Source organism: Citrus sinensis, chromosome 5 (genome assembly GCF_022201045.2).
Source record: "Citrus sinensis cultivar Valencia sweet orange chromosome 5, DVS_A1.0, whole genome shotgun sequence".
Lineage (NCBI taxonomy): Eukaryota > Viridiplantae > Streptophyta > Magnoliopsida > Sapindales > Rutaceae > Citrus > Citrus sinensis.
Window position 1 is genome coordinate 25,312,887 of NC_068560.1, and position 72,089 is coordinate 25,384,975.

General features: G+C 34.3%; 3 protein-coding genes and 1 long non-coding RNA gene across 6 annotated transcripts; 3 read left to right on the forward strand and 1 right to left on the reverse strand.

Annotated features, from left to right (window-relative positions):
• The first annotated feature begins 9,110 nt into the window (after window positions 1-9,110).
• LOC127902528 (superoxide dismutase [Cu-Zn] 1-like) lies at window positions 9,111-16,336 on the forward strand. Its single transcript, XM_052441816.1, has 8 exons — window positions 9,111-9,130; window positions 9,563-9,651; window positions 15,174-15,275; window positions 15,410-15,472; window positions 15,580-15,608; window positions 15,717-15,777; window positions 16,030-16,059; window positions 16,223-16,336. Exons 1-8 carry the CDS (start codon window positions 9,126-9,128, stop codon window positions 16,243-16,245), a joined length of 402 nt encoding a protein of 133 aa, XP_052297776.1. The 5' UTR covers window positions 9,111-9,125; the 3' UTR covers window positions 16,246-16,336.
• Window positions 16,337-46,491: 30,155 nt separating this feature from the next.
• Window positions 46,492-47,823, forward strand: LOC112497652 (superoxide dismutase [Cu-Zn]-like). The gene is made up of 7 exons (XM_052441277.1): window positions 46,492-46,624; window positions 46,728-46,854; window positions 46,963-47,024; window positions 47,130-47,158; window positions 47,266-47,320; window positions 47,567-47,700; window positions 47,785-47,823. The coding sequence occupies exons 1-7, from the start codon at window positions 46,492-46,494 to the stop codon at window positions 47,821-47,823; spliced, it is 579 nt and encodes a 192-aa protein (XP_052297237.1).
• Window positions 47,824-48,513: 690 nt separating this feature from the next.
• LOC127902533 (uncharacterized) lies at window positions 48,514-58,221 on the reverse strand. The gene is made up of 2 exons (XR_008054893.1): window positions 58,077-58,221; window positions 48,514-48,929 (listed from the first exon to the last, which is right to left on the reverse strand). It is a non-coding gene; the product is annotated as an uncharacterized LOC127902533 (long non-coding RNA).
• A 7,560-nt stretch (window positions 58,222-65,781) lies between these two features.
• On the forward strand, window positions 65,782-67,112 carry LOC112497523 (superoxide dismutase [Cu-Zn] 2-like). Of its 3 annotated transcripts, XR_003064313.2 has the most exons (7): window positions 65,782-65,900; window positions 65,989-66,016; window positions 66,152-66,228; window positions 66,327-66,424; window positions 66,686-66,817; window positions 66,901-66,932; window positions 67,022-67,112. XR_003064313.2 is itself a non-coding variant. In XM_025095910.2 (5 exons), exons 1-5 carry the CDS (start codon window positions 65,849-65,851, stop codon window positions 66,761-66,763), a joined length of 333 nt encoding a protein of 110 aa, XP_024951678.2. In that variant the 5' UTR covers window positions 65,782-65,848; the 3' UTR covers window positions 66,764-66,871. The 3 variants fall into 3 exon arrangements, 1 of the variants encoding a protein (XP_024951678.2); XR_008054892.1 differs by lacking the exon at window positions 67,022-67,112 and having other exon boundaries at window positions 66,901-67,007; XM_025095910.2 differs by lacking the exons at window positions 66,901-66,932; window positions 67,022-67,112 and having other exon boundaries at window positions 66,686-66,871.
• Window positions 67,113-72,089: the final 4,977 nt, after the last annotated feature.

Here is a 72,089-nt window from a genome sequence, read left to right on the forward strand (position 1 = left end):
ATTTGTCTTCAAATTTGCCTCTCCAAAGTTGAATGCATGCATGTGTATGCAAGTTGGTCAAATGATGTATTAGCCAAATTTGAATGCATGTATTTGAGTTCCAAATTTGAATTTTTCAACAATTCTCCACCTTGACAAAGATTTTATCCAAATCTGAGTCGACTATCAACAACCCATCCTCCAGTCTCTACCTTCTCTGATTGGTTTCAAACTTGTGAGCTATTGATCAAGTTTAGACAATGCTCAAGCTTGATCGTCGTCACCACCTTAGTCAACATATTTGCAGGATTCTCTGTAGTCTTGATTTTCTGAAGAAGAATCGTCCCCTCATCAATAATTTCCCTCACAAAGTGAAATCGTACATCGATGTGCTTCGTACGCACATGATAAACTTGGTTCTTCGTTAAGTGAATAGCACTCTAACTATCGCAATACACGTTAATGTGCTCCTGTGCCAATCCCAAGTTTTCAAGCAAACCTTGTAACCAACTAGCCTATTTAATAGCCTCTGTAATTGCCATGTACTCGGCCTGTGTGGTCGACAGTGCAACTGTAGACTGTAGTGTAGACTTCCAACTAAATGGCCCTCCAGCAAAAGTAAATACATATCCGGTGGTTGACCGTCGTTTGTCAAAATCACCAGCATAATCAGAATCAACATACCTGATCACACTTTGACCAAGTGTATCGTCTCTTTCAAATAGTAAACCAACATCCATGGTCTTCTGAATGTACCGTAGAATCCATTTCATAGCTTGCCAATGTCCTTTACCAGGATTATGCATATATCTGCTCACTATACTAACTGCATGTGAAATGTCAGGACTTGTACACACCATTGCATACATCAAGCTACCCACTGCATTTGAATACAGAACTTGTAACATGTATTCTCGTTCCGCATCTATTGAAGGAGATAATTGTGCAGAAAGCTTGAAATGAGAAGCCAACGGGATACTTACAGGTTTTGTCTACTCAGTCATACTAAACTGCTGTAGTACCTTCTTCAAATATTGCTTCTGAGACAAGCTTACTTTACCACGAGCTCTATCTCTACATATCTCCATGCCAAGAATCTTCTTAGCTTCATCCAGATCTTTCATCTCAAACTCTTGATTGAGTTGAGTCTTCAACTTCTCTATCTCATCTTTGCTCTTCGATGCTATTATGCTATTAGCATATCATCGACATACAATAGCAAATAAATGAAAGATCTTTCTTGTAGCTTGCCTTTTGCCCTTTCAAATTTGTTTCTTATGTACCTTTGCCCTTTCATAAATCGATCAAATCACTTGTACCACTGCCTCGGAGATTGTTTCAACCCATAAAGCGACTTTGTCAATTTGGAAACCCAATTTTCTTTTCCAGCAACCTTAAATCCATTTGGCAGAGTCATGTAGATTTCCTCTTCCAAATCACCATGTAAAAATGCAGTTTTTACATCAAGTTGAACTAGTTCAAGATCAAATTGCGCAACAATGGCGAGCAAAATTCGAATAGACCAGTGTTTCACAACTGGAGAAAATACCTCATTGTAGTCTATTCCTTCCTTCTGAGCGTAACCATTCGCTACCAATCTAGCCTTGTATCGAATTTCATTTTTGCGAGATTCCGAAGCGGCCCTGTTTTTGAACTTGTGAGTCGATCCATCTTGAAGTTGGAGGGGCTTGTTTGCTTTGAACGAAAATTTGCGAGTGCGGGTTCAGTAATCGCTAAAATGCACAAGATGGCCAGCCGCTTGAAGATTGTCCATACTAGGCAAATCAAGTTGTTGTCTGCTGTTGGTAGCTCCCTCAACTACAACATAAGCGACTAACTTATCAAATGATGTCGCCGGGGAAGGAAAAACACACGAGCTAATTGACAATTGCACATATAAAATGGACTCAATTTTTTCATGTGACCAACCCAACAAAAAATCACTTCTTAGTCCCGTAATGAGATTCAAACTCAAGACCTTTAATCTAAAAAGGTAATTTTCTTAGCATTTGAATCAAGCTTTGATCGAAGTAATATAAAATTATAAACATATGCCAGTGAGTCTCAAAGTTGTTTTCCCCCTAAGCTTTTGGCTTGTGAATTCAATTTGGCCTTTTACATATAAAAATCATATTTCCATTCTGCCATTTGCACTTTCTTTTACAACGTGGTTGCCATTACTTATTTATTTACTTGTAATTAGCGAATTGTTTTGTTTTCCTACATATTATTCCTATTATATAGTTGAAAGGGTGCAAATGATATTTCTCGCATTGGAGAAGTATGCAATTTATTCCATAAAGAAAAACTAGAAATCAAGGGAGAAAGCAAAATAATAATAATAATAATAATAATGAAAGTCGGATATGGGTCTCCTAGTAAACGATAAAAATAAACCAAGTTTCCTAATGCTTCCTGAAAATAACTTCTAAATGAGACTGTTTTGGTCCCAGAACAAGAGAATTGGGTGAAAATAAGAGAATTTTGTCCTCACATTTATTCTCCATCCAGGGGCGAAGCAAAGAACTTTTTGTAGACTTGGCTAAACTGAATTTTTTTTTTCAACTATGAAACTTATCCCGAACACAAACAAATCCTAATAGAAGTTTAGCCAGTAGATAAGAAAATACATAAGTCAAAAAATAATTCCAGTGCAATGAGATATTATTAAAGTTGTACGTTAAGATGCTTCACAGTAATTTCAGTTGCAACTTTACGAATTTACCCTCATATACTGGCGATATAATCATATGCGAAACTGAGTACAAGCAGCCGCGGAGATCCCTAATAAAACGGGCAATCTCGCCGTCTAATTGTAGATATCTCAAAACTCAGGGTAGGTATCCAACATTTATCCATATTAACGTGTAATATCTGTGTTAAGGAAAAAAATCTTGATCACCAACCCTGGTTTTGTTTGTTTGCTATTAATTGATGACCCAACGTCGTCATCAATATGGATTTCCGATGATGTATTTATTTGTGTTGACTTTATGTTGATCACTTATTTTATTTTTATGTTTTTTGCTTAAAGATCTGGACTTGACTGCTAGATTTGATTGTCTCACGCTTCAATGTTTGCCTCTTTGTTCACAAATCTCATCGGTTTTAGCTCAAGACGAGGAGTTAATTACTAATGATGACTATAATTTTTGTTTTCTTTCTACTTTAAAAATAATCTCGGCATCACCTCTGTTGTATTATACGTACATTTACTCACTAAAAATTTTTGACATCTTTTCTACACTGCCTATGTTTTCAAACTCGTATCAGTCAACAGCTTTATCATTAACCCCAACAGAATCTATAAGAAAATTTAAGCAAAAAGATTATTTTCATTTAATACAATTGACGGTAGAATATTTATTTTGTTTGGGCTATTTAATGTATTTAAATGGTACGTGTAAGTGGAAAATTAATTGACCGATACAAGTTTTGAAACATAATATAGGTAGCACAAAGATAATGTCGGAGATTTTTTTGTTTTCAGATGTACATATAACAAAATAATGGTGATACAGGGATATTTTTCTCAATGATGGATTCAATAAATAAATTCAAAAGGGAATTGATATAATTTGATAAAAGAATTTTGGACAAGATAATAAAAGTCAACAAAAAAAATAATAGCCAAAATATTTAACTTTACAGTTATAATTATTTACAACACTTCTTTGATTATCTTCAACGTGCTTTCATATTTTAAAAACGTTGAATAATGGCTTCATTGTCAATATACAAGTACATCTCTTTTTATATATACAATTAAATTATCGGGTAATTATTGAGGAAAAAAATCGTCATCACCTACCTTTGTTTTGTTTGTTTGTTATTAATTGATGTCCTAACGTCGTTATTGAAAGAACCAAAAAAAAAACAAGCTTCTCTACCTACACTTGTTTTGTTTGTTTGCTAAAAATTGAGGACCTAACCGTTTTTTTTTTGTTTTTTTGAACCCAAAAGCCTAGAACACTACAGCAATGCTCGTAATATTCTTCATTGAAAAATATTTGAGATGCTTGAATATGGTGAAAATTGTAATTGTTTTTGTTACTTTTACAATTCTTGAATTTTACAAATATATAAAGACATTCAAGATGTTGTACAAGAAAAGACAATATTAACAATAATTATAATAATCAACTAGCCGTTGTGATGAATCCACCATGACATGTGCTTCTATATTTTCCATCAATTATGGCTTAGACGAGATGTTGGAAATCCTCTTGCCATGGCGGTACAAGCTACCATATTTGTTGCTTGTGACTTGTCCTTATCAGCCCCCCTCAAGCTAGGCAGTGACATGCGATGAACGCCTAGCTTGGTTCGTAGCGTGAGAAATTGATGCTTCCCCAAAGGTTTTGTAAGAGTGTCTGCAATATGAAGATGAGAAGGCACATATCGTGTAAATAATGACCCTTTAGCAACCTTCTCACGAACAAAATGCTCGTCAAGCTCAATGTGTTTCATTCTAGCATGAAACACTGGGTTCTTAGTCATATGAATTGCACTCAAATTGTCACAGAAAAGTGTGGGTGCTTTCGGAATACAGAACCCGATGTCATTAAGGAGATATGTGAGCCATGTTAACTCGGCAGCGGCAGAGGCCATGGACCTATATTCGGCTTCGGCACTTGAGCGAGAGACTGTGTGTTGTTTCTTGGAGCTCCAAGAGATACAGTTGCTTCCAAGATAAATGCAAAATCCTGTTGTACTTCGTCTTGTTATTGGACATCCAGCCCAATCGGAATCGGAAAAGGCATAGAGCTTGAGAGAGCTTTGAGACAAAAATCTAAGGCCAAAGTCAAGGGTACCTTTAAGGTAACGAAGGATCCTTTTCACGTCCTTGAGGTTGGCTTTTGTTGGCGCTTGGAAGTATTGAGAGACTCGATTGACAGCAAATGTGATATCGGGCCTTGTGTAGGTGAGATATTGAAGGCTTCCAACAAGGCCTCTATATTTGGTCACATCCACAGGTTCATTATCATCTGAACACGGTATTGATCGTATAGCCATCGGCGTGTTGATAGGAGAACAATCCTGCATTCTTGCCTTGGAAAGAAGGTCTTTAGTGTACTTCGCTTGAGATAGAAAGATGCCATGCGTGAATTGTTGAACTTCAATGCCTAGGAAGTAATGTAGGTTGCCAAGATCTTTTAAAGCAAACTTTGAGCTCAGATTGTTGATGATTGATTGAATTTCCTTCTCATTATTTCCTGTAATGATCACATCATCAACATAAATTAATATAAGTATAAGAATGGATTTGTTATTAAATATAAATAAAGAGCTATCAGCTTTGCTACTAGAAAATCCAAGAGAAATTAAGGCTTGAGAAAGACACTCGAACCACGCTCTAGGTGCCTGTTTCAGGCCATAGAGTGCTTTTTTAAGCTTGCAAACATATGCTGGATGACGTGAATTGTGAAACCCGAGAGGCTGCTCCATGTGGACAGTCTCCTTTAATAGTCCATGAAGAAAAGCAGTGCGAACATCTAGCTACTTGATAAGCCATTTTGAGCTCACAGTAATTGCAAGGATAAGGCGAATAGTTGTGGCCTTTATAACGGGACTGAAGGTTTCATCGAAGTCGACTCCTGGAACCTGTGTGAACCCCTTGGCAACTAATCGAGCTTTATAGCGATCAATGGTTCCATCTTCTCTGTATTTGATACGATATACCCACTTCGAACCGATGACATTAACATTGTTAGGCCGCGGCACAAGGACCCATGTCTGATTTTGATGCAATGCTTGAAGCTCTTCTTTCATAGCTTGAGTCCAAAGTGGATTCTTTAAGGCAGTTTTGAGTGTTTTGGGTTCAATTTCTCTACTGTGGCTGGCTTGAAGGGCTAATTTAGGATTTTGTTTGAGTTTATTGCGTGTCATCATGGGATGAGTGTTTAGGCTTTGCGGTTCTGCAGCTGTGTTTGGTATCTTAAGTTCCACAAATAAGCGATTGGATATGTTAGGATAATCTGGTTGTGAATTTGTGGCAGGGCTGTTGTCCGTATTTCTGGACAAATTAGGTGGTTCAGTTGCATGTGAACTACTAGAATTTGAATCATTTGTAGTCAAAGGTTGCATTGCATGTGGAGACTCTAAAATATTTGGAATTGCTTTTGACTTGTCGTGTGGAGTTGCTGAATTCAAATTGTCCTCTAAATTCTCTTGTGGGAAATTTGAAATAATTGGAGAAGTAGCATTTGAATTATTGTCCAAGTTCACATCCTTGTGGGGCATGAATTGCACATGTGGTGTTGATATTGTAGCACCTTTACAATTGTTTACTTTGACAGCACGTGAATCATTAAGATTCTCACAATTGGGAGAATTCTTTGGGAGCCACTCATCTTGTTGAGGGAAGGTGGTCAATGTACTATGTTCCTGCACATTAAAAAATGATGTTAATTTTTTGAATGGTAAATAATTTTCATCAAATACAACATGCCTTGATATATATACACGATTAGTCTCAAGTTGTAGACAACGATATCCTTTATGGAGGGGACTATAGCCTATGAAAACATATGGATATGATTTTTTATCAAATTTTGTTTTACTATAATCCCGAAGATAAGGAAAACATCTACAACCTAGGACTTTTAACCCTTTATAGTCCGGTAATTTTTTGAAAAGAATTTCATAAGGGCTTTTATTTTTTAAAGGTGAAAGAGGCAGCCTGTTAATGATATAAGTGGCTGCAAGAAAAGAATCCACCCATAATTTGAGTGGCAAAGAAGCATGAAACATCATCGTCAAGGCTGTCTCATTGATGTGTCTATGCTTTCTCTCGGCAACACCATTTTGCTCCGGAGTGTATGGACAAGAAATTTGTCTTGTGATACTGCAATTTTCAAGATGTTTGATGAAGGCCGTAGAATTAAATTCCCCTCCTCCATCGCTTTGAAATATTGTGATCTTTTTGTCCAATTGTTTTTCAACTTGTTTATGAAATTTCAAAAAGCACTCCAAGAAATCAGATTTTTGTTTTAAGGGATATAACCAACTAAAACGTGAATAATCATCTACAAATAATACATAGTAATGAAAATGTTGAGTAGAAGTAATGGGAGCTGGACCCCATATATCACAATGCACTTTTTGTAAAGGAAAATCTGCTTTTTCTTAGATAAATTAAAAGATTTCCTACAACTCTTGCGTAATTGGCAAGAAACACAAATACGGGGTGCTTTAGACCAACTAGAAAAGTCAATAAAATCATTGTGTTTTAAGGTCTCCAAGATTTTAGGATTGGCATGGCCAAGCCTCTTGTGCCATAAACTAAAACTGCTAGATTCTCCTTGAATTGTGTTGAAGGCATCATGAAAGTCTCCTTCCAATGTGTATAGCTTCCCTTGCTTACTCCCCTTTGCCAGAACCTTGTTTTCCTTGCTCTTCACAATAAAACCATCAGTGTTAAATTCAAAAACACATTGAATATCATCAATGAGTTGTCTAACTGATAAGAGATTCTTTTTGAGTTTTGGAACAACTAAAATATTATTTAAGTGTAAAGAACCATGATTTGTATTTAAAGAAGCAGAACCAATATGTGAAATATTTAAATCTTGACCATTGCCGACAATTATTTTGTCATTACCTTTATACGGCCTTACATGATCAAGATTACATGTGTTATTTGTCATGTGTGATGTTGCTCCAGAATCCACATAGAATTGTTGATAATTATTTTCTTGAAGATTCATGGCAGCTAGGGCCTGTGGATCCTCTTCATTGTCATAGTCGCATCTGTACCAACATTCAGCAGCACTATGTTTGCGTTTGTGATAGATTTGGAAAATAACTTCTTCATCTGAGGTATTATTTTCTTTATTTGGTTTTTGAGGCTGCAGTTGTGGTTTACGGTTGTTGCCATTGTAATTGTTGTAGTTGTTGGGGTAATTTCTACCACCTGAGTTGCGTTGAGATCCTCTGCCTCGGTATGGAGGTCTTCCACCTCTTTGATTTCCGCCTCTTCCACGTTGACCAAAGAAGGCTTGGTTTTGATTTGTGCCAAGTCTAGCTTCTTCATCTTTTTCTATGATCACAGTATGTTCATGGTTTTGGAGAGCATTGATGAATTGTTTAAGGCTGGGATATGGAGGTTTAGTGAGCATTGCAGTTTTGAAGTCAGCATATTTGGGACCTAAGGCTCTTGCAATTTGAAAAATCTTGTCATCATCGTTCATTGGTTTTCCAATGGCTGCCAACTTGTCGCAAAGACCCTTGAATTTCTTAAGAAATTCATCAAGCTTGGAAGATCCTTTCTTTAGAGATTAAAGGCTATCTTTTAGCCATGTTTCTTGCTCCTTAGTTGCAGGCAACATGTTTTCTTCAACGGTGAGCCAGATTTCTCGAGCCGTTTGCAAGCCGATAACCATGCTCAACACGTCTTCGTTCATCATACTTCTGAGCAAAGTTGTGAGAAGTCCATCATTATTTTTCCACATGAGAAAATCTGGATTATTTATCTCCTTCCCATCTTGCTCTATCATCTTCGGTGGAGTCTTAACATCAACTATATGGTGATTTAGCCCAAGGGTAAATATAAGTGGTTGAACTTGAGAACTCCAAATAAGATAATTTTCAGTGTTGAGTTTTATTGGAACCAAACTCAAACACTGATGGAAAGATTGAAGGGATAGGGATGGTTCTGAATTTGAACTTGAAGTCATTAGGCTCTGATACCATGAAAAATATTTGAGATGCTTGAATATGGTGAAAATAGTAATTGTTTTTGTTACTTTTACAATTCTTGAATTTTACAAATATATAAAGACGTTCAAGATGCTGTACAAGGAAAGACAATATTTACAATAATTATAATAATCAACTAGCCGTTGTGATGAATCCACCATGACATGTGCTGCTATTTTCCATCAATTATGGCTTAGACAAGATGTTGGAAATCCTCTTGCCATGGTAGTACAAGCTACCATATTTGTTGCTTGTGACTTGTCCTTATCATTCATCACTGCTGTTCACACACACACACGCCTATAAATTCGTCAACTCGATAAACTAATCTTTGTATACTCTCTCTTTACAGTCCATCTTCATTTTCCTCTCTCTAAGGGCGTTCTGATGTACTATTCATTTCACTTCTCTTATGTCACTTTTGATCTGATCAATATGGGTTTCCGATGATGTATTTATTTGTGTTGACTTTATGTTGATCACTTATTTTATTTTTATGTTTTTTGCTTAAAGATCTAGACTTGCCTGCTAGATTTGATTGTCTCACGCTTCTATGTGTGCTTGTGGCCAAGTCAAAGTCGTGATTTAGGGATTTATTGTGAATGATTTCAGGAATTTACGTGTTTTCTACTCCTTTTAATATTTTTATTTTTAATGTTTAAAGTTCGAGCCTTAGCCTTACCCTCCTACTGATTACGCTGATGAAATAACAAGTTGTAGTTTAACTGATTCTCTTTTTATTTTTTTTGTGTTGTTACTTCTATTGTCTTCAGAAAAGTTATATATTTCTTCCTTCTGATGGCGTTGTTTCTATGTTTGTTAGAAGTTTAGGATTTTCATGCTCTTGACAGTTCATTTAAATGTAGTATTTTGTATTGCTCAGATCACACAGCACAATGGTGAATGCAGTTGCAGTTATTACTGGAACTAACGGTCGCAAGGGAACTGTTTCCTTTAGCGTTGAAGGAAGTGGTAATTTAATCACTGATTAATTTCTTTTTCTTTTTTTTTAAAGCAAAGGGTGGGCAAAGCCCAAATAATTTTTTTTCCCCTGACTTCTGTCAAAGCCGGTGGACACAAGGCAAATTCAAGTTGGCTTTGACAAGCCGGCCAAAGAAAATGGTGCCATCCAAATGGAGAAGAAGAAGAAGTTGGCAACAACATTTGAAAGATGTATATATATATATATATATATAATTTTAATAACCATTTTTTGGCTATAAAAGGGAGAGCTCCCTAATTCATTTGCATCTAATTTTTGTAGAGAGAGTTGAGAGTTGTGAGAAGTGATTCTTGCAAGAGCAAAGAATTTTGTGTGTTTAGTGATTTGAGAGTTTGGGTGTATTAGGGTTTTGGGTAGTGAGCTAAAATACTATAATACTTGTAACTCCTTTTCACTAGTATAATATTTTTTTCTGTTTTCTCCCGTGGACGTAGGCTAAAAGCCGAACCACGTAATTTCTGGTATTTTATTTTGTGCTTATTCTTTATTTTTTCCAATTTTATTTTAGCTACGGTCCTGCTTCACCCACCAATTTCCTAACAGTGGTATCAGAGCTATTGGTTGTATTTTTTGAAGCTAGGTACTGTTCACGTATACGGCACTATTCACGTATACGGTACTGTTCACGTATACGATACTATTCACGTATACTATACTATTCACGTATGCGGTACTATTCACGTGAAACGGTGGGAGCGATCCAAGAATTTTACGGTGCAAAGCAGGAAATAGTGGTGTGAGTAAAACAACTGTGTGGTTTTTGTACATGTCTAGGAATGTTCTGTCACAAAGGCGATAAGAGCTTAAGGAGTCTGGGTTTTAATTGGGACCATTGTGACCCCTCCAGGCTTTCCTGGGAACTTTCCTGATGTGCATTCTCACACATACTCGCAACTATTCAAGGTGGTACACTAACTTGTGTGCGGTATTTATCAACATAATGGCGGTAAAGTATGAAATTGAGAAGTTTAACGGAAATAATTTTTCGTTGTGGAAAATGAAGATGAAAGCTGTATTGAGGAAAAATAATTGCTTGGCAGCAATTGGAGAAAGGTCCATGGAAATAACTAATGACAAGTGGAATGAGATAGATGGTAAAGACATTTCTGATCTACACTTGGCACTTGCAGACGAAGTATTATCTAGTGTGGCAAAGAAAAATACAGCGAAGAAAATATGGGATACTCTCACAAAATTGTACGAGGCCAAGTCACTACACAACAAAATCTTCTTGAAGAGAAAACTATATACTCTTCGAATGGCGGAATCTACAATGGTGACTGACCACATCAACACCTTGAAAACTCTATTTTCACAACTTACAACGTTGGGTCATAATATAGAGGACAATGAACGTGCAGAGCTTCTACTTTAAAGTCTACCAGATTTATATGATCAACTCATCATCAACTTGACGAACAACAATCCAGCGGACAGTCTAGTTTTTTACGATGTTGCAGCCTCTGTATTAAATGAAGAGAGCATGCGGAAAAATAATAAAAATAGACAAGCCTTAGTGGAGAATGAAATTATGGTAGATCAAAATCCAGAAGTAAGAATAATGTTAAATGCTACAACTGTAGCAAGAAAGAGTGTTGGAGTAACCAGAAGAGAAGAGAGGGCAAAGAACCTGAGTCATCAAATGCTCAGGGTTGTGTAGCAAGTATCTCGGATGATGGCGAAATACTCTACAGCGAGGCAACAACTGTTTCAGAAGGCAGAAAATGACTGTCTGATGTCTGGCTTATAGACTTAGGAGCTACCTGGCACATGACCTCTCGAAGAGAATGGTTCCATACATATGAACCTATCTCAGGAGGATCTGTATATATGGGAGATGATCATGCCTTGGAGATCGCTGGTATTGGTACTATCAAAATAAAAATGTTTGATGGTACAATTCGCACAATTGGGGAGGTACGACATGTCAACGGCCTGAAGAAAAATCTATTGTCTTTGGGACAAATAGACAATCATGGGTACAAAACTCATGTGGAGAATGAAATTATGAAGATCGTTAAAGGAGCGCTTATATTAATGAAGGTAGAAAAGATCGGTGCTAATTTATTCATGCTTAAAGGAGAAACACTACAGGAGGCTGATGCGTGTGTCGCGTCAAATGGAGAAGAATCAACGATGATGTGGCATCTCAAACTTGGCCACATGTCAGAACAAGGCTTGAAGATTCTCTCTGAGCGAAAATTGCTTCCGGGGCTCAAATCGGTAAGTTTATCATTTTGCGAGCATTGTGTTACAAGTAAGCAGCATAGATTAAAATTCAGTAGATCTATTGCTAGAAGTAAATGCATTCTAGATTTGATTCATTCTGATGTTTGGAAATCACCGGATATATCCATAGGAGGTGCAAAGTACATGGTGACTTTCATTGATGATTATTCCAGAAGATGTTGGGTGTATCCAATTAAGAGTCAGATGTATTTCTAGTGTTTAAAGAATACAAAGCACGGGTGGAACTTGAATCTGGTAAAAAAATCAAGTGCTTGAGGACAGATAATGGTGGAGAGTATACAGAAGGCGAGTTTCTTGCTTTATGTAAGCAAGAAGGTATTCAAAGGCAGTTCACGGTGGCATACACTCCTCAGTAAAATGGAGTGGCAGAGCGGATGAACAGAACTCTTACAGAACGGATAAGAGCTATGTTGAGGACTGTTGGTCTACCAAATTCATTCTGGGCAGAAGCGGCCAAAACTGCTTGTTATATAGTAAATCGGTTGCCATCTACAACAATTGGGCTGAAGACAGCTATGGAGATGTAGACTGGAAAGCCAGCTGATTATTCCTACCTACATGCATTTGGATGTCCTGTGTACGTGATGTACAATACCCAAGAAAGAACAAAGCTGGATCCAAAATCTAGAAGATTTATCTTCTTGGGATATGCTGATGGAGTAAAGGGGTATCATCTGTGGGGCCCTACTGCCCACAAGATTGTCATCAGCAGAGATGTTATCTTTGTAGAAGATCAACTGCAAAGGAGAGATGAAGATGATGGCACTAAAAAAGAAAAGTCAGAGACTGTGCCGATATATGTCGAAAATAATCCAGAATATTCAGATTCTTCTAAAGCAGCACCAGAGCACGAGGAACAAGAACCAGTCGAGTCCGAGGCTCCAGAAGTTCGTCGGTCAACTCGTGAGAGACGACCACCAACGTGGCACTCGGAGTATGTCACAGAGATCAACGTTGCATACTGTCTTCTAACAGAGGATGGAGAGCCATCAACTTTCTATGAAGCTTTAGAAAACTCAGATGTTACTTTGTGGATGACAGCAATGCAGGAAGAAATTGAAGCTTTACAGAAGAACAAGACATGGGAACTTGTACCACTACCACACGGAAGAAAAGCCATTGGAAACAAATGGGTCTGCAAGATCAAACATGATGGCAATGACCAAGTGGAGAGGTATCGTGCGAGATTGGTGGTGAAAGGATATGCTCAGAAAGAAGGTATTGACTTTAACGAGATATTTTCGCCGGTGGTTCGACTCACAACAGTCAGAATAGTCTTGGCAATGTGTGCTACATTTGACCTACATCTAGAGCAGTTAGATGTGAAAACTGCATTTCTTCATGGAGAGCTTGAAGAAGAAATATATATGCTCCAACCAGAAGGTTTTGCAGAAACAGGAAAAGAGAACTTGGTTTGCAGGTTGAACAAATCTCTATACGGTCTCAAACAGGCGCCGAGGTGTTGGTATAAAAGATTTGATTCCTTCATTATAAGCCTCGGATACAACAGACTCAGTTCAGACCATTGTGCATATTACAAGAGGTTTGAAAATAATGATTTCATCATTTTGCTATTGTATATGGATGACATGTTGGTAGCAGGTCCCAACAAAGATCGAGTCCAAGAATTGATGGCACAGTTGGCTAGGGAGTTTGAAATGAAGGACTTGGGACCAGCAAACAAGATTCTAGGGATGCAAATTCACCGAGACAGAAATAACAGGAAGATTTGGCTTTCTCAAAAAAATTACATGAAGAAAATCTTGCGGCGCTTCAACATGCAAAATTGTGAGTCAATTTCTACCCCACTTCCTGTTAATTTCAAATTATCCTCAAGTATGTGTCCTAGCAATGAAGCAGAGAGGAAGGAGATGTCTCGAGTACCGTATGCATCAGCAGTGGGAAGTTTGATGTTTGTTATGATATGTACTAGACCGGACATTGCACAAGTAGTGGGAACAGTCAGTCGATACATGGCGAATCCTGGTGGAGAGCATTGGATAGCTGTGAAGAGGATTCAGAGATACATCAGAGAAACCTCGAATGTTGCATTATGTTATGGAGGATCAGAATTTACTGTTAGGGGCTATGTGGATTCAGATTTTGCAGGAGACCTTGATAAAAGGAAATCCACTACTGGTTATGTGTTTACACTTGCGGGAGCAGCTGTAAGCTGGGTTTCGAAATTGCAGACCGTTGTGGCTTTATCTACAACAGAAGCAGAATACATGGCAGCTACACAAGCTTGCAAGGAAACTATTTGGATACAAAGGTTTGTGGAGGAGCTTGGGCACAAACAACAGAAAATTTCTGTGTTTTGTGACAGTCAGAGTGCCTTGCACATTGCAAAGAATCCAGCCTTTCATTCCAGGACAAAGCACATAGGAGTTCAGTATCACTTCGTTCGAGAAGTAGTGGAAGACGGAAGTGTGGATTTGTAGAAAATCCATACCAAGGAGAACCTAGCAGATGTTTTGACCAAGCCGATCAATACTGATAAGTTTGTCTGGAGTAGATCCTCTTGTGGCCTAGTAGAAACGTAGGCAACATGATTCTGGCGAAGCAGAAAGGATGATGTGGAGATTGATTGATTCTCAATCAAATCTCCAAGTGGGAGAAATGTCAAAGCCAGTGGACACAAGGCAAATTCAAGTTGGCTTTGACAAGCCGGCCAAAGAAAATGGTGCCGTCCAAATGGAGAAGAAGAAGAAGTTGGCAACAACATTTGAAATATATATATATTATTTTAATAACAATTTTTTGGCTATAAAAGGGAGAGCTCCCTAATTTATTTGCATCCAATTTTTGTAGAGAGAGTTGAGAGTTGTGAGAAGTGATTCTTGCAAGAGCAAAGAATTTTGTGTGCTTAGTGATTTGAGAGTTTGGGTGTATTGAGGTTTTGGGTAGTGAGCTAAAATACTACAATACTTGTAACTCCTTTTCACTAGTATAATATTTCTTTCTGTCTTCGCCCGTGGACGTAGGCTAAAAGCCGAACCACGTAATTTCTGGTATTTTCTTTTGTGCTTATTCTTTATTTCTTCCAATTTGATTTTAGCTGCGGTCCTGCTTCACCCAACACTCTTGGGGGCATAATTGATTAATTAGTAGCTGGAAGTCATTGTTCTTAAATAAATAGTCGGTTCTAGAACTTATTGTTCTTAAATCATGTCTAAACTAATATATATATATATATATATATATATATATATATATTTGGCTTTATTTTTTTTTCTTCTAGGTCCAACAACTGTGAAAGGAAGCCTCTCTGGTTTGCCGCCTGGTGATCACGCACTCATTATTCACACTTACGGAAACATAAGCAATGATTGGGTATCAACTGGTATGCGAGGCCTTTGACTATGAGTATTTCTATTATGTATACCAAATAACTTGCGTGAAACCTGCGAATAAAAGCTGTCTTTCGTCTCATAGAGTTCCTTCCTAATTCATCGTTTGCTGGCTTTCCTTCAGGAGTACCCCCTTTTAAACCTGCTGGAGCTGACGGTTTTTTAGAAAACATCACTGTTACTAGTGAGGGTATGTATATGCCACAGCCACACGTAATATCATGTTGACTAATGTAGTGGTTTACGGTGTGCGATGTTTGTCGAGTCATTAACTATTTTCTAGTTATATCTGATTAGGTATTGCTACTTTTGAAATTTACAAGACGGTACTCTTTCACCTCCCTGTCAATTTAGGCTTTGCTATGTTTCTATTTGTATATTCACGGACCCAACTCCATTGAACTGATCTCTATCCTCTTATATACATTTTGCAGATTCCTCTTTCTGGAACAAATTCCGTTATTGGAAGGGGTCTTGTAGTCCACGCAAGTCCCAGTAATATACCATTCTTTGTGAACTTCCAAGTCTTTTTTCCCAGTTGAATATACTTTATTGCTGCTTTATTTACTTGAATCATGTTGTCTGAAGTATAGGTTGAGTAAAAGCTATAACAACGATTTATTAAAAATTAAAGTCAAGTTTCGCGTACTGTGTGAATCATGAAATTTTAGTTAGTCTTATTTAGTCTTTGGCATGAAATTTTTCACCCTTGTTCACAATTTACTTACGAACATTCATCTCCCTCAGGTCCAGATCCTGGTGATGGAGTAGCTTGGGGTAAGTATGCTAACTTAATCATTCGAATTTCTCTGCTATTCTTTTGCATTCTTACTTACGCTAGTCGGGTGGTCCTCCGCCGGCAGTCTTTGCTTGTGGTTTAAGATGTTTTGAACGAGTTGTTATTACCGATCATTAATTAATTTCTTTTGTGCCTTTGCAGGCACCATCGGTCTCAGTTATTGAAGCGGCTTCTCTCCAGACCATAATAAATACGTTTCACAAAACTAAATGTTGGTGGTGTATCAAAGGCAAAATGCAATCATTGTGGAACGGTTCTTTCTTGTGGATCGGGAACTAGTCATTTGAATAGACATACTAGACAAATTCATGGTTTTAATCAACCGACAATTGAAGAAGTTTTTGAGAATAAGCAACACTTGGTGAAAACCGAAAGTGGTGAGCTTGGAATTCAGAAATTTGATCCATTGGTTGCACGTCAAAAACTTACAACAGTTGTTGTTAAACATGAGCTTCCTCTTAGATTTGTGGAGTATGAGTCATTTAGAGATTTTGTTGATTATTGCAATCCATTAGTGAAGCATATGTCCAGAAACACTTTAAAGAGTGAGATATTTAAGATATATAATATTGAAAAGGGGAAGGCAATGAATTTGTTGGAGATTACTAATAGTAGGGTGGCAATTACTACAGACATGTGGACGGCTTGTAATCAAAAGAAAGGTTATATGGTTGTTACAGGACATTTAATTGCCCTATCTTCATCGATTCCTGCTAGTTGCCATGTGGGATAAATTCTCCATGAAAGTGAATTTTCAAGTTATTCTTATTATTGTTACTCAAGTAGAAGGGTGTTCCCAATAAATTAATAATTGTTTATTCGATATACAATCATGATAAATATTGCAAAACACAAGTATATGACAAATTCAACGGAATCTATACATGAAAATTTTGAATTAATTGGATTAGGTCGTGGGCATCTCTAATAAAATTTGTGAAAAAGTAGTAAACTTTAAAAAAAGGAAAAAAAGTGGGTCGTTTGATTAAAATCACATTAAATTTTATTGACATAAAAAAATCACATTAAAAACAAATTTTATATAAATCAATGGTAAAAAATAACATTCCGTGATTTCACGAAATGGTTATAAAGATTTTTTGTTTCAAAACATTATCGCACTCACATATCCTTTTTTGTGATAGATAAACCCACTTTTTAGACAATCCTTGAAGATTTACATGATAATATCTCAATACAAAGAGAAATGTGTGTGGCAAATTTTAAAACTAAGAAATTTTCGACTCTTCATGACTATTTTATCAAATCACAAGCTACAGATATTTTTTTTTCCTATATCAAACAAGCATTGAAGAAATTAAATTAAATTTCATCCTTAAAAAAATTCAAAAAAAAAAAAGAGTCAATTTTTGGACTCTATATAACTTCATTAAGCCCAACCCCAAACTCTAGAAAAACCCAATTTAAAGCCCACAGACATTATAACGGAAAATATGGTCAGAGCAGCGATGACCCTTAATTTTTTCTCAGCCCTGTTAATAAATTTAAGGTGAAGTTATTTGACCCACGAAAATAATCTTTTGTACCCATTTTTTTAATAAATTTTTAGTTTATTAAGTTATTTCTATATTGTTTTACCAATAAGCACATATTTACTAATTTATTAATAAGATAAATTAGATATTTTTTCTTATCTCTCTACGCAAACACCGTAAATCTTAATCTCCTTCTTCTCAACAATACTATTACTATCATCTCTTTCAATCTTTTTTCCCATTTACTTTGCATATGGAATCACTGCAGAATCAATTATAAAAGCCCTAAACCCATTAAATCTTTCATGAGATTAAATATTGTGGTTACTCCGAATAATATGTGCAAAATATAATGCTTGTTTGAGTACACGTGATATTTTGACTCAATGCTATGTTAGATTGTTGACCATATTTCAAAGGCCTATAACGTGTTGAAAAGAGTACAATGATTTGGTTCATGCCGTTAACCCAAGGGCTGTGTAAGCTTCTATAGAAGTTACGGGGCTTTCCATTTCTTCGTGAATGAAAAGATACGCAGCACTCTTTTTAACACAGTTCACAACCGTGGCAACTTGCAACTTTAACTAGTTGAAACATTATTTATTATTTTTTGCTTTGCACGGTGCACATGATAAGCAAGTAATCTTTATACGTTAATGAGAATTTGAAATTTTATCAAAAGACAAATTTCTAGAGAAATTTCATCTATTGCTCTATCATCCACCTCAACCTTCGGGCAAAACCATGCATCTCCTGTCCCGGTACTTTCATCACCATCAACAGGGCTAGATCTATTTCTGCATAAGTCAGCAATACAATGAAAAAACACCAACCCCCTGCTCGGATTAGATTACTTTTGGGGTTTTAAACGATGAGAGTGAAAAAAAAAAGTAAAAATGATAAAATAAGAGTATTAAGGGAATTATATGAGATATATTGAGAGAATGAGATTATTTTAAAATATTTTATGAAGTTAATTAAGAAATAGAGACTAATGAGATAATTTGAGGGGATTAAGAATCACAATTCATATGCTCGCCGAGTAGGCTTTATCTTCTTCACCAACCTTTGTTTGTTTGCTATTAATTGATGACCCACTTGTGTTTGTCATTAATTGGTGACGTGGTTTGCTGTTAATTAGAAGATAAAGCCTAAAGCCTTTCTTACAGACAGGGTCCAACTATGTTGCAATAATTGCACCATACTACATTTTTTGTCTGTATTAAACAATCATTTAGATGCTTCTTTGTTTAATGTAATAGCTGGACTTAATTATTGGATAAATTGGACTGCCACCAGTAACCTTTTGAGCAGGTTTCAATTAATTGATTTCATCTTTTTCATTTTCGTCTTTTAGGTGTTTGTATTACTATTATACTACAACTATTAACCTTTTGAGCGGTTGAAATTAGGGGTCAGCCTGCAATACACCGCTGTATCTCATTAAGCCTGTTTTTATATTTTTAATTAATTTTATAACCGGCCACCAGTTATCCCTTATTTTAATTGGTTATTGTGAACATTATTAAAGTTAAATATCACACAGCTACACTCATTTTAAGTATATAACAAAATAATCAATTTAAATTATGGAACTATCAAATACCCCCTCAACTTCACCATGAAAATATATTTTAAAAAAAAGACATATATATATTTTTCCTCAAAATATGGAACTTATCACTACTCAGAATGTTATTTAAATATAAGTAAATAAACATAATTATAAATTATTAAATATTTTTTATTATATTTATAAATTTAATAATTTTTTGCATAAAAATTTATCATATTATTTTATTGATTTTGCAATAGGTCAATGCAATCTGAATATTTAGATTAATAATTAATCATATTTATTTTCGAATATTTGAGGGAATTAATTTACTATTAAGGCTATTGTGGCCAATGCATGTCATGTTTTAAGACCCACTCGCTTTTTATTTTTAACTATTAAGGCTGTTGTGGCCTACAAATGCCATAAAACTTGACTGTTTTATTGTTATAAACATGTTCCATTACAATTCTATTGTAATTAAACTTTCTTTTCTCCTCTTTTTGGCACTTTTATAGCAGGACCAATCTGTAGAACAGACAAATGAAAGGCTCTATGCTTATTTGACTGTCTTTGCTTCCTTCTGGCTTCACGTTGGTGTTGCAGGTTTGTAGCTCTCCACGGTAAGTGTCGCGGAAACGTGGGTTGAGCAATTACTAATGCTGCAACTTCTGGAGAAATATAAATGTGGTGATAAACAAATACAAAGAAAATATGACATAATAAATTATGTGGTTTGGCGTAATGCCTACGTCCACAGGCAAAAACTGGAAGATAATTTTACTAACAAATTAGAATTTACAAAAGTGGGAAAAACTCACAAAAAACTCAATACCCAATACACCCAAATTTCTTTAGCACCTAAGGAATTTCTCTACCAAAAACTCACTTGGAAATCTCATAAATTTGGATGCTTAACAAATGAGGAATTGCCCTCTATTTATAAGTAAAAATGGGGTGCACTATTGCACCAACCCCAACAAAATTGTCAACAAAAATTAGGTACCTACCTACCATAGGAATTTGTCTTCAAATTTGCCTCTCCAAAGTTGAATGCATGCATGTGTATGCAAGTTGGTCAAATGATCTATTAGCCAAATTTAAATGCATGTATTTGAATTCCAAATTTGAATTTTTCAACAATTCTCCACCTTGACAAAGATTTTATCCAAATTTGAGTCGATTATCAACAACCCATCCTCCAATCTCTACCTTCTCTGACTGCTTTCAAACTTGTGAGATATTGATCAAGTTTATACAATGCTCAAGCTTGATCGTCGTCACCACCTTAGTCAACATATCTATAGGATTCTCTGTAGTCTTGATTTTCTAAAGAAGAATCTTCCCCTCATCAACAATTTCCCTCACAAAGTCATATTGTACATCGATGTGCTTCGTACACGCATGATAAACTTGGTTCTTCGTTAAGTGAATAGCACTCTAACTATCGCAATACACATTAATGTGCTCTTGTGCCAATCCCAAGTTTTCAAGCAAATCTTGTAACCAAATAGCCTCTTTAATAGCCTCTACAATTGCCATGTACTCGGCCTCTGTGGTCGACAGTGCAACTGTAGACTGTAGTGTAGACTTCCAACTAATTGGCCCTCCAGCAAAAGTAAATACATATCCGGTGGTTGACCGTCGTTTGTCCAAATCACCAACATAATCAGAATCAACATATCCGATCACACCTTGACCAAGTGTATCGTCTCTTTCAAACAATAAACTAACATCCATGGTCTTCTGAATGTACCGTAAAATCCATTTCACAGCTTGCCATTGTCTTTTACTAGGATTATGCATATATCTGCTCACTATACTAACTGCATGTGAAATGTTAGGCGTTGTACACACCATTGCATACATCAAGCTACCCACTGCATTTGAATACGGAACTTGTAATATGTATTCTCGTTCCGCATCTGTTGAATGAGATAATTGTGCAGAAAGCTTGAAATGAGAAGCCAACGGAGTACTTACAGGTTTTGTCTACTCAGTCATACCAAACTGCTGTAGTACCTCCTTCCAATATTGCTTCTGAGACAAGCTTATTTTGCCACCAGTTCTATCTCTGCATATCTCCATGCCAAGAATCTTCTTAGCTTCACCCAGATCTTTCATCTTAAACTCTTGATTGAGTTGAGTCTTCAACTTCTCTATCTCATATTTGCTCTTCGATGTTATTATGCTATTAGCATATCATCGACATACAATAGCAACTAAATGAAAGATCTTACTTGTAGCTTGCGAAAATACACACAATGATCAAATTTGTTTCTTGTGTACCTTTGCCCTTTCATAAATCGATCAAATCGCTTGTACCACTACCTCGGAGATTGTTTCAACCCATAAAGCGACTTTGTCATTTTGCAAACCCAATTTTCTTTTCCAGCAACCTTAAACCCATCTGGCTGAGTCATGTAGATTTCTTCTTCCAAATCACCGTGTAAAAATACAGTTTTTACATCAAGTTGAACTAGTTCAAGATCAAATTGCGCAACAATGGCTAGCAAAATTCGAATAGACGAGTGTTTCACAACTGGAGAAAATACCTCATTGTAGTATATTCCTTCCTTCTGAGCGTAACCATTTGCTACCAATCTAGCCTTGTATCGAATTTCATTTTTACGAGAAAATCTTTCCTTTTTTACATATACCCATTTGCACCCAATTGCCTTATTTTCCTTGGGCAGTGTAACTAACTCCCAAGTTTCATTTTTGTAAAGAGACTACATTTCTTCGTTCATTGCTTTCTTCCACTGTATACTTTCTGGATTATTTATTGTTTTTCTGTAACTGGAAGGAACATCATCATCTACAATTGGAAGTGCATAGGCCACCATATCAACAAAGCGAGCAAGTCTGCGAATCTCTCTGTGTGGCCTTCTATATGCAATTGAATCTTGTTGCTGTGAAGGTTCCTGGGTCAGAACCTCTTCATTATCTTCAGTTGATGGAGAATCAATATCCATCTCATCGACACCAGCTGGATCAACTTTAACTTTTTCAAACTCCACCTGCTGCAAAGTGCTACTGGTCTTGTCATCCTCTTAAGAATCTTTTTGTTTCAACATGACTGATTCATCAAAAGTTACATCTCTGCTGAAAATAATCTTCTTCGTAACAGGACACCAGAGACGGTATCCTTTTACTCCACCAGTTATACCCATGAACAATGCTTTCTTTGCTCTTGGGTCTAACTTAGATTATTTTACATGATAATAAGCAGTGGAAGTAAAAACATGTAAAGAATTATAATCAGTAGTAGGTTTACCAGTCTACATCTCCATGGGTGTTCTGCCCTCAATTGCAGTTGATGGAAAACGGTTGATCAGATAGCATGCATATACAACTGCCTCAGCCCAAAACTCTTTGCCCAATCCAGCATTGAACAATATACACCGAACTTTCTCCAGTATAGTCTGGTTCATGCGTTCTGCCACCCTATTCTGTTGTAGTGTATCTCGAACAGTGAAATGCCGCACAATACCCTCATCTTGGCATATTTGAAGAAATAGATCATTCTTGTACTCACAACCATTGTCTGAGTGAAGTCTTTTGACCTTTTGACCAGTCTGAGTCTCAACCATTTTCTTCTATTTTAGAAATATGCCCAAAACTTCTTTTTTGTTCTTCATCAAATATACCCACACTTTTCTTGAATAATCATCAACAAAAGTAACAAAATAGTGCATACCTCCCAAAGACGCTGTTTTGATAGGTTCCCACACATCACTGTGAATATAGTCCAGAATTCCTTTTGTATCGTGAATTGCTGAACTAAACTTTACTCTTGTCTGCTTGCCCGAAACACAATGTTCACAAAATTCTAATTTGCAAGAATTTGTACCTTTCAATAAGTCTTGTTTCGCCAAAGTCTGCAAAGCTTTTTCACCAGCATGTCCCAAACGCATATGCCACAACTTGGTTGCTTCTGAATCTGCATCTTTTCCAGAAACTGTTGATGCTGATCCAATAATTGTACTTCCTTAGAAATAGTACAAGTTATTTCTTCTTGTGCCTTTCATCACTGTCAGCACTCCAGTTACTACCTTCAACAATCCACTCTTAAAGTGATTGTGAGCCCTTTAGATTCTAGGACTTCTAATGAGTTGAGATTTTTCTTCAAGCTTGGTATATAACGAACATCTGTCAAAACTTGGATTGAGCCATCATGATTCTTTAATTGGATTGTACCTATTCCCATAGTTTTACAAGCATTGTCATTGCCCATAAAAACAACTCCACCATCTAGCTCCTGAAGCTAGAAAACCAACCCTTGTTAGGACACATATGATAAGTACAACCCGAATCCAAAATCCACTCATCTGAGTGACAAATCAATGTCATGCCTACCAGACTAAAGTTTGACTCCTCATCATGCTCTGCTACACATGCATCAGAAATAGCCTTGCCCTTTTGTAACTTAGGACAATTCTTTTTCCAATGTCTTTTCTCACAACAAAAAGCATATTCATCTTTGGCAGGTCTCCCTTTAGACTTACTCCTTTTTTCAGGTTTGCGGCTTTGTGAACGACCTCTCGCTATCAATGCTTCTGCAACTGTATCTCTGTGATCCTTTCTGCATTTCTTTTTGGTCTCAGAGTTGTACAATGCACTGCATACAGCATCGAATGTGACATTGTCCTTCCCACGATGCAAAGTAGTGGTGAGATTATCATATTCATCAGGAAGGAAATTCAATAACAGCAGTACCTTATCTTCATCTTCAAATCTCTCATCCAAATTTAGCAAATTCGTCAATATCTTGTTGAAAGAGTTCACGTGGTCATTCATTGACATGCCATGTGTATATGTAAATCGATAGAGTTTCTTTTTCATATAAAGCCTATTTTCAAGACTTTTCTTCATATACTTTTCTTCCAATGTCTTCCACAATTTCTTTGTAGATGTCTCCCTCATGACAGAGTATTTCTAATCTTTAGCCAGACATAGGCAAATAGTACCTCATGCATGTCTATTGATTTTTATCCACTCATTGTCATCCATCACGTCAGGCTTTTCTTTAGGAGCAACGTCCAACTCTTGTTGACATAAGACATCCAACACCTCACATTGCCACATACCAAAATTATTGGTACCATCGAATTTCTCCACTTCAAACTTTGCATTAGTCACAGTAGTCCTCGCTGATGAAGACGACGATGATGCCTCTGCCATCCTTTTTATCTCAAATGATCAGTTTTTTCAACAACTATTTACACTTTAAAAAAAAACAGCCTCTATGATGTTTATTTCGCATCAATAAATGCACCAAGAAAGTTCCCAGGGAAACTAGACTGGAACTAGGTCCCAATAAAAAACCAGAATCCTTAGACTCTTATCGCCTTTGTTGACAGAACTTTCCTAGACATGCAAAAATACACACTACTTACAATAGACTGTCTCCCAAGTATAAATGGTCGTCTCCACCGTATTTGTGAACAATACCGTATACGTGAATAGTACCGTATCCTCCCAAGTACGAACCGTCGGCTCTGATACCACTTGTTGCGGAAACGTGGGTTGAGCAATTACTAATGCTGCAACTTCTGGAGAAATTTAAATGTGGTGATAAACAAATACAAATAAATTAGGACACAATAAATTACGTGGTTTGGCTTAATGCCTACGTCCCCGGGCAAAAACTGGAAGATAATTTTACTAACAAATTGGAATTTACAAAAATGGAAAAAACTCACAAAAAACCCAATACACAATACAGCCAAATTTCTTTAGCACCTAAGGAATTTCTGTACCAAAAACTCACTTGGAAATCTCACAAATTTGGATGCTTAACAAATGAGGAATTGCCCTCTATTTATAAGTAAAAATGGGGTGCATTATTGCACCAACCCCAACAGAATTGTCAACAAAAATTAGGCACCTACCTACCATAGGAATTTGTCTTCAAATTTGCCTCTCCAAAGTTGAATGCATGCATGTGTATGCAAGTTGGTCAAATGATTTATTAGCAAAATTTAAATGCATGTATTTGAATTCCAAATTTGAATTTTTCAACAGTAAGCATGTTTTGTTTATATTTTCTTTCACCAAATCAATAAAATATTTTTATTATAAGATCAATTTTAAGAAAATATATGTTTTTGTGATGATAATTGTGTGATTGATTAGAGAATGTGTGTTTTGGATTCTATCTCATGGATAAAGTTGGATTATGTTTAGAATTGTAATAATGTGTTCATGCACAAATGATGTTTGGTGAAATTTGTATAAGATTGATTCAGTTATATATGTTTTTTATACTGAATTAAGTAATGTGAAAATTTTATCAATGGGTTAGGCTGATTTCTGTTATGCAGGTGTTGTTTTTACTGCTATTTATACAGAAACACAGCACCTCAAAGTTTTCAGGTGCTGCTTAGTAGCTGTTATGCAACTTAAACAGCACTTGGAAATTCTAGCTACTAATTTTACTGCTGTTTATTTAGAAAACAAAGCTCCTGGAAATGTCAAAGTGCTGCGTAATTGCTGCTATGCAGAAAAAAACAGCACCTAGAAATTCTAGGTACAGTTTAACTACTGTTATGCAATAAAACCTGTACTTGGAAGTTTTCAGGTGTTGTTTTACTGTGGTTTATGAAGGAAAATAGCACATGGAAACTTCTAGTGTAGCTTAACTGTTGTTTATGTAGAAAAATAGCACCTGGAAGTTTGTAGGTGATATTTTACTACTGTTTATGTAGAAAAAAAAAGTACCTAAAAGTTTTCTGATGTTCTTTAGTTATTGTTATGTGGCAAAAACAACAGGTGGAACTTTTCAAGGGGAGTTCTATTGCTACTTTGTAGTTAAAACTACACTTGAAAATTTTAGGTGCTGTTTCGCAATAATTTTGCTGCTAAAAGTGCACTTGAAAAGTTTCAGGTGTTGTTTAGATACTGTTTTGAATCTTCTTTAGTTCTTTTCTCTTATGTCTATATGTGATTTTTTTTTCTCTTTCGTAACGCTGTTATTTCTTTGGTTAAGAGGTAGTAATCTAACTTTAGGCCTCAGTTTTTTCATTTTCGAGTGTATAATGGATAGGTATTGGATGTCATATGAATGATGTAGCTGAATGTTTTTTGGTTGTCTCTATTTTGGGAGATGTATTGTCATTTATTATGAAATAGTTATTTTGTATTTGAAACTAGATGGTTAATGTATTATTCACTTTATAATTTTATGGAACAAAGAGGTACACTCAAGGAGATACAGATTTGGTTAGATGCGAGTAGTTACATATGTTACATGATTGATGAATTTGAAGTTAGTTTATAAACTTAATAGTGATATTCCTACCATTTCAAATGCTGCAATAATTAGTAATCTAGACATTTATAAGTGCTCTGATTACTTGAACAGTGTGTTTGGGTATAATAAATTATGTCCAAAATAAATTATAAAAGTTTTGAAAACTATAATAAATAAGTAAACAAATAATAAAATATATCCAAAATAAACAAGATTTAGATTTTGACTGCATTTTACTTATATGAACAAATCTATATGTTGATAATATTTGCCAGTTATTTTTAGGTGCTTAGGTTCTATTGCATTTTATGAGTTTTTCATATTAGATACTATTTCATGATTTATATGATATTTATACAATCTTGAATAAGTAGTTTTGAAGTTTTGTTCTTCTTTATTGTGGATGTATCTATCTTCCAAAGATCACTTTGACGTTAAAATGAAAATTAACATAAAGGCTGGATAGAGCAAGTATGGTGTGGAGATTAATTTTTATATTCCGAATATTGCTGTTAAAAAATTTCTTTAAAAAAAATATGCTAAAAATTAGCGTATATAGGTTTGTGTTTATTTTGTATTAGAGTTGGTTTTTTCTAGTCAAAATAAAGTTCATTTGATCCTACCCAAGAATTTAGGACATGCATTTGAAATTTTGGATATTGTTTATTGTTTCGGAGAATTGTTTTCTATTATCATCTAGTTTTCCTTTTTGTATGCAGAGACCTGTGAAATTGAAAGTTGTAAATTTATTTAGTTTGTATTGGTTTTATTTGATGCTAAATTTTTTTAAAATTATTTTCCTACAAGCTTGTAAAAAATTCTCATAAACCTATTTGGATGAATGGAATTTTTAATTTGATTAATTTTTTTAGTGCTCTGGATAAATTAATAGGAAATGTAATTTCATTTACAAACAAATGCCAACAAACCATTTAAAAAATAGTAAAAATGCACCAAAACAATAATCTTATGTTATTGCTATAATGTTATATTTTTGTCATGCTATTTTAGTCTCGACAAACATTGAAAACTTATTCAAGTCATGAAAAATTGAAGAACTTATTTAGTAAATTGAAAGTCATATGCATATTTAAAGGAGAATGATACTCATAAAAAAATAAAAAACAAAAAGATGTTAACAAATTATAATTATTTGAATGATAAGTGAGCATAGATGTGATCAAAGGTCAAAATCTCAAGTATAGATGATCTAAGTGATATCTCTTGAAGTCATGAATCATCATTTCAATTAAAGAAAGATATTTCAACACCTTAAGTTTTGTAATTTAAATACATCAATTGTGTAATCAAAATGTTAATCATATCTTAATAATCTAAAAGAGTACGAAAATAGTGTACAACATATATATATATATAACTATAAATCTCATGAGGCATGTTAGTAATATACAAAATAAATACTAATAGAAGTAATAATACGAATATTTTTGTAACTTATACCATCATAATTTTAGAAGCACAACAATTGCAATCTTTCTTACTTATTATTTATATATTTATAGTTGAGTTATGAAAAACGTAACTAAAGAAATTAGTTTGAAAAGTAAAAGAGAACAATGAAAATAAACGCAATCATTTATTTTAAATATAACTAAATACTATTAATTAAACTGATAAAATGAGAATAAATATGTATAAAGATTAAAAGATCAAGTATACATATAATCAAGTTCAAAAGACCTCATGAATTAATAAAGATAAGAAAAAGAAAAAAATGGACTTAGTTTTGGACCCAGAATGTGAAAATAATAAAGGATGGCAATAAAAAAATTTAGTATTACATAGTAAATTGACATTTGTTAAAATAATAAGGGGTCAAATATAATATAGTTTTAGTTAAGAAGAGGACCTCGAACATGTGACTATAATGTTGGGATACAATAAAAATAATAGGAACATAAAAACTATTATAAGGGGTAAAAGAGTAAGAACAACATACTTAAAAGTGAAAAGAAATTTAAAAAAAAAATTATAACAGAAAACATAATTTTATAAAGTGAACTTAAAATATCATCCAAAATATTGAAATACATTTTAAAAAGTAGGAATATATAACCAAAAATAGTGGAAATAACGTGGGAATTGATTAACGAAAAGTAGGTATAGCAATAATAAACTTGAAAAATTTACACAAAATGTTGGAATTCAATGTAAAGAGTGAGAATATGAAACCAAAATATGGTGGGAAAAAAGAGTGGAAGAGCTCAATCCAAAAGTTGGAATGACTTAGTAAGAATTTGATAAATCCCAATGAAAAGTAGGGATATAAAAAATAAACTTAAAACATTCTCTCGAAATATTAGAATTCAATGGAAAAAAGCAAGAATATAGAAGCAAAATATGGTAGGGAAAAGAGTTGAAAAGGTTAGCCCAAAAATTGGAACAAATTACAATGAATTTGATAAATTCCAATGAGAAGCAGAGACCTTAAAAAAACTTGAAATATTTACCCAAGATATTAGAATTCAGGAAAAAGAGAAGGAATATAAAATCATAAAGTGGTGGGTACAATAACTGAAGTGTTTAACCCCAAAAGTTGTAAGTACTTACCAATAATTTGATAAATCCAACAGTAAATAGGTATCTAGAAATATCCACATAAAATGTTGGAATTCAATTAGAAGAGTAGGAATATAAAATCAAAAAATATTGGAAACAAGAGTTGAAGAATTTAACCTAAAATTTGGAAAGTGTTACCAAGAATCTCATTAATCCAACAATAAATAGGGAATAAAAAAACTTGAAACATCTACTGAAAATATTGAAATTCAACAAAAAGAGTGGAAATAAAAAACCAAAAAGTGGTGGAAACAAGAGTTTAGGAGTTTAACCCAAAAGTTTGAAATATCCAAACAAAATATTGGAATTCAATGAAAAAGGAAAGAATATAAAACCAAAAAGTGATGGCAATAAAAATTAAAGAAGTTAACCCGAAAGTTGAAAGAAGTTACCAAGAATTTGAGAAATTTAAGCAGGAAACAGGGATCTATAAATTGAACTTGATATATTTACCAAAAATATTGGAATTTAATAAAAGGAGGAGGAATATAGAATAAAAAAATAGTGGAATAATAAGTTGGAATAACTTTTCAAAAACTAGATAAAGCATAAAAAATTATAGAGGTATAAAAAAAATGGAAATATCTACATAAAAGGTTATAATTTAATAAAAAGAGTGAAAATATAGAACAAAGAAAATGGTGGGAAAATGAGTTGAAATGACTTACCAAGAATTTGATAAAGTTTAACAATAAATAGAGATCTAAAAAGCGAATTTGAAATATCCAAGCAAAATGTTAGAATTCAATATATATATATAAGAATATAGAACCAAAAAGTGGTGGGAATAAGAGTTGGAAAAATTAACCCAAAAGTTTAAATAAGTTATCAAGAATTTGAGAAATTTAAACGGGAAGGAAGGATCTATGAACTGATCTTGATATATTTATCTTTGAAATTCAATAAAAAGAGGGGAAATATAGAATAAAAAAGTGGTGGAAAAATAAGTAAGAATAACTTACAAAAAGCTAGATAAATTCCAAGAAAATATAGAGATATAAAAAATAAGGTTGAAATATCCACCTAAAAGGTTGAAATTTAATGAAAAGAGTATAAATATAGAACAAAAAACGAGTGAAAAAATAATTTGAAACAACTTACCAAGAATTTGATAAAGCTTAACACTATGTAGGGATCTAAAAACTAAACTTGAAATATTCAAGCAAAATGTTGGAATTCGATGAAAAAAGTATGAATATAGAACCAAAAAATGGTGGGAACAAGAGTTGAAGGAGTTAACCCAAAAGTTAAAATAAGTTACTAAGAATTTGAGAGACTTAAACAGGAAGTAGGGATCTATAAATTAAACTTGATATATTTACCCAAAATATTATAATTCAATAAAAAGAGTATGAATGTAGAACCAAAAAATAGTAAAAAAAAATAAGTTGGAATAACTTACCAAAAGCTAGATACAGTCTAAAAAAATCTAGATAAAAAATAAACTTAAAATGTCAACCTAAGAAGTTAGAATTCAATGAAAATAATATAAATATAGAACAAAAAATAGGTGAAAAAATGAGTGGAAATAACTTACCAAGAATCTGATAAAGTTCAACACCAAGTAGTGATCTAAAAAATAAACTTGAAATATCCAAGCAAAAAATTCAATGAAAAAAATAAGAATATAGAACCCAAAAGTGGTGGGAGAAAGAGTTGAAAAAGTTAACCCAAGTTGAAATAAGTCACTAAGAATTTGAGAAATTTAAACGAGAAATAAGAATCTATACTTGATATATTTACCTAAAATATATGAATTCGATTAAAAAGAGTAGGAATATAGAACCAAAAAGTAGTGAAAAAAAGTTAGAATAACTTATTAAAACTAAATAAAGTGTAACAAAATATAGAGATATAAAAAATAAACTTAAAATATTCACCTAAAAAGTCAGAATTTAATAAAAAAATATAGAGATATAAAATATAAACTTAAAATATTCACCTAAAAAGTTAGAATTTAATGAAAAATGTGAAAATACAAAACCAAAAATTGGTGGAAAAATGAGTTGGGCTTACTAAAATTTAGATAAATTGTTACGAAAAATATGAATTGAAAAGTAAACTAAAAATATGTATTATAAATATTGGAATGTAATAAACTATGTAGGCTTAAAATTATTGTGTGGCATACTTATAATATCTTTATAGTTTCTTGTACAATTTATAAATTTAAATTTATTGCAATATTTTTCCTCATTAAATATGATTTTATCATTTTTTCTATTTTTTCATAATTTTTTCACATTAAAAATAAATGAAAAATATAATTTTTATCATATTAACCGGTTAAAAATCGTTTGTACCAGTTGCATGCATGCCCTGTATGAAATACAGCTGCTTGGTAGGTTGATCCTTCCACCTATCCGGAGTGTTGGAAAGAAGGCAATGGTTTTTTTATTTATTATTTCCCGATCACTGGAAGCAATCTTCATTAGCACAAGGATCCCCTCACAGCAACCTCCACTACAATAGAACCCGACAATGAGTTTACGAAGGCTTCGAGTAGTGCGAGATAGGCTAATCACCAGACTGCTCTGGAATAGGTTAATCGCCGGAGACAAGAACGAGGGGTTGTGCTCATTTCAGGCACAAGCAATCCGATCAAGAAGTGAGGGACTGTGCTATGGTCTCAACGCTCTTCAATCGGTTCCACTCTATCTTCGTATCCCGTTCCGAGGGAGATGCTCCTTTAGAGCTGGTGGGGAAGGTCAGGTCAGACTCTGGTTGTCCAGGGTAGTACAGGTTGGCAAGGCGATCGTAGATCGGAGACGCGACGGGAGAACGTAGTGAGGTCGGCTGCTCCGCTTGTCAGTCAGAGTATAATAAGCAGCATAAGCAAGCTATAACATCAGAAGAAGTGGAAGACGTGTTTCCAGTTCTTTTGAAGATTCCAATTACTTATTTATAAGGAGGGTTGGAAAACTGCCATCCGCGGAGAAGAGAACCGATCTTATCTCTTTCCATGTCGTCGTAGTCGATCGGCACAGGCCAGAGAGGCGACGAGCTTAGGATCGACGAGGAGCCTATGGTCCTTTTTAGAGAAAGAACCAGAAGATATGCAGCAGCAGCGTGAGGCTTTCGTTTCTATTGAAAATCCAACATAATATATAAGCCACAGCCTGGTTGGTTTGATCCTTGCCCTTATATGATACATTATAAGAGAATGATTACTTAAATGATAATGATTACTTAAATGATACATTATAATATAAAAAGAAAATGGCATCCGGTTGTAGGCGTAAATCCAAGACGACGTGACAAAGGTGGTAAATTATTCTCTTCGACGATATGAACGTCGATTCTGGAATAACCTATCATATAGGCTGTCTATTCATGTTATTATTTCTTCTAAGCTAAGATTACATCTTGGAACGACAACGGGAAGGGATGGGATCTCTCTTTGTCACTTTTTTAAGTTTTCTAGAGTCTACGAAGGCCTCGTGTGTAATTGCATTTACTTTATATTTCCTAGTGAGTCTTTTCCAATGGAACTCCTGGAGCTTCTCTGTGCCTGTCTTATCGCTTTATCCGATTTGAAACTGAAAGCTTGAAAGCTTCTTTGCTTTTGCCATTTATCTATCTAGCTTGCTCGCTGACTGCTAGTCTTTTATTGGAATAACTGCTAGGTTTTATCTTATCCTATGGGGATAACTAAGAGGCCTAGTCTTCTTACTAGATTCTATATTAGGACACTCTTGGGGAAAGATCGTTAGCCCAACCCTATACAAACATATCAAAAGAAAAGCTTTATGCTGCCACTCTCCCCCTAGCTTTCTTGTCCATCCTTTTCGCTAGTGCTGAGAACTTAAACTGGGTCAATAGGAATTGTTACTCCTGCTACACTTCCAATAGGATAAATGGCACTTGCTGTAAAAAACTCCGGGTCCTCCCTTGCTTCTGTCTATCATATCGGTTACTCGAGCCGTTAACAACCGATTCTATTTCATAGCAAACAAGCCCTTCTCCAACAGCCTAGGATGATTCAATTTCTAAGAGCGCATTCTGCCCAGAAATCCCATTCGATGTTTATTAGAGTCTAGGATGAATATTCTTAACTGACTTCACCACCACTATAATCTCAACCAGTGCATTAGCTAAGGCCAGTAACAACTCGAAATAACATAAGATATAAGATAAGGAATAAGGAAAGAGACCCCACCCGAATTCTTGTCAATTCTTCTTTTGGTGGACCTTCGTCCGTAGCGTATAGTTTGTAGTCGGTCTTTGGCAGCCTTTGGGACGAAATCCCCATTTTTCTTGATCGGGACTAGCCCACGTCAGGGAATGTAATTGTAGGTCACACTGATAATTGTTCACTGTCTTGCTATCTGAACTTGAAGTGAAGATTCTGTTTGTGTTCCGTTTACCGCACCGCGGGTAGAAGATCTAATATTCAAGAATTCGTTTTGAGTTCGTTCTTTTTCATGTCTTGGTTCACAGTTTATCTGAATCAGACTAAGAGCTTGGCATCAACAAAGCAAAGCAAGGCCCCATTGAGCTTAGCCTAGAGCAGATCGAAAAGTTCTCGCGAAGCCGGGAACCCTTTGCCGAAGATCCTTCTCTTTCTCTGTGAAGATAGACTGCTGTTTATTGCTTTGCGTGTCAAGTGCGAGATTGGTTGAGAACCCTTCGCCCACAGTGCTTTCAAGCTCCGTTTGGGCGCCCGTGTACTAGGGTTAAGGTGGAAGATCGAAACGAAATGGAAGTCAGCCTATTAATTATCTAATTATAACCCATTCAATTCAGGTTTACAACAAAACAACAATATCATAAGAGAAGAAAGATCGTAGCGTAGAAAGATTACCTCTTCCTTCCTTTCTTCATCCTAGCACTATGAGATGAGATTGATCATTTTTTTTCTTCATTTTTTTCCCGATATGCCGCTCCGCGAGCAAGCAAGGAGCGAGAGAATAAAGTGGGCTGTGGTGATGTTAGAATTTGCACCTATTTGTATCTATTTAGTGATTAGTCTGCTAGTTTTTTTAATCTTACGCGGGTTTGGTTCCATGTGTTTGAGAATTTCTCTATTGTTCATCACTCTGGTTTTTTTTTTTTATTGGCTTTGTGAAACACTTGAAATTGGATCGTATTTCGTTTGGCTTCTCTCCAAAGTAGGACTCCATTTTTGGGTGCGCGTCCTTTGCCAGTTATGCATAAAACTGGGCTTTGGTGGGGGTCTGACCTTCACCCTTGGGTTTAAAAGCATTTCTAAGTAGTGAATCCGCATCTTTCTTTGAAATGTGGGTTTCGCCTACTGGGGCGGAAGCCGGCATAAACCAACCTCCGGAAGGGCATGAAGCCGGCCCTTCTAATGTGGCCCCCGCGGACTCTCCTCTGAGGTCTTTTCTCTCAATTCCCTCCTCTTTTACACCTATACCAACCGATCCTTCAATCCCCTCTGTACCTTCACTCCCCTCCTTAGAGGAAAATAACCTTTTTGAGAGGGAACAGTCGGTTGAAAGGCCAGCGCCACAGCAGGGGCCTCAAATTCAAATCCCTCCCCTGTTCAGCATGAGGAATGGCTAGGGGAGGGATGACCCATTGGATTCCATTTTTGGGAATGACCGTAGGCGCAGGACCCAATTTGAAGTGGGTTACTTTCTATCCTCTTTTGGGGTTCGAAGTTCTTCCAAGGACTTCACAGATAGGGTTGGGGAAGAACTAGGGCTCCAGATGGCTTCCGAGCCGGAGCTGGAGCAAATTCGGATCTTTATCCGACAACTTTCCCAACCCGATGGAAGGCCCGCCTCTGCGTAGAATGCCACCACTATTCTAACGACCAGGTTCGAATAATGGAAGAGGGACAACCACTAAGTTAGGCCCCAGAGCCCACTAATTCTAGTGCTTCCAAACGCCAGGTAGATGCTACATAGTTGGTTTTGGTTCTCATCCTTCAGAGACTACGAGTGTAATAGGAGCATCCGTCGATAAAAGGATCACCCTAAGATGATCATCTCATGGCTATTGAGAACGAATCAAATAAAGAAAGGGTTCTTTGATCACTTACTGAATTTCCTCAATGAGATCACTTAAGAAATTGCATAAGGTAAGGATCAGCATGAAGAAAGCATCTTTTTGTCTCTTATTCAGACAAAACCTAGCTTCGCTGGAACTGAATAAGATTTGGCGAACGAATAAAAAGGTTATAGACCCCCAGGTTATCTGAACCACTTGTTGATCCACTGCTCTTCTAGGCGCAGGTACGCCGCTGCATTATCCAAAGCTTCCCCGTTGGACTTAACGTCCCTTCTTACTAGTCTTAATAACTCTCTTTCTGAATTCTCCTATTGCTCTAGCCGCTAGGCGTTGCATTGATTGTTCAATTAACCCGGTGTATCAACTGACCACTAGCCGCACACTCTTGCTTAAGGGACTCCCGTGCTCCTTTCTCCGTTTCAAGCTTGATTGGACTGTTGATTATTATCATACTATACAATTCTATTGAAGATGGTTGATACATCACTTCACTTTCAAAGAAAAGAAAGGTAATAATAATCCCTTAAACTCGAGTAAGGGAGAGTCCCAATCATTGCCGATAACAAGCACTTTTTAAAATACATTTCTTTCCTGAACGAAGTTCATAGGTTACTATTACTAGAGAGGGCTTACTCCCCCGAAGTTAGCAGGCTCATCTGCATCAAAGCATCTCACCAAAAAGAATTAGCTAGGTCCACCGCCCGCTTACGGGACAAAGGGGATTTCCGTTTATGTGATGAAGTCTTTCTTCCTTGTCTATTTCTATTTCAGAGGTTAAGATCTATACTTCGAGGTATAAACGAGCACTTTGTTTTCTTTATTTTGTAATAAACCCATTCTGGTCTTAACTAAAAGGATTTACTGACGTTGATCCTCCATCCTGAGATTCATGAGCAATCAATCTATTCAGAAAAAACCTATCTTATTATCAAAGTTCCCTCTTTATGCCGTGATGACCAGACTCACTCCACTCGCCTTAGGAGGAGATAAAAGAGGCAAGAATGGCTACTATCAAGTACGTAGTTTGGTTCTTCCAAATGTCAAAAGAGTAGAGGTAGAGGTCTTTTAGTCACCCACAGGTTTGTTAATGAACCAATTGCATCCTTTAAGCAGCCAACGAACCGGTCACGAAGCTCTCAACTGAGTTGTTTAGGTTCTGGAATTCCATCTCTAGTTGGGGGTTTCAGTTCGAAGGTTATAAAATGTGGTGCGGGTTCATCTCTCTCGACCAGTTCAGGTTCAAGGGAAGGGTGCTCGAGGGGACCCAGACTTGAAATCTCTTCTCTATGGCGGGAGGTTTATTTCGTATCAAGAGTGGGTTGGGGAGGCCAGGGAAGACGGATTGGAATACAGTTCAAGTTAAAGCAAATTCGCTGGTGTCAGGGACATTCATAATTTCATCTCGGATGACACTTTTTTTGTTAAGGATAGTAATAGGGACAGTTATTCCATCTATTTTGATATTGAAACTCCTAAAATTAATTATTGATTTCTTCTCCTTGTCTTATATAACACACTTGACTTCCATCGTCATCATCATCAATCAACAATCAATGATACTTACGTGTCATGATATCAATCAACCATAGCAAAATTCAATTGGATTTTTTTTTACAGATTTTGTCATTAATTAATTTTCTGTTTATTGCTTTTTTTATGTTTAATACCGAAATTATATATCTCTTGTTGAACTCTCTTTATCAATAATAGCGTCTGAAACTGAAACTGCTTTTTTTTTTCTTTAGTTTTAGCTTTTTCTTCTATACATCATCTTTTTTTCATTTGGTTGTTGATGATATTGTCGCAAACTTCAACTTTACATATTCAAGTTCTTTATTTTTCTTTGACAAAATTTTCAACACAGTGATCCATTTTGCGTGGATTTCATGATTAATTTTTGTGTGTTAACTTCCATTTGAGCTTAAAAGGACTTAGATGTATTTGATGCCTGCACCGATGATGAAATTCCAAAGAAAAAGGAAAAAAAAAAAAAGGTAGTTTCAGATGTTATCCTTGCTAAAGAAAGTTCAACAAGAGCTATATAATTCCTCGTAGAAGAAAAAGCTAAAACCAAAGCCCAAAAAAACAAAATAAAAAGACAGTTTCAGATGCTGTACTTGCTAAAGAGAATTCAGCAAGGATAACATCTAGAACTCCCAAGAGATATATTCAATTTCTTTATTTTTCTCTAACAAATTTTTCAAAACAGTGATCCATTTTGCGTGGATTTCATGATTAAATTTTGTGTGTTAACTTCCATTTGAGCTGAAAAGGACTTATATGTATTTGATGCTTGCCACCGATGATGAAATTCCTCACGGAAGAAAAAGCTAAAACCAAAGAAAAAGGAAAAAAGTAAAGGTGGTTTCTGTTAAGGAAGCTCATTGAGCATGTGTGTCAATGATGAGTCAGCAGTTAGTTGAGTAAAGAGGCCAACTCAGCAGATTCTGTTAATCATGTTTTACATTCTATTCTTTAGTTGTTAGTATTGCTTTCAATTCTGTTGAGACATATGAGTTAGTATAAATATGTTGTTATTGTATCTTTGTAATTAATAACGTGAGATTCAATAAAAGTAAAATAGTTTCTAGGAAAAATCTGTTCATTATTTTCTTAGCTTCCAAACAACTTTTACAGTGACAATACAACTTTCAAACATGGTATCAGAGCCAGTAAGAGCAAGCTCTAGTACTCAGCAAACAAATCAACAAAGTCAAATAAATTTTTCTTTCAACACTCCAATTAAACTAGATCGATCGAACTATCTACTTTGGCGTTTTCAAGTTCTAGCTTCCATAAGAGGCAATCGATTGGAAGGCTTCATCAATGGAACAAAACCAGCTCCTGAAGAACAGTTCACTCAAGTTGGAGCTGATGGATCTATTCAGAAAATTGATAATCCAGAATATTAGAATTGGAGATCACAGGATCAAACATTGCTTGGATGGATGCTATCATCAATAAGTGAAGGTACTCTAAATCTTGTCATAAATTGCGGTAGCTCGTTTGATGTTTGGAGAACTTTAGAAAAGAAATTTGGTGTGCAATCTGAAGCTAGGGTTCTTCAACTTAGATATGAGTTAAATACTCTTAGGAAGGAATCAATGAGTATTGAAGATTACTGCATCAAAATGAAAACTGTAGCAGATAAACTTGCTAGTGCTGGAAGTCCTATAACAAAGAAAGATCTCATGCTGACAATTCTTAATAGCTTAGGAGCAGGCTATCGTGATATTGCTACCTTTATAACTGGCTCAAAAATGGACTATGATGATGCTTATGCATTATTATTAACTCATGAAACCAGACTTGAACAAGAGCAGAATGATAAAAACATGTTTAATGCAAATTATGCTTACACAAATGCCTATTATCCAAGGGCATTCTATGCTCAATCTAGAAATAATTTCAGAAGAGGAGGATATGTTAGTGCTCAATTTGGTAATATTGGTAGAAACCATACTGCTGGAATAGGAAATATTTTTCAGTCTTCAAGGATGTTTAATGGCAATCACAGAGGTGGATATAGAAGAGGACACTCATTTGGCCCAAATAATGTTAACTCCTTTCATGCACCTAGAAATCCAATACAATTTACTAGGACTGGAGTCACTAATATGAATGGACCTCAAGGAATTCCAAGTAATGCAGAAGAATTGGTTTGCCAGATTTGCTTTAAGCCAGGTCACACTGCTGATATTTGCTGGCATCGATTTGTGGAGGATTATGTCCCTTCTTCAAGGAGTCTAGGCAGAGGAAAAGGACCAAGATCAGCATATATTGTTAATTTTGATGGCTTTACATATCCATATCAAGGTTATGATAACTATGATCATAATCCTGCATCTGAGACAAGCTGCTATTCTGGAATTGATAACTATGCACCTGCAGAAGCTTATGTGGCTAATTTTGAAAGCTTTGCTGATGATGGCTGGTATTTGGATAGTGGGGCAACTCATCACTTAACCAACAACATGGAGAACCTGCATTTTAAGGAAGACTACAAAAGTACTGATCAACTCATTATTGGAAATGGTCAAGGTCTGTCAATTTCTCATATTGGTCATGCATTTTTGTCATTTAGAGCTTCAAAACATCCTTACACACATGCCTCCACTATAGCACTTAAAGATATGTTGCTTGTTCCTACAATCACTAAGAATTTACTAAGCATTTCCAAACTTACATCTGATAATTCACTCTCTGTTGAATTTTGTGGAAATGTTTGTTATGTTAAGGACATGAAGGGGCAAGTTCTTCTGCAAGGCCTTGCTGAGAAAGGTCTTTACAAGCTGTTGATGAAATCTTCTTCCATGTCATCTTCTGCTTATCATACATCACCTGCCTTTCATCTTTCTCAACTTCAGTCACATAAACTAATATCCATGCTGTCATGCTCAAATGTGTCTTCTATTTCTCATCATTGTAATTTCTTTGATAAGACTTGTTTCAGCTCAATTTCAAATAAGTGTAACCAGAAACATGATGAACTTATCTTGTTACACAGAAAGTTTGGTCATCCAAGCTCAACAGTATTGATGCATTTGCTTAAGACTTGTAAACAAGTTAAAGTCTCTCAAAAATCAATTTTATTTCATGAGCATTCTATGTGTGAAGCATGTCAATTAGGTAAAGCTCACAAGCAACATCTTTCTACAACCGAAACCAAAACAAATCAAGTATTAGAACTGATACATACTGATCTGTGGGGGCCTTCACCTACTACATCTAGAAATGGTTTCAAATACTACATTAGCTTTGTAGATGATTACAGTAGGTATACCTGGATTTACCCACTCAAACTCAAATCAGAAGCTTTTGAAGTCTTCAAATTATTCAAAATTCAAGTAGAGAATCAGTTCAATACCAAAGTCAAGATGCTGCAATCTGACTGGGGGGGAGAATATAGAGTTTTTACTAACTTCTTAAACCAGAATGGGATCATTTTCAGACATTCATGCCGTTACACACATCATCAAAATGGTCTAGTAAAAATAAAACATAGACACATAATTGAGTTAGCTTTGACTCTCTTAGCTTAAGCCAATCTTCCTTTTAAATTCTGGTGGGAAGCTGTTCATACAGCAGTATATCACATAAACAGATTGCCAACACCTGTATTGAAACTCTTATCTCCATATGAGAAGCTCTTTAAGCATAAACCAGATTACAGCCTCCTTAAATGCTTTGGTTGTCTTTGTTATCCATACTTGAGAGATTTTAACAAACATAAATTTGACTTTCATACCAGCAAATGCATCTTTATTGGTTATAGCTCATCTCATAAGGGATATAAATGTCTTACAAGCTCAGGTCGAGTTCATATCCTTAGACATGTTGTTTTCGATGAAAGTGTATTTCCATATACAACATTCTCTGTTCCTTCTTCATCTGAAAATGTTGTCAACTCAGAAACACCAGTGTCAAATTTCTCTAAACAGCAAGTCTATCATCTTTCAACTCTACCCTTATTCAACAGCAGCTTTGAAGATACTTTCTCAGCAGGTGTACCAAGTGATGAACAAACTCCTGTTTTGCCTGAGCATACAGATAATTTGAATCAACAAGAATCATCCAGTTATTCTTTATCAGAACCATCAATATCACAAGTTATCCCTCAAATCCCTGAATCTACTCAAACACAACCTGAACCACAAACAAGCAATCAACAACACTCTGAATATAATCCAAACAGAATTCAGATCTCACAACCCACACACAAAATGATTACCCGATCAAAGTCTGGAATATTCAAGCCTAAGTTGTATACAGCCACCTTGATCAACAAAGAACCTGACACAATTCAAGAAGCTCTGAATGATAAAAATTGGTATAAGGCCATGAAAGAGGAATATGAAGCTTTGATCAGGAATGAGACTTGGTCTCTTGTACCATCTCCAGCTGAATACAAAATAGTTGGAAACAAATGGGTGTTCAGGGTTAAACAAAATAGTGATGGCAGTATAGCAAAGTACAAAGCTAGATTGGTTGCTAAAGGTTTCCAACAAATTGAAGGGATTGACTATTTTGAGACTTTTAGCCCTGTTATAAAGGCTTCCACAGTGAGGGTTATATTAAGCTTGGCTGCAATGCAGAGTTGGATGATCAGACAGGTAGATGTTAATAATGCTTTTCTGAATGGTGACTTAACAGAAGATGTCTACATGTATCAGCCTGAGGGTTTTGTTGATGAGAAGAGATCAGGTTATGTATGTAAGTTGAAGAAGGCCTTATATGGTTTGAAACAAGCTCCCAGAGCTTGGTTTGATAAACTAAAAGGCTGTTTGGTTGCAAACTGGGGATTTCAAAATTCCAGAGCTGATACTTCACTATTCTTTAAAGGAAAACAAGATTCAATTATATTAGTCTTGATCTATGTCGATGACATACTGATAACAGGGCCTAACAGTGATGAACTTGAAAAGTTTATCTCAGACTTCAGCAAAGTGTTTGCATTGAAAGATTTGGGAAGACTCTCATATTTTCTGGGTATAGAAGTATCTTATGCTGAGAACAACATTTACTTATCCCAAAGAAAATATGTTAGAGACTTGCTGAGCAAAGCTGATATGCTTCACTGCAAAGGGTGTGATACACCAATGGTTACAGGGACAAAACTTCAAAAGGAAGCTAAGGGATCTTTGGGTCAGCATGTTGAAGATGCAACAAGTTACAGAAGTTTAATTGGAGGGTTGCAGTATTTAGTCCTAACCAGGCCAGAGATAGCTTTTGCAGTGAACAAGTTAAGTCAATATGTTTCTGCACCTACACTACAACATATCCTAGCCTATAAGAGAATGCTTAGGTATTTGAAAGAGACAGAAGACTATGGATTAAAGTTTTCAGCTGATGGAGAAATAAAGTTAACAGGTTTCACAGATGCAGATTGGGTATGTGATATTGATGATAGGAAATCAACAGGTGCATACTGTATTTACTTGGGAAATAACTTGATCTCTTGGTCATCCAAGAAGCAATCCATAGTTACAAGGTCAAGTGCAGAGAGTGAGTACAGAGCTCTTGCTTCTGCAAGTGCAGAAATTACATGGTTACAGTCATTGTTCAAGGAACTCAAGATTGAATGTATTTCAGTGCCCACAATCTGGTGTGATAATATAAGTGCAACTGAGCTAGCCAAAAATCCTGTCTATCACTCGAGAACCAAACACATTGAATTGGACATGCACTTTATAAGAGACAAAGTGTTAGCAAGAGAGCTGGAAATCAATTACATTCCCAGTGAAGAACAGATTGCAGACATCTTGACCAAACCTCTCACATTCACTCAATTCAATTATCTCAGAAGCAAACTTAATGTGCAGCCATGCCCCTTAAGTTTAAGGGGGGCTGTTAAGGAAGCTCATTGAGCATGTGTGTCAATGATGAGTCAGCAGTTAGTTGAGTAAAGAGGCCAGCTCAGCAGATTCTGTTAATCATGTTTTACGTTCTGTTCTTTAGTTGTTAGTATTGCTTTCAATTCTGTTGAGACATATGAGTTAGTATAAATATGTTGTTATTGTATCTTTGTAATTAATAACGTGAGATTCAATAAAAGTAAAATAGTTTCTAGGAAAAATCTGTTCATTATTTTCTTAGCTTCCAAACAACTTTTACAGTGACAATACAACTTTCAAACAGTTTCAGATGTTATCCTTGCTAAAGAAAGTTCAACAAGAGATATATAATTCCTCATAGAAGAAAAAGCTAAAACCAAAGCCCAAAAAAACAAAATAAAAAGATAGTTTCAGATGTTATTCTTGCTAAAGAGATTTCAACAAGGATAATATCTAGAACTACCAAGAGATATATCAAGTTCTTTATTTTTCTCTGACAAATTTGTCAACACAGTGATCCATTTTGCGTGGATTTCATGATTAATTTTTGTATTAACTTCCATTTGAGTTGAAAAGGACTTAGATGTATTTGATGCTTGCCACCGATGAAGAAATTCCTCTCGGAAGAAAAAGTTAAAACCGAAGAAAAATGAAAAAAGAAAAAGGTAGTTTCAGATGTTATCCTTGCTAAACAAAGTTCAACAAGAGATATATAATTCCTCATAGAAGAAAAAATTAAAACCAAAACCCCAAAAAAAAAAAATAAGACAGTTTCAGATGCTATTCTTGCTAAAGAAAGTTCAACAAGAGATATATAATTCCTTATAAAAGAAAAAGCTAAAACCAAAGCCCAAAAAAAAGTAAATAAAAAGACAGTTTCGAATGCTATTCTTGCTAAAGAGATTTCAACAAGAGGTATATAATTTTGGTATTAGACAGGTGGTAGGCATCAAATTCATTTAAGTCCTTTTCAGCACAAATGGAAAAAACTAAAACCAAACAAAAAGAAAAAAAAAAACAAAGAAGGTAGTTTCAGATGTTATTCTTGCTAAAGAGAGTTCAACAACAGTTATAATTCCTCACGGAAGAAAAAGCTAAAATCAAAGGGAGAAAAAAAAAAAAGACAGTTTCATATGCTATTCTTGCTAAAGAGAATTTAACAAGAGAGATATAATTCTGGTATTAAACAGGTGGCAGGCATGAAATACATCTAAGTTCTTTTCAACACAAATGAAAGTTAACACACAAAAATTAATCATGAAATCCACGCAAAATGGATCACTGTGTTAAAAAATTTGTTAGAGAAAAATAAGGAACTTGAATATGTAAAGATGAAGTCTGGGGCAATACCATCAACAACCAAATGATGCCAGCAAAAAGAAGAAAGATGATGTACAGAGGACGTGGAAGTAGCTGATGAAAAGCAAAATGAAAAAAAGAAAAGAAATTAGACTTTTGCTGCGATAATTAGAGAAGCAATTCTCATTTTTGAATTATCCCAAAACGTGAGATTGCTTAGATGTTTTATCACGCCCTGCAAAGAAAGGAAGCATATGCAAGTGAGCTCTTAGAAGTTTTAGTGTTTCCTTATGTGCTCACTTGAGTTTTGTACTATTTAGAGATGTGAGGGAATGTGTGTTGGGAAAATATTTCTTTCTATAATATGTAACAGTATTAAGGGTATTTGAGTATTTGGGAAGTGAGGTTTCATTATCTAAATTTATACTTTGTTAATTGTTAATAAAACAATTATTATCTCCTATCTCTATGGACATAGAATTTATTATTGAACCACATTAAATTTTTTTGTCTTTTTATTTCTTTGTGAATATTTGGCAAGTATTGATTATGTACTTGTGCACAAGTGGTATTAGACCATAAGAAATGATACTTCCGCACACAATAATTACCAAATAAAAAAATACGGTAGCAAGACGTTTTAATGAAACGTATGTTTAATTAGGCAAGAGAAACTGAGAAAGGTAAAAAGAAAAAAAAGTTAATCCTGATCATTAATTGTAGAAGATGAAATGTGTAAGTGGATCGTAGTAAAAACTCAATGAGTACCGAATCTAAATCAAACTAAAATAGAAGTTTCAAAAAATTCTAAACAATTTCGGGATTCAAAAATTTGTTATCATTAATACATGAAAATGGCCTCTCTGACAGCAAGTGCCTGGTTGATACTTGATACTAATGAATACTATTTTAATTACTAATTTATATCCCTTATGAAGATCATCATTTTGCACATCATTATTTTTTTCAAAAATTTTCAAATTTTCTTCAATTCATTAGTTTATTATGATTGTTGTGTATTCAAAACTTTTTATTATTAATACACGAAAATGGTCTCTGCAAAATCAATGGGCTGATTAATACTAATCGATACTACTTTAATTGTTCACTGATATTACTTATGAAGCACACCATTTGAACATCATTTTTTTTCTTTAAACCTTTTCAAATTTACTCATATTTATCGCTTTATTAAAATTGTTGGTTTTTGACACGTCCTGTCAATTAATCCATCTAAAGATTACAAAAACATTATGTGATAATACAATTGAAATTCTACTAGTGCAAAAATCATCGTTCGCCTATCATTTATTGGCACACCAGAGTGTTGTTACCTATAACCACAATTTTGTTGCACCCAAATTTACCTTTAAGAACAGACTTCCCCGCTGTGCTTAAAAATATGCGTGGCAATCTAAACCACTTTGGATTATTTGGGATAAGGACAAAAATTGTGACGCTATACCTCTGTTGCAATATAGACGGGACTTACAACAAAGCTTGTGATATTCTTGAATCACTACTGTTCACACACTCTTATAAATTTGTCAGCCCCCACAAACCAATCTGTGTATACTCTCTCTCTCTCTCTACAAGCCCTCTTCATTTTCCTTTCTCTAAGGGGTTTTCCGAGGTACTATTCATTTCACTTCTCTTATATCACTTTTGATCTAATCAATATGGTTTCTGATGATGTATTTATTTGTGTTGACTTTATGTTGACCATTTATTTTGTTTTTATGTTTTTGCTTAGAGATCCGAACATGACTGTTAGATTTTATTGTCTCGTTGTTTACGCTTCTAGGTTTACCTCTTTTTTAACGGTTCTCATCGGCTTTAGCTCAAGATGAAGAGTTAACTATTGGTGGTGATTGTAAATTTTTTTTTTTAATTTTAGAAATTATCTCAGCGCCACCTCATTTTTATCATATGTACATTTTATCATAAAAAAAATTCCATATGTTTTTTGTACTATTTATGTTTTCAAACTTGTATCAAATAACTATTTTCCCACTAATACTATTATAATTTGTAAGAGAATTTAAGTAAAAAGACTTTTTTACCCTTTAAGGCATTAAAAGTCCATAATATGTAATAGGGAGCCCCTACGTTATATGTAGTGTAACTTACACCCACTCACATAAACAGTGGATGGTGTGGAACTCACTCACTGTTCATGTGAGTGGTGTAAGTTACAATACATGTAACTTAACACTTGCCTATATAATATATTAGTATTGACTTACATAAAGAGAGGGCTAAAAGAACTCAATTGAAGAAATTTTAAGGTACAAAAGGAGTTGAAGCCCCTTAATTAGGTCTGCACATGATTTCTCTTTATTTTTTATAAATTTTCTAACTTGTTTCTTATTCTGTAAGAATATAATAGCTTTTAACCGTGTCGTGCTTTTTTTCTGCATAAAAATGGGAAGATTTTTATCACTTCCAATTCATAATCATTCGCTCTTGGTGAAAAACTAAGCTGCTGAAAGTTTGGCCAGTAATTTTGTGGTGGGAAATAATTGCTACTCAATATTTGGTAGAGATTTGTTAATGTGCTTGTAGCGTTTTAATAATATTTTTATGGTTTCATACTTGTTTGGTGCGGGACTTTGGCTATGTTTTTGTTCAACACTATTTTCGGTGAAAATATCTGTCTTTTTTATATTTTTTTATTTTTTAATGTTTAAAGTTGGTGCCTTAGCCTTGCACTCCTGATTACGCTGAAATAACGAGTTATAATTTAACTGATCCTTTTTTTTGTGTTGTTAATTCTTATGTTGTCGGAAAAAATTATATATATATTTTTTCCTTCTGATGGCATCGTTTCTATGTTTGTTGGAAGTTTACTATTTTTATACTCTTGACGGTTCACTTAAATGTAATATTTTGTATTGCCCAGATCATACAACAAAATGCTGAAAGCAGTTGCAGTTCTTGATCGGACATCGACTGGCAAGGCAAATGTTGCAGCTGCTCCTAAAAAATCAGGGGCCGGTGGACCTGTTACCTTTTCCCAGGATTCCCAGGATTGCCAGGCAAGAAATGGTAATTTAATCACTGATTTACTAGTTGGTTCTAGAACTTATTGTTCTTAAATCAAGTCTAAACTAGTTTTTTTCATTTTGCCTTTATTTTTTTCTTCTTCTAGGTCTAACACGCGTGCGAGGAAGCCTCCACGGTTTAACACCTGGTCCTCATGCACTCATTGTTCACAAATTGGGAGACATAAGACTGGGTTGGGTGTCAACTGGTATATATGGCCCTTTTGACTATGAGCATTTCTATTATGTATACGTAATAACTTGCGGGAAACCTGGGAATAAAAACTCTCTTTCGTGTCATAGAATTCCTTCTTAATTCATAATTCGCTGGTTTTCCTTCAGGACCCCCTTTGAACGTGCTGGAAATGACGGTGTTATAGCCATCATCATTGCTGATCATAATGGTATGTATACGCTGCACATAATATCATGTTGACTAATGTAGTTGTTTATGGTGTGCGATATTTGTCGATTCATTAACTCTTTTCTGGTTTTTATATCCGATTAAGGTACGGCTCTTTTTGACGTTTGGACGAAGGTACTCTTTCATCTCCTTGTCATTCAGGCTTTGTTATGTTTCTATTTATATATTCATGGACCCAACTCCAATGAACTCATCTCTATCCTGTTATATATATTTTGCAGGTTGATCTTTCTGGAGACGATTCCGTTAAGAGTAGGGGTCTTGTAGTCCATGCTGGTCCCGGGAAATATACCATTTTTTGTGAATTTCAAGTCTTTTTTCTTAGTTGAATATACTTTGTTGCTGCTTTATTTACTTGAATCATGTTGTCTAAAGTATAGGTTGAGTAAGCTATAACAGCGATATATAAAAAATTGAAGTCGAGTTTCGTGTACTATATGAATCATTAAATTTTATTTAGTCTTAGACATGAAAGTTTTTACTCTTGTTTACAATTTATTTGCGAACGTTCATCTCCCTCAGGTTCAAATCCTGGCGAAGGAGAAGCTTGGGGTAAGTATGCTAAGTTAATCATTCGAATTACTCTGATATTATTTTGCATTCTCATTTACGCTAGTCGAGTGATTGTCCGCCGGCAGTCTTTGCTTGCAGACTCTGTCCGTTAGTTGTTACGTGGTTTAAGATGTTTTGAACTAGTAGTTATTAGTGATCACTAATTAATTTCTTTTGTGTCTTTGCAGGCGTCATCGGTCACGATGAATGAAACGGCTTCTCTCTAGACCATAATAAATACATTTGACATGATGTTGAATGTGTTTAAATATTTAATAAAATAAATAATATGTTGTAACAAGCAGAATGTGGCTATAATAGAATAAATAAAAGCTAGGGCATGGCTATAATATGTTGTACCAAGTAGCATGTGGCCATAAATAAAATAAATAAAAGTCAAGGAGTGCTATGCACTGTCTTTAAAATTATTTCTACTCTTCAAAATAATATTTTAGTCTGAATGAGTTGTTGACAAATAATTTTCAGGATATAATGATTATAACTGTTGTAAAGGTACACACTGAACCAAAAATTTAGAATAGCAGAGATTAAATATAAAATATGGTGTCTTATGTGGTAGTGCTTGGGATATGGAATAAGTAGCTAGATTTAGAAGGGGGAGTGGGGAGAAAAACCAATATCCGACAGTAAAGGAGTCATTTCAATGGATTATTCATCAATTTGAATGTTTGCTAGAAACATTGGAAGGGCGATATAAAGACTCCTATTTATAAATTACTTGTGTCTATTCCAAATACCTCTACAAATACCCACTAGTTAATTTAACTCTCTTTTAATTGCTGTCAAATTCTTTTGACGTTATTTTGATAATTCTCGTAACTTCCTGCATTAACCAAAATTTAACGTTATTAAAATGTTCAACAATTTTTATTAATGTTATTTGGTGTGAAAAAAAAAAAACTAATAACTACAGCATAAGTGGCTGATTAAAGCAGTTATATTAAATCAAATGATGTTACCGAGGATGGAGAAACACAAGGGGTAATTGAAATTTTCACATCTAAAATGGAGTAAAGTTTTAGATGTGTCGAACCCCAGCCCAGCCATGAACCATCCAAAGAGTATACACACTCGGGAGTGAGCGACTGACGAGGTAGAGACAATTTATAAAATTTATAACCAAAATAATATGAGTGACTGACAAAATTTGACCCTGTCCGTTCATGAAAAACAAGACATAAATGCAGGTCCAGTCATTTGTTAAAATAATCCGAATCGACTAGGCCCAAACCCGACCCGATCCCAGTCTTTTGCTATCCATGCTTCCCACATTCAGAACTCAAAACTCTTCCAAGTTTCAACATTATAAAAACTGTCACCAAACAAATTAAGAAAACAAAAACCAGCAACAAATTAGTAGAAATAAAATTTGATTCAACTTTTTGGAGGAGACCCCACATCCATGTAAATATGGGATATATCATTACTAAAATCAACCTAATTGTCATGAAAAGTCTTGGAAGAAGCACATGACCTTCGGCCAGAACATTCCCATTTAGGTAGCAGTAGGCTTCCAATTCTAAAGGAGAATAATAGGAGAAACAATTATATATGAAGTTGGTGTTGACAGATAAAAGAAGGCAAAACCCACCACTACATTGTACGTACAAGTAACACAGAAATAGTGGGAGGATCATGGACTGAAAGTCTAAGTGAGCGTTGTTGCCTTGTTGGGTGCTTGGAATGGTGGTCATACTATGAATTACAAATTATCTGCGGTGCGTAACAACTCATTGTTATTGGTTGGCAAGATGGCGAAGCGGCCATTATTTTTTTAAACTTGTGAGTGTATCCATCTTGAAGTTGGAGGGCCTTGTTTGCTTTCAACGAAAATTTGCAAGTCCGGGTTCAGTAATAGCTAAAATGCAAAAGAATGCTAATGTAACATATGTACTTTCATTTTCTTAATTAAGTGTATTATTTAATTTTTCCCATTTGATATTAATTTTAAATTTGTTACAACATAAAATTGAGACAATTCGAACACGATTCAATGGCAGTGTAGTTAGATTTTATTTTAACACGGGTCCGACATTAGTTTAATTACTAGTAATCTTTAAAAAAAGGCTAACCCTATGTTACGATTGGATGTAACATACACTCAAAAGTAAAAATAGCTGTTAGTACCCCTACATTTTATGGAAACTACATTAATCGAATTAAAAGAAATACTTTTAAATCTTAAAGAGGAAATGAGAGAAATAAAACAGGAAATAGGAAAAATAAAAATAGAATTATCAACAATTCAGATAAGTCGAAAGAAAAATAAAAAAGTTGAGAAACTTGAAATAATAAAATCAGGAATAATAGGAACAAGCATTGAAAAACATATGACAAAACCTCAACCAGGAAGTTATGATGACTGGTTTATAAAAACCCAGTATCCAAAAATATTAGAGGAATCAGAAAAGTTAAAAGCAGAATTAAAAAGAGAAGAAAAGGGAAAAGAAAAATTAGAGATAAAAGAAAGTACACATAGTGACACAGAATAATGGAAAATACATTAGAAGAATTAACAGAAAAATTTAGTGATATTAACCTTAGTGATTTAGAAGAATTTGAAAAAGAATATCAAATAAAGATGAATGTCGCTGGAGGTCCAGAATTAAAACCTGATATTGGAGAACCTAGCCATAAATATGAAACAAATAAAAAGAAAAATAGACCTTTTTATGAATACTATCCACCCATTAAAAATACCCCTTGGAAAAAAGATTACCAACCTAATAATGACCATTTGATGCCAATAAGCAATGCAGGTACATTTTTAGACTTAGATTGTAAAATAGACCCCCGAAAAGCTTTAGTAGAATGGGGAATGCAAATGAAGTTATTTTTTATATTCAATGGATCCAAAGATGATTGGAATGTAGATACTGAAGAAGAAAAAATAAATATATTAACAGATATTCTAATAGCAAGTTTTACAGGAAATGTATTTAATTGGTGGAAAGGATTAAGTGAAAATACACAAAAATTAATAAGAGATTCAACCAAAATAGCATTAGGAAAAGATAAGGGATTAGGAATAGAAAGAATAATCGAATATATTGCTAGTGAATTCTTAGGAGAAGATTGGTTACAAAATACAGAAAATGAAGCAAAATATGATAAATTAAATGCTAGAATGAAATTAATAAACCTAACAATCTGCAATATGTGTTTTGTAAAAGAATATACATGTGAATTTAGTAAATATTATTATACACAATTCATGAGTCATGAAGACCAGAACATTTATAAAAATTTATATTATTCTAAATTACCTTATCCATGGAATGGATATTTTATAAATGAATATGAAAAACATACTAATAAAAGCGATAGTAGAATCCCAGACACATTAGGATCTAGGATCAGATTTTTAAATACAAGATTAAGTGAAATTTGTATCCAAAGAAGTTTAATAAAAAAGAGTAAAAATATAACAAAAATATGTTGTGAAAAGACAGAAATGCCTACCCAATGGGGATGTTATGTACCTCATAAAAAACGAAGAAAATCTTATAATAAAGAAAAGAGATATAAAAAATATAATAATTTTAAGAAAAAATATAAAAAATCAGGAAGAAAATATTATAAAAGAAAATATAAAAACCAGAGAAAAATATTAGATAAGTCCAAATGTAAATGTTGGAATTGTGGAGAAATAGGGCATATAAGTACAGATTGTACAAGAAAGAAAAAAGTTAAACTCTTAAAAGAAGATTTTGAAAATATAGAAAGTGACTTAGAAGAAATAAATAATTTATCTGATTATATAGGAGAGGAAGTTTATATGGCAGAAGAATCTGAAAATGAATCAGAATAAAGAAGAGTTATTAGATAATGAAAAAATAGAAGATATAGAAGAAATAGAAAAAGAAGAAAACAAAAGTGGATACAGCCTTGTTGCTACTTTTAACAAAGAAAAATATAATAAACTTTTAAAATTAAATATGGAAAAACCAGAGTATGGAATAATCCATAGATTTAGAGATATGTTTAAAAGAAAACGAATAATATTACATGAATATTATGAACAAGAAAAAGCTGTGACAATTACACAAGCCGAAGGAAACATTAGATTTAGTTTAATAAATAAAAGATCCATAGATTTAGCACTGAGAAAAATAAAAAGTGAGTCAACTAAAGAAAAAATTCAATATGTATATCTTGCTGAAATACAAATCTTAATAAAATCTCTTTTTAAAGAAGGAATAGATAGCCCAATAGTTTTATCATTACATGATCAAAGATTTATAGATCCTAACATAGGACATCTTGGAACAATAGAAGGAAATTTATGTTATACTAAATTATTATTTACTTGTCATCCTAGATATTGTGTACACATTAAAGATAAAAACATAGACGAAACATTAAGCTTACACTTTAAACTATTAAAGAAAGATTTAATGAAAGAAGGTAATAGAATAATGACAATACATTACTCAGCTTTATATAGTTTCTGTAATTCAAACTACGGAGAAATATATGGTAACAAACCTTACATAGAGATAAATAAAGATTGTGAAGATATTGCAACATTTATAGAACCTGTAATCCAAGATTACAAAATCCCTATAACTTATGAATTAAATATCGATGATAAAAAACAATTTTTAAATAATAGTAATGAAAACTCCATTATTCCTATAAGCTTTGCTGGAAGAACCTTAATAAGAGGAAGTTCTTCTAGAAGATTAAACACTGATAAGCAAATAATTAAATCAGTACCAACAAATAATGTGGTAAAAATACTTGGACAATACTTTAATGGAATAGATTACACAGCAAAAGTACCAATATTATTAGACACTGGCACAAGCCATAATTACATGAATCACACAAAAAATAAAGGACTCTTAGTAAAAGAAAAGGAAATTCCATATGAGTATACTGACTTCAATGGGAATAAACATATTTGTAAACAAGAGGTTAAGGTCCCCATAATAATAGAAGGACTTAGAATAATAGTAGCCTGTTATATAGACTCATTCATGACTACTGACCCAGAAAAACATATAGTACTGGGAAATAGTTTTTTAAATGATTTAGAGTATTACAAAATTGAACCTAATAAGATAACTTTCTTAATCCAAGGCCAAACAATAATCTGTTACACATGTTAAAACAAGCTTATGTAAAATACCCTATGTCTGTATATATACAAATAAACATAACTGAAAAAGATATAGATACTTGTGCTTTGTTAGACACTGGTAGTGAAATAACCATTATGAAATCCTTTTTATCTAATAAATGGGAATCAAATGGAAAATTAAAAATTATTGGTATTACAGGAGATAAACAACATGTCAATCAATCTATTTTAAACTTTGAAATCTTACTAGGAAGTAAAGTAGTACGTATTAACCAAATATTCCAGTACAATAATATGGATTGTGATATCCTTTTAGGAAATGACTTCATACAGCAGTTCCAATATTACCAACAAACACCCTATATGATCACTTTAAAAACCCCTTGTAATCATATTCTACGCATCCCTCGCGAATTCAAACCCTACAGAGTTCAGCCAGCCCAGCGTGGTGATAAGTATATTTATGAAAAACATTATTTAATACAAAAAGGACAAAGTTATAATATACAATTAGAAACAATAAAATCACAGCTTGAGCAAGTTTATAAAGAAAATCCTTTAGCATTATGGAAACCAGATCATCCTAGAGCAAAAATAGAATTAATTGAAAATAGGATTATAAGACTTAAACCTATGATGTATACAGAAGAAGATAGAGAAGAATTTAAAATTCAAATAAAAGAATTATTAAATTTAAAACTTATTAGAAACAGTAATAGCCCGCATAATAGCCCAGCTTTTATGGTTAGGAAAAGAGCAGAACAGATTAGGGGAAAAGCAAGAATGGTAATAAATTACAAAGAACTAAATAAATATACAAAATTTGATGGATATTTTCTCCTAAATAAGGAAGTACTGATAAATCTTGTAAAAAATAAAACATATTATTCAAAATTTGATTGTAAGTCAGGATTTTGGCAAATAAAAATGGAAGATGATAGTATCCCATACACAGCTTTTAGTACCCCACAAGGTCATTATGAATGGTTAGTAATGCCCTTTGGATTAAAAAATGCTCCACAAATTTTCCAAAGTAGGATGGATAAAATATTTAAAGACTACAATTACATTATAGTCTATGTTGATGATATATTGATAGCTTCAGAGACAATAGAAGAACATAGACACCATTTGAAAGAATTTGCAAATACATGTATTAGAGAAGGGATAGTACTGTCTAGTAAAAAAGCAGTAATAGAACATAAGAAAATAGAATTTTTAGGAATGATACTTGATAAACAAGGAATCAAACTCCAGAGCCATATAGGAAGAAAAATAATTGAGTTTCCAGATAAATTAGAAAATAAACAACAAATACAAAAATTCTTGGGATGTTTGAATTATGCAGAAGGATTTATAAAAGACCTATCAAAAAAGAGAAATATACTCCAAAAATTATTAAGAAAAAATAATACTAGGGGATGGAATGAGGATCATACAGAAACTGTAAAAAATTTAAAAGAAGAATGTAAAAACCTTCCGACTTTAAGACTACCAGATGAAAAAGATAGATTAGTAATACAAACAGATGCGTCTGACCTATATTGGGGAGCAATACTCAAAACCGATATAAATGAAATTTGTCGATACACCAGTGGAACGTTTAACCAAGCTCAGGTTAATTATCCTGTACATGAAAAAGAACTCCTTGCAATATACAAAGGGATTAAAAAATTCTCATTATTTTTGCTCCAAAAACAATTTACTGTAGAAACTGATAATTCTCAGGTAAACTCCCTTATTAATAGAATTTTACCAAATGAACCTCAGTATAGAAGATTGCATAGATGGCAAGTTTATTTGTCATATTATAATTTCAAAATTGTCCATATAAAAGGAATTAACAATTTTCTTGCAGATTTCCTAAGCAGGAACATAGAATTTGGAGAATGAATCCCGAAGTTAATAGAATCATCGGGAAAATAGAAGCTGAGGTACAAAGGCTCAAAACAGAAGCATCTGATATAATTGATGCAATAAACTATTTGAAAGAAGCTTCTGAGGCTCATGAAAAAGGAGTAAATTTGTTAGAGTCATACATAGACGACCTAACAAAAGCTCTCTCTATAAATACGAGCCCAATAAACATTAACCCAATAAATATCGGAAGCAGTAGTGGACCCTTCAGAGAAGATAAACCAATCTCTGACCCAATTCCTAATAAAGTCATATCCATAGAAGTCGAGTCTCCAAAATCAGAACTTCCAAAAAAGTTCATAGAAATAAACAATCCTTATACAGAAGAAGAGGAGAAACCCCTGAATTCAAAAGAAGAAGAATATAAACAATTTTCTACATGGGTGTACTCCACTTGTTCCCACAAGAATACAATTTTCAAAGCACCAGGAAAAAATATGTATCCAAGAATGATTGCTACAAAAGGAGCAGACCCACTCCTTGTTGGAAAAATAGCGAAATACGGGTATTTAGATCTAGTCTATCCAGATATAAATCTTCAGGAGATAGCCAGCCTTGATGACTTGTTAATAAAAGAAGTATCAAGGTTCGCCCAAAAAAGACCCATATACCTAAAATTCTACACCATAAGCCCAGAATACTATCAGAACGTAGAATATCAAGCCTTTTATATGATCTCTATAGGTCATCTCACTAAGAATTTCAAGGTCGAAGTTGGGACAGATTATACAAATGTTCCACACATAAATGAACCTTGGATCAGAACACGAAGAGCCAGAGGAATAAAGGCTATATGGAGCATAGCTAAGGATTTATACAAAAGAAACTTCAGAACCATCATTAAATTCCAGAACTACATTCTCATAACATTTGAAGACAGCCATACACCATCAAATCTGTTATTAGACTTCATCAATGAAATAAGCACTATGTGTTTCCCTAGTAGCAGTAAAACTATGGAACAAGCTTTTCAACTCATGGAAGTGGCAGACAGCATAAAGAAAATGCCCGATAAGAAGTGGCAGACAGCATAAAGAAGATGCTCGATAAGAAGTGGCAGACAGCATAAAGAAGATGCTCGATAAGAAGTGGCAGACAGCATAAAGAAGATGCTCGATAAGAAGTGGCAGACAGCATAAAGAAGATGCCCGACAAAATAAGGAAAATGTCAAAAATACTAAATGCTAAAGTAAGTGATATGTAACGTCAGCAATGATGTAAGAAGCCCAATCATAGAAGGGCAATAATGTAATAGAACGGAGGCAATATTGTAAAAGTCCCAAACATAAGAGGGCAAGAATGTAATCATTTTTCTATATAAATAAAAGAAAGAAGAGAAAAGGCTCTCAGAGCTTCCATTACGAAATCAATCTTTTCCAAAAACTCTCTCAAAATGAAGAACTAAACAACTCTTCAGCTCAAAATCCAGAAATCAAGCCATCAGAAATCATAAACAAAACGACACCATAGAAAGGAAAGAGAAACCTAAATTTGTTCAAAATTTCCGAGCATAACGATCAAAATCCATACAGTAAGGCCGCTCGAGTCCGCTGATCCCGTTGAGGCAAGGGAGCCGTTGAGGGAATAAGGACAACCAGGCTGAAGGTCACTGGAAAAGGATCGGAAGGCAGAGAAATAAGAACAACTCTAGGTAATAATTCTCAAACCTTATCTGTTGGTGGAGATTTGTTGATGATTGATGATGAGGAGATTTATGGAGGACGAGTTGTTAATTTAAACATGAATAACGATATTTTACTTGGGAATTCTAAAGAATATATGATAAACTCTAGCACTAGAATAACATATAATGACTATATGATGATAATAGACTTTAACTTAGGATCTTTTAAACAAAGTTCATATCTTTTAAATAAAACAGAGCTAGTTAGAACAGAAGATCTACTAGCAGTATATACTCTTAATTTACCAAAAGAAATAAAAAGAAAAATTATAAACCATATCGAAACAGATAATTTAAAACATAATATAATCATGTTAACAATAGAACAAGGAATTGATATAGCTTTGGCATATATAGAACATGAAAGCCGAGAAATTGGACCATCATATATAAATTACGTTGAAAATTCGGATAACGAAGAACTTGAAATATAGGAATCTAGTAAGTAAAATAAAACAAACAAACTGATTGTAAGGTATATCGGCAAGCAACCCATAACGTAAATTGGATAGACGATCCCTATTGGGCGTTAGTATCCTCTGCACTTTGGGATAACAAGCCACGTACCTGTAATCAGGATATTTTATAAAAATAGATACCCAAAGGGAAATTAGATACTATTTTAGTATAATAAATAATAATATATACTTTATACAGATAGAATTATTTTATGATATGACTAATAATCCTGCATATATTTTAGAAACTAATAATAATTATTATGATTTTTATTTTCCTAGTTTTCTTAATAATATACCTAGAATTATAGAAGGAGAACAAGTTACTGCCTTATATGTAAGAAATAACAGTAATAGTTATAATATGTATATCTTATAGAATAAACATTTTTGTTTTATGTTTTTAGTTTTCTGTAATTCGTTATTCTATTATTTTTTGTTTAGTTATAATTTCATTCTTTACCTTTTTAGTTTATTTTTATTTTTATTTTTTATTAATTTGTTAATATTAGTTTTTTTTTAAGCACACAGTGCAAGATGGTATCAGAGCCATAAAAACAAAATAATGGACCCAATACAGTCAATAGTTAATAGTCTGTATACATTAAAGGTATATAATAAAGAAGAGATAAAGAACTTGATAAAAGCTTTAAAAACTGATAAAAATAATATAAGAAATATAGAAATGGAATTAACTGAAGAACTTATAGAAAGGAATATAGATACCACGGGAGGAGAAATATTGATAGAAAAGAAAATGAAATTTATTGATAAATTTATACAATTTTTAATACAATGGTATAAAACTGAAACATTATGAACCAAGCAGTTAACACAATACAGGAATTAATAAACAACACAGAACATATGCATTTAGGATGGGAAAATATAGTAAGTACATATATAAATTTAATAAATCAAAAAATAGACTTATTAGAGCAAGAAGGAATAGGATTAGTAAATTTAGGACCAGAAATATATTCTGAATTTATAGATCTATATGAATTTGATAACCAATTGTTGCTATTAAAAGAAATAAATACAACTCTAGAAAGGATAAAAAATAGATGTAGAAGAGATGGAAGGAGACAAATACTCCCTCAATTATAGAAAATAAAAAAACATCAAGGGACTCAAATGAAATCTACCAAGAAGAATAAAATAAAAAATGTAAGGTACATTGATCGCAACTTAGGCGCTTCCTTAAAAAAAAAAACAAAAGCTAGTTTCTATAAATGGAAAGGGGGGAGCTGGTTTCCAAAAAAGGAAAGAGGGAGGGGCACGCGAGGGAGAAGAAGAGAGAGAGAAGTTGACCCGTTTAGCCAGACCCGACCCGACCCGCGTCCTTGACCCGGCCTCAGCCGCCGATTCCAGCCACCTCACCGGTCAAGCTTGGTACCGATCTGAATCTTGAACGATGCCAGTCGTATCCCCGCTGTCATCGTCGCCGGAAAACGGCCCGAACGATGGCGATTTAGCTTGAAAAACCCGCGGCTCAACCCGTTTTCGTCGCCGTCAATCTCGCCGGAATAAGGTTGTACCACCGGCTGGGTTCGACTCCTCACATCACCAGCTTTCATTTCCGACCAACCTCGTCACCTGAAACATCCGTCTTGGCCGCGAACGACCACCGGGAAACTCACGGATTTTGGAGCTTCGATCTGCCGCCGTCGCCGCGCGTGGGAGGTCACCGTCGGTACCGTTGGAATCACCGAGGTCTGAACTACCAGACTCGAGCTTTCCGCCGTCGTTGACTAGGTCCGGTCACCGTTGACCGATAGGGGCAATTCGGTAATTTCCCAAGACTTTGGGATGAATTTGTAATTTCTGGAACCGGTGGATAATTTAGTAATTTCGGACTAGGACAGTTAGTTAATTTGAGAGTTCGAGGGTAATTCAGTAATTTAAGTTATTAAGGGCATTTTGGTAATTTTACACTTCGAGGGTAATTTCATAATTTCTGATATTGTGGTTATTTTTGCGATATGAATTAAGGACAGTTTGGTAATTGAAGATTCTGAGAATAATTTGATACAATAATGATGTTGGGGGCATTTTGGTAATTTTGGCATGTAGGGGTATTTTGGTAATTTTGTGAATGTGAGTGTAGTTTATTGTGGATAGATATTCGTTTCGAGAATTATTATGTAAAATTAGTTGTATTTCAAATTTACGGAGAATGGTTATGTCGTTTACTTGATTATGAGGAACTAGAAACGAGAATCAACCCGTGGACGTTGTTGATACCGAGTCTGGGCATCGTCATTGTGAGTGGAATATACAAAACTTATTTTCATAGTATATTCTGATTTTACCATACGGTACAACATATTTTGATAATAAGTTTTTGATGCTTTGATTTAATGATTTTCTAGAAAATTAATTTTTATTTACGTGCTGATATTTATTGTTATTAATAATGAGTTTGATTAATGTTTTTATTGTCGTCTTTGAGTAAATGCATGATATTATAATTTAGTGGATTTGAGATATGTTGAATAAAAATGAAATGAGATTTCAGATGTGATTGTATATTTATGTACATGTGTATAAAATGTTGTTTGGAAAATTATTGGACAGTACCCTTCCCCTTCAGATACAAAGATACATATAATATGAGATGAATATAGTGATACAGATGATATGAGATGAGAGGCCTTTGGGGCCCGTCTGAACACACACAGAGGCTTTGGGCCGTGTGTTTGGGCGCTTTTGCCTTTTGGGCGCTTATGCATGCAGTATGATGATTACAGAGATACAGATGTTGAGATACATGAGATATGAGATGACATTTCCCCGTCTATCCGTTGTAGCTCTGGGGCATGATGGTTCCCTGATTGCCTGTCCGTCGAGGTCCGGATATGATGAGGTTATTCCCCTAGATACTCGTTTGATGATAGTTTTTGGTACTTAGTATTTCATATTATAAGTATTATGATTTCAATGATTTTATGCAGATTTATGTAATATTATTATTTCAGTGTATGATTTGAATTAAATAAGTTTATGTAAGTTCTTATGATATTTTGATGAAATTGATTTGGAAAAGATTAAATTAATTTTAAATAAATTTATTTTTCCCAAAACTACTATCCACTCACTGAGCTCACTGAGTTTTATACTCACCCCGTTTTTATTATATTCCCCCTCACAGGAGATTTGCAGGTACATCAATCGACCCAACAACGATAGTTAGATTGAAATTATGGCAACGTGATGGTGTTAGGAATTATAGATGTTTTGTTGGGACATTTTGAATTGTATAATTTATTACTTATTTGTGATTAAGGATAAATCATTATATTCTTGACATTATATGTTTGAAGGATACTGGTATTTAAATTGAGGAAGTTGGTTGTGGATGTTGATTAAATATTGTATTATTTTTCAGAGTGTTAATTGTAGAAATTCCAGGTTTGGGGATGTCACAATTATATAGGAGACTATCAAATTTTTGGTAGAATTCTTAGATATCAGAATTATTATTAGTTCGATTAGGAGAGATTAGATAGACTCGTCCTAGGATTCGGGGCGGGTCGTTTCAGCCAAGCTCCTCGAGATTGTCCATACAAGACAAATCAAGTTGTTGTCCAAGGTCGGTAGTTGTTGGTTAAAAATAGTTTTGCAGCTGAAATATTTGGATAACAATTCTCATACAATATATAAAATTATCATAATTTAGAATTATCATACCTTTGCTTTTTTTTAAGAGCAATTTAGGCTTTCAAATCACAATTTGTCCCTATCAATCTTGTTAGATCACAATCCTTCACGAATAATTTTTCAAGTTATGACTCAAGTTTAATTTGCACTTAATGTGTAGGCGCTTTTATCACTGTTGAAAGCAACTAGTAAGAGAAAATTTTCCTTTCAAAGTAAGAGAGAAAAACTCTTTTTTCTCTGATCTGTATATTGTGGCTCATGTGTCACTTTCCTGTAGAGAATAGGGATGGCAATGGGGAGGGGAGGGGAGGGGACCAATCTCCCCATACCCATCCCCGATATTTTGCGTATGTCCCCGTCCCCTCCCCGTCCCCGTCAGAATTACTTGAGAGAATCTTCATCCCCTCCCCGAATAATAACAGGGGATCCCCGAGAGTCCCCGGTCCCCGAATAACTAATAGTCTAATACATTATTTTTATTTTCGATTTTAAATTAATCATATTAAAATAAAAAATTCAGATAAAAATAAAGTTCAAAATATATCTTACATTAATATTAATCCATTACAAAGTCACATTCAAAATATAAATTATTAAAATAATTATAAAACAATGAAAATAATATAAGTAAAGTAACTTATAAGTGCAAATATTAATAACTGTATAATATAATCACAATGTAAAATAAACTCATACTGTTATTATAAGCTCGTAACCAACTTTGACAGCACATTAAGAACTCCAATGTGCTTCGATGAAGTTTGTTACGGTGTGGACTCACAACTCTACCACTGGTGCTAAAAGCTAATTCAGAAGCAACTGTTGTAATTAGAATTGCCAAAATATCTCTAGCAATTCGAGCTAATGTAGGATACCTATTAGCATTTAATAATATAAATATTTTGATATTTATTATTTTTAACAATATTTATAATTTTGTTATTTATTTATTAGTAATTTTAAAAATAAAAATAAAATTAAAAATTAAAATGGGGAAATGGGTAGGGGATGGGGATTCCACCTCATCCCCGTCCCCTCCCCGAATAAAAAATTGGGTAAAAAATTTTCCCCGTCCCCTCCTCGAATAAAAAATTGGGTATAAAATTATCCCCGTACCCTCCCCGAATGGGGAAAATCCTCGAGGGTACCCGTCCCCGTGGGGATTTTTGCCATCCCTGGTAGAGAAACAAGCATTTTTATACCCCTATTGGTGTAAACCCTAAGCTCTTTATTTATCTCTCTTTTTTTTAATTCTGTTAATCAAATATATTAAATCAAAATATTTTTTTTAAATTAAAAATAAGATAAATCCCAAAAGTGGCGTTACTTGTTCTTGCTAAAGGGGTTACTTTGTAAAATAACACAAAATCCCTTACAAATAAGCATATTAAATGGAGCCTCCCACCAAATAATATATTTAGGCTTTTAACTCAAATAACTAGTTATCTTGTTTATTAATCTAGTAGTGGTGCAATCAATTAAATAAGCTAACCCGGGGATTATATGGGTATGTATAATAGTGGCTATAATAACTAGGTCTGTAATTAAACTAGCCTGATTATTTAATTTCAAATATACTCTACTAAAATATTAGAACTGGCCTTAATAATTGTATGCTATCTAGGATAGTATTTTCAAATAATAATTTGACCAATGCCACATTGATTTCTTTATTGAACAATCATTTGCACCACATCGCTAATTAAATTAATATATCAATTGTCCAATCAATTTAATTATATTTTGTTCCTTGACACTTACTCATTTTCTCTAATAATCATTTTCAACATACTAATTATGTTAACACACTCTGGTCAGAGAATTCTATGATCAAGTACCGAAAACTGTCAAGAGATGTGTTGTATAAATTCTATATTGTTAATCTATAATTTCATTGCTCATAATTGATCTACCAAAATACTTGTTAATCTTGACTACAAATGAATGTCGCGCCTATTGATAACCCAAATGAAATGACAATCACAAACATGAAACTATAATTAACTCAAGATTTAGATTGCAATAAAATCAATACTTATGAGATTTAATAAATTTGACAATCATGTTAAAATTAATTAAATCTCATGTGTAATCTAGTTCAATATAGTCAAACTATATCAGTAAATTCATATATGATTAAAACAAATCATTTAATGAATTTATTACAGCCTAAACATAAATAAAGCGCCCAACTCTATTTATCAACTGCGAACTCAATTTTTTATATCCTAAGATAATTTGTATTTATATTTTCTATAAATCCATATGATGATTATATAAAATACATATAATGTGATTAAACATTTTCTTCAAAATATTTATATAATTAAGATATCTAAAAAAATATCTTAAATATTTTATTAATTAAAAAATAAATAAATCAATATGCTTTAAAGAGCACATAATCCTAACAGTAGCAACCTCAACTACAACATAAGTGACTAACTAATGCAATTATATTAAATCAAATTATGTTGCCAACGAAGGAAAAACACGCACGGTAATTGAAAATTGCACACCTAAAATGGACTCAATTTTTAGATGTGACCCAAAAAAAAAATAAAAAATCACTCTTCTTAGTTCTTAAATGAGATTCGAACTCAACACCTTTAATCTAAAAAGGTGATTTTCTTACTATTTGAATCAAGCTTTTATCGAAGTAATATAAACATAGAGTGAGTGACTCTCAAAGCTGTTGGGAAAATTTACAACAATAACCCAAAAACTTTTGTAATTTTCACAATTGGCGCTCCAAAGTTTTTTCTGTCATAATTAGCCAAACACAAGGTTTCTTCCACAAATTACCCTTGTTTATCAAACCAAACACAACTTTTCTTCTCTCTCTTTATCAAACCAAATGCAGCCTTGCACTCTTGAATCATCACCGGCAAATAGCAACGATAAACGACGACGGCGAATGGTAAAAGTGAACTCCGGTCAAATACAGTTGAATCCATCCATATCCAACATCAATCCGACACGATTCTAACAAAATGAAATAAAGTCAATTTGATTTTGTGCGACAAGAGAGTTTCAGTGTAATTGTATGTTGGTGCGACAGGCGCCTGTCGCACTGAATTTGTGCGACAGGCAATCTGTCGCACCAAGAGTGAGTTGCACCAAAACTGTCTCTTGGTGCGACAGGCTTCTTGTCGCACAAATTTGGTGCAACAAGCAACATGTCGTACCAACTTCACGTTAAAAAAAAAATAGTAACTTGGTGCGATAGGTTCCCTGTCGCACTAAGTATGTGCGACAGGCTGCCTATTGCACTAAGTTTGTGCGACAGGCGCCTGTCGCACCTGATCGCAGATTGTGCGTCATTACAATCTAATCCACACCCACGACAACTTCTTCACCCATGCACCACACCAACAACTTCACCTATGCAATCAACATCACAAACTCTTCAATCTTCACTCACCTTCACCAACACAACACAAAAACAACAACATAGAAAAAGAATAGAAAATAGAAATCTAGGATTTTAGACCTAACCTTTAATTTCAGCTCTTGACTAAAATTTTGGTGATGTTGGCTATCGAGAATGGACTCCGGGAAGCCACTGGCAACGAGTGAACACGTTGGGAGAGAATTCGGCGGTGGGAGAAAGAGAGAGAAAAAGAGGAACGAGAGGAAGGAGAGGGAGGAGTTATGGGAGGGGTATTTTCGGTACTTGGGAGGATTTTTAGCTAATGTTGATAGGAAAAAGTTTAGGGGGCTAGTTGTGAAAATGGCAAATTTTTTGAGGTTATTTTTGTAAATTTCCCAAGTTGTTTTACCCCCCCTAAACTTTTTGTTTGTGAATTAAATTTTGCCTTTTATATAAAAAAATTCATATTTCCATCCTGGCGCCATTTGCACTTTCTTTCACAACGGTTGTCATTACTTATTTATTTACTTATAATTAGCAAATTGTTCTGTTTTTTTTTATCATTCTTATTATATAGTTAGAAGAGTATAAATGATATTTCTCGCATTGGAGAATTTTGGAATTTATTCCATAAGGAAAAACTAGAAATCAAAGGAAAAAAGCAAAAAAAATGAAAGTCAGATATGAGTTTCCTAGTAAAAGATAAAAATAAACCAAGTTTCCTAATGCTTCCTGAAAAGAACTTCTAACTAAGACTGTTTTGGTCCCAAAACAAGAATTACGCGAAAATAAGAGAATTTCGTCCTTACATTTATTCTCCATCCAGGGGCAAAGCCAAGAACTTTTTGTAGACTTGGCTAAACTGAATATTTTTTCAACTATGAAACTTATCTCAAACACAAACAAATCTTAATAAAAGTTGAGCTAGTAGATAAGAAAATACTTAAGTTAAAAAATAATTCAAATACAATGAGATATTATTAAAGTTGTGCGTTAAGATGCTATAGAGTATTAAATTTCTTGCCTTCACAATTTTATTATGTAGAAAAAGAAAATTTCTGAAAAGAGATGAACTGTGGAAGAAGAAATTTTGAAAACGATGACAAGGCTATTTTTTAAAACAATTTTAAAGTGGCGGTTTTGTAACTGCATTGGCAATTTAGTGAAATTATAGGAGTGACAATTTTGTAAATACTGTAATGATTTTTTTTTTTTTTTTGAATTGAAGCAATGGTAGATCTGTAATAGAACTAAATTTTTTTCCCAAATTTCAATTTAGCCTACAAAGAACTTTGCTTTTGTCCTCATCAAGCCCATCATTCTTTTGATTGGCTGTCATCACAGAGTAATTTAGTGTGAATTCTTTTTATATTAAATTATTCTCTATAAACCCTCGCGACTTTTTTTAATGATTTCTTGTCACATAGTAAATTAGTATTGATCCACTCGTAGGTGAGTTTATATTCGATGCCATATATCTAACTCATACTTAAAATTATTCAAGAATTGATAGTTGCCCGTAACTTAGATTATTAGCTCAGTATTGCTCTCCACCAATGTGGTATGTATTCCCTTTTAGTAATTTGACCACAAGTCTTTCTCAATTCTCTTTGAACTGGAGTTTCTAAAATAATGTATGTGTACTCCTAATTAGCATGCTGATAATTACATATCTCTTAATAACATCAATATTATGACAACAAACATCAAAATTTTAAATTTTTTAAATTGCAACTTTGACGTTTCATCCCTCATAATTTATGTTCCAATTTTTTCATATCCACATATGCATAAAGATAACCTAAGCAAAACGTGTGGAATGCACTTGTGGTGTTTGGAGGTTAGGATACATTAATCAAAGGTGCACATGCAGCATAATTACTATAAACCAATGCAAATGGGATCCAATGGTATGTACTTGTTCACCCCATACGCTTAGGTAGTTAGGTTTGTCTATATAAGTATAGCAGTAAGTCCCTTCACCAAAGTCCAATGCATATTAAAGAAAGACGATTGGAAACATCGTTTCTCACTTCATTTCCATTTGATAATGGAGAAAGCAGCTTCACTAAAGTTGGTAGCCCTTTTAGCTGTTTTATTTTGTAAGGATCTTTAGTGGAATTTCAAATGGAATCATAAGGAAATTATAGTTTATGAGTCAACTGCATTTTAATTCATGGCTGGTTGCAGGTTTTGTCAATATTGCAACCAATTCAAGGTGTGAGTTTATACATACTGCAACATTAATCGCTACTCAAATGGAGAAATAACCTGCTTTTTTATTTGTTTAATTTAAAGTTCATGCATTAATCTGCTTCTTTTTTCATGTTCCTTCAATATCTGTATTGCTCAGACCACATAGCAAAGCAATTGCTGTTCTTGACGGCAGTGAGGGTTTCAAGGGAACTGTCTCCTTCTACCAGGAAGATGGTAATTTAATCACTAATCAATTAGTTGGTTCTGGTTTTCGTGGCTCATTTTTCATGCCCAAACTAATCTTTTTGTTTGGTTTTTCTTTCTTGTTCCAGGCCATCATACAGTCATAACTGTAAACCTCGCTAATCTTAAGGCCGGTTCTCATGGATTCCATGTCCACGAATCCGGATTCATTCGTGCTACTACAGTGGTATGGCCTAGCTCTTGGCACACATACCTAATAAGTTTGGTTGGATTTGAGATCTGTAAACCCTGATCTTCATCAGTGGCGTAACTAGGATTTACGTTTGATGGGGCTCGTAATGTAAAAACGTATTCTATAAAGTAAAAAGAAATATAAATATAAATAGACATAGAAATTGGTCAACTTTCAATTCAGTCTCGCGGAGCCCCGCCTTGTGTTCATGGAAGTCCTTTTTAATTACGTCATCATTCCCCCATCTTTTTGCAGGGAAACATTTTAACCCATTTAACAAATCTCATAGTGACATTCACGACCATGAGGAGCATCGTCATTATGGTGATTTAGGAAATATCAATGTTGATTATGGTGATTTAGGAAATATCAATGTTGGTCCTGATGGTCAGTATCTGCTGCACAAATTAAAGATCAATTTAATTATAATTACTTCGTTTATTCTGTTTTTTTTTATGTGCATGGTTCAGGCAAAGCCTCCTACTACTTTCGCGACAAGATGGTACTGTTTCATCTCCTTGTATATTCATATTGAGCCCTGCCCCAATGAAATTAGGCTCTTCGCTGTTTTAATTTACACATTTGCCACAGATTTCTCTTACTGGGCCAAATTCCATTATAGGAAGAACTGTCGTGAAACACGACAATCATGATGATGGTGGAAAAGGTAAAAATACCAGAGTCTTCAGTGTCTAACTTGAAGACTCTTTCTCAAAAGTTGATAGATTGCATTGCCACTTTTCACATTTCTACCCTCATACATATATATATTGAAACGACTCGTCCCGCACCCCAGGGCGAGTCTATCTAAACTCGTATAATCGAATCGATAATAATTATGATATCTAAGAATTCTATCAAAAAATTCAGCAAAATCTCCCTTATAAATAAAATATCCCCAAACCTGCAATTTACAAAACAATACTCCCAAAATAATTCAATATCCATCCACCCTTCATAACCAACTTCTCAAGTCAACATATCAAATATCACCCAAATCATTCTAATATTAAAATACAATGGTTATCCTTAATTACAAAATATAATAAATAAATACAATTCGCAATATCTCAAATATCAAAATATTAAATCTACAACTCCTAGCACCATCACGTGGCCACAATTTCAAATCTAACTATCGTTATTAGGTCGACTGATGTACCTGCAAATCTCCTTTGGGGAAGAAAAATATAATAAAAACGGGATGAGTATAAAACTCAGTGAGTATTAGTTTTTTAAAAATAAATTCATTTAAAATGATTTAATCTTTCTCAAATCAATTTCATCAAAATATCATAAGAACTTACATAAACTTATTTAATTCAAATCATGCACTGAAATAACAATATTACATAAATCTGCATAAAATCAATGAAATCATAATACTTATAATATCAATTACTGAATACCAAAAACTATCATCAAACAAGTACCCAGGGGGATGATCTCATCATATCCGGACCTCGACGGATGGGCAATCAGGGAACCATCATGCCCCGGAGCTACAACGGATAGATGGGGAAATCTCATCTCATATCTCATGTGTCTCAACATCTGTATCTCTGTAATTATCATACTGCATGCATAAACCCCCAAAAGGCAAAAGCGCCCAAACACATGGCCCAAAGCCTCTATGTGTGTTCAGACGGGCCCCAAAGGCCTCTATCTCATCTCATATGTATCTCTGTATTCATCTCGTATTATCTGTATCTCTGTATCTGGAGGGAAAGGGTTCTGTCCAATAATTTTCCAAACAACATTTATACACATGTACATAAACATATAATCACATCTGAAATCTCATTTTCTTTTTATTCAACATATCTCAAATCCGCTCAATTCTAATATCATGCACTTACTCAAAAACGATAATAAAATCATTCTTAATAACAATAAATATCAACACATAGATAAAAATCAATTTTCTAGAAAATCATTAAATCGAAGCATCAAATACTTATTTATAAAAACATACTGCACTGTATCATAAAATCAGCATATACTATGAAAATAGGTTTTGTATATTCCACTCACAGTGACAAAGTCCAGACTCGGTATCAACAGCGTCCGCGGGTTGATTCTCGTTCGCGGATCCTCCTAATCAAGGAAACGACATAATCATTCTCCATAAATTTGAAATACAACTAATTTTACATAATAATTCTCGAAACGAATATCTATCAACAATAAACTATTCCCGCATGCACAAAATTACCGAAATACCCCTACATGCCCAAATTCATTATTTTACCAAAATTATCCTCAGAATCTTCAATCACTAAATTGTCCTCAATCCAGATCACGAAAATAACCACAATGTCAGAAATTACCCTCGGCACATAAAATTACCAAAATGTCCTTAACCACTTAAATTACTGAATTACCCTCGAAATCTCAAATTACCTCACTGCCCTAACCTAAAATTACCAAATTATCCACTGATTCCATAAATTACAAATTCACCCTAAATTTTTATGAATTTACCGAATTGCCCCTGTCGGTCAACGGTGACCGGACTTCAGTCAACGACGACGAGAAGCTTAGGTCTGATAGTTCAGACCTTGGTGAGTCCAATGGTGCCGGCGGTGACCTCCCACGCGCGGCGATGGCGGCGGATCGAGCTCCCAAAGCCGCGAGCTTTCCAAGTGGCCGATCGTCGACAATCCGGCCTTTTCAGGTGACAAGGTTGGTCGGAAAATGATGCTGGTGACTAGGGCTGGGCAAACGGTTCGGTTTTTTCCGAACCGAACCGAAAAAACTTAATTCGGTTCGGTTCTAAGGTAAAAAACCGAATGGTTTGAAATTACAAGAACCGATTGGTTTACATTCGGTTCGGTTCAAACCAAACCGAACTGAACCGAACCGAAGAACCGATCGATTCTTGCCAATTATTTACAAATTAATTTAATCAAAATTCAAAATATAAAATATAAAATGCTAAATCACAAAATTGTAAACTCACAAAATTTTATTTTTCTTGTTGTGAACTTATATTCTGTAAAATGCAAGTGAAAATTGTAAAATACAGTGAGATTAGGTGAAAATTATAAAATGCAGTAAGACATTTGATTAAAACTGTAAAATACAGGAATATGTGCGAACCGAACCAAACCAAACCGAACCGAATTTTAGAACCGAACCGAACCGAACCAAAATATTTCGGTTCGGTTTGGTTCGGTTCTAAAATTCGGTTCGTGTTCGGTTTGAGTTTTTAAGAACCGATTGGTTTCGGTTCGGAGCCCGAACCGAACCGAAAAATGCCCACCCCTACTGGTGACGTGAGGAGTAGAACCCAGCTGGAGGTGTGCCCAAACTCTGGCGAAATCGACGGTGATGGTGATGGGTTTTTGGCCGTGAATTTTTGAGGTTCAAACGGCGGCGTTCCAGTTGTTTTCCGGCAACGAGGACGGCTGGGTTATGACGGTTGGCTTCCAAGCTTCAGATCGGTACCAAGCGCGGCCGGTGAGGTGGCCGGAATAGCGAGATCCGTCCGGGTCAAGGTTGCGGGTCGGGTCGAATCCGGGTCAAAATCGGGTGAACTCTCTTTTTATCTCTCTCTCACGTGCCCCTCTTTCTTTCCTTTTTTGGAAACCAGCTTCCCCTTTCCATTTATAGAAACTGGCTTCTTTTTCTTTTTTTTGCACTTAAGCTTAATACAAATTAAGCTAATACCAGACCCATGACGAAAATAAAATCCGACTACTCGAGCTTGTAATCGCGCTCAATTTATCTCGATTTAATGTTATGACAATTATTTTAAAATTAATATCGAAGAGGAAAAATTAAATCATACACTTAATTAGGAAAAATCAAAGTGCAAATGTTACATATACACTTATTTTTCCACAAATATTCTCCTCAATTTATCAGGTACAGATTCTGGAAGCAAAATCCATGGAAATGCTGGTAAAAAAGTAGCTTGCGGTAAGTATATAGACCATAGAATAATCAATTATAAGCTCACAAAACAAATATATATATTTTTGTTGCAATTGGTGTGCTCAAGAACCCAAGCAACCCCGAATTGCAGACCAAGATCTTTGAATCAAACCAATCAAGATGCTTTACGAAAATGGATCAAGATTAATGAAAATCAAGAGTAAGCAGTGAAAGGATCAAGAACAAGATGATTAACGTGGTTCAGCTGATTTGCATCAGCCTATATCCACGGAGAAACAATATGATCAGCTTGTATTAATTATCAAGAAGAATTACAGAGCTTTACAGAGCACATCACATAGATCAAGAAGATTCAAGATATGACCTCAACTTCTCTCTATATAGCTCTCAGCTACCCCCCTGTGTTACACCAGAAATCAGCTGTTTTAACAGCTCTGCAACTGACTTAACGAAGCCCAGAATCTCACGTGACATGCACGTATAATAACAGATGTTAACGGCCTGGTTTGAGCACGTGTAAGGCTTGTGATCTATTAAAGCTGAAACGGCATTTCGTTAGGTCGTTTAAGAGAGTAATTATAAGACCCGTCAAAACGCCATTTTCTATGCCGTTTCGCTTAAACAAACCCAGCCCCTAAACGCAACCATTCAATGTCGTTTTGATCAGTTCTGATTTGATCCTCCACCTAGTTCTCTGTTACTTATACATAAATTATGGTGGTAGGTTTTGGCTTCTTTTATTTTCCAAGTTCCAACACCAACTTCATATATATAATTGTTTCTCCTGCTATTTTCCTTGGAATTTGAAGCCTACTACCACCTAAATGGAATGTTCTGGATCTGGCTGAAGGTGATATGCTTCTTCCAAGGCTTTTCATTTTCATGACAGTTAGGTTGGTTTTGGTAATGATATATCGCATACGTACGTGGACGTGGGGTCTCTCCAGAAGGATGAATTAAATTTTTCTACTAAATTGTTGCTGTTTTTTGTTAAAACGAATATGTCACTAAAATAAATTAAATTTTAATATATTAAACATTAAGTTTTTTTTTTTTTTTTTTTAAAGAGGTAGAGAGGTGGATAAATTCTTTATCAACGAAGTTACAGACTTACAGCTGATATTTTCATACAGTACTAACTCCTGTTCAATAACCTCTGTTATATATCATAACTTCAGGGAAAATAGATAATGCAGAAGAAAAAGAAGAAAAACTAGACCAAAGTTTCAAGATGAAAAATTCTTCTCTTTCTTTATATATTCATCAACTGTATCAATCACTCTCAAGCACAAGGTCAGATGTACTAAACTTTATTGAACGTCGTATATTATCTACTTATTAATATACAGTCCAAAGAGAGACCGTTCATGGTATGTGAGCAATGTAGCCTGCAAAGACGAATAAATTATAATTTAATGATTAGTAATCATTAATTCACTAACATGTACATCTGTCGACTAAACATCTCAAACCAAGTGAAAGAAAGTTATTGTGTAATAACTCATTGTTATAGTTTGGGAGGATGCCAAAAGTGGCCATTTTTTCCCCTAACTTGTGAGTCAATCGATCTTGGAGTCGGAGGGGCTTGTTTGGTTTCAAGGACAATTTTCAAGTCCGTATTCAATAATAAGCTACAATGGTAAAAGAAGGCCAAGCTTGAAGCTCTTCAAGATTGTCCATAAAAGGCAACTCAAGTTGTTGTCTGAGGTTGGTAGCTCTCTCAACTACAATATTATTGACTAATCAAATGCAATTATAC

What these genes read in the sequence shown, in the direction of transcription:
- LOC127902528 (XM_052441816.1), top strand. An exon ending in CAATGATTGGGTATCAACTG is followed by an intron (nt 15,276 to 15,409) that starts GTATGCGAGGCC and finishes TTCCTTCAGGAG; the next exon opens with TACCCCCTTTTAAACCTGCT. An exon ending in TGGTGATGGAGTAGCTTGGG is followed by an intron (nt 16,060 to 16,222) that starts GTAAGTATGCTA and finishes GTGCCTTTGCAG; the next exon opens with GCACCATCGGTCTCAGTTAT.
- LOC112497652 (XM_052441277.1), top strand. Translation starts at nt 46,492, where the DNA reads ATGCTGAAAGCAGTTGCAGTTCTTGATCGGACATCGACTGGCAAGGCA. An exon ending in TTTTTGACGTTTGGACGAAG is followed by an intron (nt 47,159 to 47,265) that starts GTACTCTTTCAT and finishes TATATTTTGCAG; the next exon opens with GTTGATCTTTCTGGAGACGA. An exon ending in AGTCTTTGCTTGCAGACTCT is followed by an intron (nt 47,701 to 47,784) that starts GTCCGTTAGTTG and finishes GTGTCTTTGCAG; the next exon opens with GCGTCATCGGTCACGATGAA.
- LOC112497523 (XM_025095910.2), top strand. Translation starts at nt 65,849, where the DNA reads ATGGAGAAAGCAGCTTCACTAAAGTTGGTAGCCCTTTTAGCTGTTTTA. An exon ending in AATATTGCAACCAATTCAAG is followed by an intron (nt 66,017 to 66,151) that starts GTGTGAGTTTAT and finishes TGTATTGCTCAG; the next exon opens with ACCACATAGCAAAGCAATTG. An exon ending in TCATTCGTGCTACTACAGTG is followed by an intron (nt 66,425 to 66,685) that starts GTATGGCCTAGC and finishes ATCTTTTTGCAG; the next exon opens with GGAAACATTTTAACCCATTT.